The 69,390-nt window shown below is 43.4% G+C and overlaps 4 protein-coding genes, 14 non-coding genes and 1 pseudogene across 18 annotated transcripts in view; 16 read left to right on the top strand and 3 right to left on the bottom strand.

Moving 5' to 3' along the window:
- The window catches only part of LOC123452542 (probable receptor-like protein kinase At2g42960), a 10,318-nt gene extending 4,857 nt beyond the window's left edge, over nucleotides 1-5,461 (top strand). The window contains exons 5-9 of the mRNA XM_045129205.1: nucleotides 78-248; nucleotides 377-506; nucleotides 723-932; nucleotides 1,018-1,095; nucleotides 3,885-5,461. Of these exons, the coding sequence (XP_044985140.1) occupies nucleotides 78-248; nucleotides 377-506; nucleotides 723-932; nucleotides 1,018-1,095; nucleotides 3,885-5,033 (1,738 nt within the window). The 3' untranslated portion in view covers nucleotides 5,034-5,461. The remainder of the gene's footprint in view (nucleotides 1-77; nucleotides 249-376; nucleotides 507-722; nucleotides 933-1,017; nucleotides 1,096-3,884) is intronic.
- Nucleotides 5,462-6,150: 689 nt separating this feature from the next.
- On the bottom strand, nucleotides 6,151-9,815 carry LOC123452532. Its single transcript, XM_045129196.1, has 6 exons — nucleotides 9,501-9,815; nucleotides 9,330-9,400; nucleotides 8,789-8,894; nucleotides 7,220-7,352; nucleotides 6,977-7,105; nucleotides 6,151-6,602 (listed from the first exon to the last, which is right to left on the bottom strand). The coding sequence occupies exons 1-6, from the start codon at nucleotides 9,563-9,565 to the stop codon at nucleotides 6,534-6,536; spliced, it is 573 nt and encodes a 190-aa protein (XP_044985131.1). The 5' UTR covers nucleotides 9,566-9,815; the 3' UTR covers nucleotides 6,151-6,533.
- Nucleotides 9,816-19,897: 10,082 nt separating this feature from the next.
- On the bottom strand, nucleotides 19,898-21,295 carry LOC123403036 (annotated as a pseudogene).
- Nucleotides 21,296-41,150: 19,855 nt separating this feature from the next.
- LOC123452514 (inactive protein kinase SELMODRAFT_444075-like) lies at nucleotides 41,151-45,758 on the top strand. The gene is made up of 9 exons (XM_045129174.1): nucleotides 41,151-41,426; nucleotides 41,520-41,662; nucleotides 41,754-41,848; nucleotides 41,961-43,492; nucleotides 43,628-43,788; nucleotides 44,385-44,461; nucleotides 44,558-44,705; nucleotides 45,019-45,168; nucleotides 45,291-45,758. The coding sequence occupies exons 1-9, from the start codon at nucleotides 41,249-41,251 to the stop codon at nucleotides 45,576-45,578; spliced, it is 2,772 nt and encodes a 923-aa protein (XP_044985109.1). The 5' UTR covers nucleotides 41,151-41,248; the 3' UTR covers nucleotides 45,579-45,758.
- Nucleotides 45,759-45,912: 154 nt separating this feature from the next.
- LOC123452521 (RGG repeats nuclear RNA binding protein A-like) lies at nucleotides 45,913-49,174 on the bottom strand. The gene is made up of 6 exons (XM_045129185.1): nucleotides 48,804-49,174; nucleotides 48,299-48,692; nucleotides 48,041-48,188; nucleotides 46,699-46,857; nucleotides 46,563-46,619; nucleotides 45,913-46,450 (listed from the first exon to the last, which is right to left on the bottom strand). Exons 1-6 carry the CDS (start codon nucleotides 48,961-48,963, stop codon nucleotides 46,259-46,261), a joined length of 1,110 nt encoding a protein of 369 aa, XP_044985120.1. The 5' UTR covers nucleotides 48,964-49,174; the 3' UTR covers nucleotides 45,913-46,258.
- Nucleotides 49,175-54,518: 5,344 nt separating this feature from the next.
- On the top strand, nucleotides 54,519-54,612 carry LOC123423949. The gene has a single exon (XR_006621459.1). It is a non-coding gene; the product is annotated as a small nucleolar RNA Z152/R70/R12 (small nucleolar RNA).
- A 49-nt stretch (nucleotides 54,613-54,661) lies between these two features.
- Nucleotides 54,662-54,848, top strand: LOC123423946. Its single transcript, XR_006621457.1, has one exon. It is a non-coding gene; the product is annotated as a small nucleolar RNA Z112 (small nucleolar RNA).
- Nucleotides 54,849-54,998: 150 nt separating this feature from the next.
- Nucleotides 54,999-55,121, top strand: LOC123422614. Its single transcript, XR_006620598.1, has one exon. It is a non-coding gene; the product is annotated as a small nucleolar RNA SNORD14 (small nucleolar RNA).
- A 250-nt stretch (nucleotides 55,122-55,371) lies between these two features.
- LOC123423811 lies at nucleotides 55,372-55,450 on the top strand. Its single transcript, XR_006621359.1, has one exon. It is a non-coding gene; the product is annotated as a small nucleolar RNA Z155 (small nucleolar RNA).
- Nucleotides 55,451-56,973: 1,523 nt separating this feature from the next.
- On the top strand, nucleotides 56,974-57,096 carry LOC123422606. The gene has a single exon (XR_006620597.1). It is a non-coding gene; the product is annotated as a small nucleolar RNA SNORD14 (small nucleolar RNA).
- Nucleotides 57,097-57,354: 258 nt separating this feature from the next.
- On the top strand, nucleotides 57,355-57,434 carry LOC123423822. The gene has a single exon (XR_006621370.1). It is a non-coding gene; the product is annotated as a small nucleolar RNA Z155 (small nucleolar RNA).
- Nucleotides 57,435-58,256: 822 nt separating this feature from the next.
- Nucleotides 58,257-58,343, top strand: LOC123424119. The gene has a single exon (XR_006621609.1). It is a non-coding gene; the product is annotated as a small nucleolar RNA SNOR75 (small nucleolar RNA).
- A 104-nt stretch (nucleotides 58,344-58,447) lies between these two features.
- On the top strand, nucleotides 58,448-58,534 carry LOC123424111. Its single transcript, XR_006621601.1, has one exon. It is a non-coding gene; the product is annotated as a small nucleolar RNA SNOR75 (small nucleolar RNA).
- Nucleotides 58,535-58,570: 36 nt separating this feature from the next.
- Nucleotides 58,571-58,637, top strand: LOC123422997. Its single transcript, XR_006620862.1, has one exon. It is a non-coding gene; the product is annotated as a small nucleolar RNA Z105 (small nucleolar RNA).
- A 106-nt stretch (nucleotides 58,638-58,743) lies between these two features.
- On the top strand, nucleotides 58,744-58,830 carry LOC123422969. Its single transcript, XR_006620850.1, has one exon. It is a non-coding gene; the product is annotated as a small nucleolar RNA Z195/SNORD33/SNORD32 family (small nucleolar RNA).
- Nucleotides 58,831-59,019: 189 nt separating this feature from the next.
- Nucleotides 59,020-59,114, top strand: LOC123423100. The gene has a single exon (XR_006620920.1). It is a non-coding gene; the product is annotated as a small nucleolar RNA Z103 (small nucleolar RNA).
- Nucleotides 59,115-59,319: 205 nt separating this feature from the next.
- LOC123424043 lies at nucleotides 59,320-59,451 on the top strand. Its single transcript, XR_006621534.1, has one exon. It is a non-coding gene; the product is annotated as a small nucleolar RNA snoR2/U65 (small nucleolar RNA).
- Nucleotides 59,452-59,538: 87 nt separating this feature from the next.
- Nucleotides 59,539-59,659, top strand: LOC123422624. Its single transcript, XR_006620603.1, has one exon. It is a non-coding gene; the product is annotated as a small nucleolar RNA SNORD14 (small nucleolar RNA).
- A 512-nt stretch (nucleotides 59,660-60,171) lies between these two features.
- LOC123423833 lies at nucleotides 60,172-60,250 on the top strand. The gene has a single exon (XR_006621380.1). It is a non-coding gene; the product is annotated as a small nucleolar RNA Z155 (small nucleolar RNA).
- Nucleotides 60,251-69,390: the final 9,140 nt, after the last annotated feature.

The following is a 69,390-nucleotide window of genomic DNA, read 5'->3' as shown; positions in this document are numbered from 1 at the left end:
ACATTCATCTCCTTGCATGTTTTATTGTGCACAATTTTTGTTGGGTAAGACATTTTATCAAGCTGAATGATATGCAGGCTTGCTTATCTACATGAAGCCATAGAGCCGAAAGTTGTGCACCGTGATATCAAATCAAGCAATATCCTAATTGATGAGGATTTCAATGGGAAGCTTTCTGATTTTGGATTGGCCAAGATGTTGGGTGCAGGGAAGAGCCATATCACAACTCGAGTTATGGGAACTTTCGGGTATGCCACTCTTGTTTTTTAATTCACAGTACCTGACTTAAGTCGTGGAAATGTTTGATTTTGTTCTTCATGTATGAAAGCAGTTAGCTTTGTAGGAGCACTGAACTTTTATGCTGCCATCATTTCAGGTATGTGGCCCCCGAGTATGCCAACACAGGTCTGTTAAATGAGAAGAGTGACGTGTACAGTTTTGGCGTGCTGCTCCTGGAAGCAGTGACCGGGAGGGATCCTGTCGACTATGGTCGGCCAGCTAATGAGGTGAATATATATTCTACTTCTCAAAGTGCATCATGCATGCTCAGGAGTACATGCTAGTGTCCATTTTGTTTCAACAGCAAAATATCATTTAAACCTAGTAGCCCTTCTGTTACCTTTGCAATTTTAATTATCTCCTATTGTGCAGTTAGTTTGTTAGCCTGTTGGCTGCTAGAAATGCATGTTAGTTAATCAAACTATGACATGGATGCCCTGCAGGTGCATCTGGTGGAGTGGCTCAAAATGATGGTTGGCACGAAGAGAGCCGACGAGGTGGTGGACCGTGACATGGAGGTGAAGCCAACCATCCGCGCTCTCAAGCGCGCCCTCCTAGTGGCGCTGCGGTGCGTTGACCCGGACTCCGAGAAGAGACCCACGATGGGTCACGTCGTCCGGATGCTCGAGGCAGAGGATGTCCCGTCGCGGGAGGTTGTACCACTTTACCCACCGCTCCTCTTACAATGCCATTTCCAGACCGTATACCTGAATATTTTGTTCTGATCTTGTATTGAAGGACCGGAGGAGCCGGAGGGGCGGCCACGCCGGTGGCAATGCGGACGCAGAGTCCAAAGCGAGCTCGAGCGAGTTCGAGGTGAGCGGTGACTCAGGGCCCTCGGCGAGGTTCCAGCCCTAAAGATCGGCGTCGACGAACAAGGGCGTCCCCAAGAACTCGGCTCCGGCCGAGTGTAGTAGAGATAGCATGATGAGCATTTCCTGTAGGACATTGCATTGCGGTTCATTTTATATTGTAGGCGGTAGAGAAATAGTAGTGCTGATTGATCATCATCCCCTGAGACTGGGACTGAGACCTTTGCTGTAGCTTCCTTTGGGCACCCTGTACAGATTGTTTCCTCCTTTCTTTTCTGTTTTCTTTGTCTAGGATATCTCTTTGAACAATAAATAAGCGTATTAAGATTCTTTTAGGGTATTAAGATTGTATTATTAAATGTCCTTTGGTTAATTTCACTGTGCTTGATATATTCGAGAGTGGTTTTCTTGGCTCTTGGACTCCATCGAGCATGAAATTTCCAAAATTCAAAAACAACCTTTTAAGTTTAGTTTTATTTTTGAAAATAAATACCATCTCCGTTTCTAAATATAAGATGTTTTGACAGTTTAAATTGAACTGGCAAAATGTCTTATATTTAGGAACAAAGGGTACACATAAGGACTTGTAGATGTATGTAAAATTTCATCATGAAATATGTTTCGATATGCATTGTAAAAAGGATCATGTACTTATAGTGAATAATATATCTGCCAGAAATGCATGGTTTTCGTTAAGATTTTTGCATAGCTCGTATATAAATGCCATGAAACTTTGCAGGCAAGTAATATATATCCATGTGTATGTGTATTGTTTTTCAAAAATATATATTAAAACCTAAACAGTTTTTTTTTGTATTAAGGTTTCCAAATTCGTAGAAAATAACACCAACATCTACAATACAAGGTTTGTACCGTTAATTCATCATCAAATATAATTTCTCTTTTTAGTAATATTAATGACAGTATTTTTGACTTTGTTGAAGATAAAGTTTTTTTGTTGACTTCTGCATATAAAATTATACACTTTTTAAATACTATTAGTACTTAGTATGGTGTTCATGCAATTTTTAATGACCTGAAATTGAGTTATGCCAAAAAAAAGATCAGGTGGAGTTATGCACATAAAAGGAAAATGATTTTTTTAGACAAAAAAGGGAAAACAATATTTTTTTAGCAACATAAAATATATTTGGTTAGCACAATACAATCAAAGCCGCTCACATATACGAGGATTACACTCATCCCTATAAACGCACGCACGTCCTACCCATATGAGCACCTTCGAGAGACTGAACCGACATAGTATCTTGATTTTACAAAGTCAACATATACACCTCACAATTGATGGGAACGTCTTCCTCACCGAACAAACATCTGGTTTGGGGATACCGCTGTGCTGCTAGGGTGCGTTTGGTTGCAGGGATATCCTCCCAGGGACAGGGATATCCCTTCTATGCGAGGGATGCCACCTATTTGGACCCGAGGTGAAGGAGGACACGGGCAACCAGATGTCAAGAATATTCCCTCAAAACAGGGATGGGGTCAACCGCCCAAAACGGGAGGGGGGGGGGGGGGGTCGCGACATCCACCCCGCGCGCTGTGTTCGCTCGCCGACCGCCCCTCTCCTTCCTCCGCGTCGCCGACCTCTCCTCCCCGCCATGTATGTCGTCGGCCGTTCCTCTTCTTCCGTGTCGCCGGCCGCTCCTCTCCGCCCTCCGCATCGCCGGCCGCTTCTTTCCTATATCCGCGCCGTCGACCTCTCCCCTCCTTCGTCCGCGCCGTCGGCCGCTTCTCTCCTACCTCCGCGTCGCCGGCCGCTCCTCTCCTTCCTCCATGTCGCGCGTCGACCGCTCCTCTTCTACCTCCGCGTCGTCGATCTCTCCTATCTTTCCTTCATGCCGCGGCTCCTCCCCTTCCTGTGTCACCAGCCGGTCGTCTCCTTCCTTCGCGCTGCCGAGGTCGCACCCTTATCCTTCATTTATATCACTCAAACCAAACAAACACATGGGATAACACCATCCTTTCAACGAGAAAAAATGTCTATCCCTAACCAGGTGGTTGGGGATGCCCTCAACCACCCTAACATGTCCCTGCAACCAAACACACCCCTAATCATTCAGCCATAGAGTGGCCCGTAACAAAAAAAAAATGTGGGAGGGGTAAAGCTTTTCTTTGTTTTTGAGGGGTATATAGGAGGAGTAAAGCCTTGCAGCCACGGGCTGAGACGTGGGCACAGGCCCAGTGAGGCTGACGCGAACGCGCGGCCCATTCGCGAGCCCGGAAATATCTCATCCGTCCGTTTGGCATAAACCCCGCACAGTTTCTCTCCACCAGAATCCCCATTCTCCGCCTCTCGCCTCCGCCATGGCCGCCGCCGCCGCCGCCGCCATCCACCGGGCCGCCGGCCCGATGCGCTCCGTCGCGCTCGCCTCCTCCAGGTCCCGCTCCCTCCTCCACCTCCTCACCCCCGCTCGCACCATCTCCTCTTCCCACGCCTACAACCCTTCCTCCTCCTCCTCCGCCGCCGTCCCCAGCCAGGGCCACCAGCACCCGCCGGAGCAGCACTGGGGCCCGCCTCCCCCCGGCCCCCCTCCTCCCCAGTGGTCGCCGCAGGGCCCCCCTCCTCCCCAGTGGTCGCCGCAGGGCCACCCGCCTCCCCCGCCGCGGAACGATTACTACCAGCAGCCGAGGAACGACTACCCGCCGCGCCACGGCTATGGGCCGCCTCCTCCTCCCCCGCCGACGAGCGACTACCAGCAGCAGCAGCAGCGGCAGGGGCCTCCCCCGCCGCGCCACGGCTACGGGCCGCCGCCTCCCGCTCCGTCCCCGCAGCGGCAGCAGCAGGGGCCGCCGCCGCCGCCGCCCGAGCCCGCGGCGGGGCCGGAGAAGCTGATCGCGCTGTGCAGGGAGGGACGGGCCAAGGAGGCGGTGGAGCTGCTCGAGAAGGGGGCGCGCGCGGACGCGGCGTCCTTCTACGAGCTCGCCGGCGCCTGCTCCACGCCCAAGCTGCTGGAGGAGCTCCGCAAGGTGCACGACTACCTGCTCCGCTCGCCGTTCCGGGCCGACCTCCAGGTCAACAACCGGTTCCTCGAGATGTACGGCCGGTGCGGCAACATGACCCACGCACGCAGGACGTTCGACCATATGCCCGACCGGGACATGGCCTCCTGGCACCTCATGATCGAGGGCTACGCGGCCAACGGGCTCGGTGACGCAGCGCTGCAGCTCTTCGAGGAGATGAAGCGGTGCGGCATGGCGCCCACCGCGCGCACCTTCGTGCTGGTCCTCGACGCCTGCGCCAACTCGGAGGCCATCGAGGAGGCATTCCTCTACTTCGACGCCATGTCGAGGGACCATGGCATCGAGCCCGGCATGGAGCACTACGTCGGGATCATCGAGGTGCTGGGCAAGTCGGGGCACCTCGATGAGGCCGTGGAGTACGTCGAGAAGCTGCCGTTTGAGCCCAACGCCATGATCTGGGAGTCGGTCCTGAACCTTGCGCGCATGAACGGCGACATTGACCTCGAGGACCGGGTGGAGGAGCTGCTGGTCTCGCTCGACCCGTCCAAGGCCAACCCCAAGAAGCTCCCGACCCCTCCTCCGAAGCGGCGGCTCGGGATCAACATGCTCGACGGGAGGAACAAGCTGGGGGAGTACAGGCTGCCGCCAAAGATTGAGAAGAAGGTGGTGAACGAGCAGCGCTACGTCCCGGACACGAGGTACGTGCTCCACGACATCGACCAAGAGGCCAAGGAGCAGGCGCTGCTGTACCACAGCGAGCGTCTGGCCATCGCCTACGGTCTGATCAGCACCCCGGCCAGGACCCCGCTGCGCATCATCAAGAACCTCAGGATCTGCGGGGACTGCCACAACGCCATCAAGATCATGTCGAGGATCGTCGGGCGGGAGCTCATCGTGAGGGACAACAAGCGGTTCCACCATTTCAAGGAGGGCAAGTGCTCCTGCGGCGACTACTGGTGATCCAACATGGTTCCTGGATGATTTTATCTGATCGAAATGTGGCCTTGTCGTCCAAGTCGAACTCTCTTTCTCGCTGTTCTATATGAACATATATGTCTACAGTGAGACATGCTCTTAGGGCGTAAGCAGTATCAAGATATCTACTGGTACTTGCTACTGGTAGAAGTAGAGACTATCCCTTCCTTATAGCTATTTCGTCAGTATTTCTCGAATGCATGATGTCATTTTTAGCCACTACCTGTTCGTATGCACTAGAAAACCATAGCTTCTTGATGCACAGATCAATCTCTTCTTCATATGGATCGATCGTCGTGTGCTTGGTATGGGATTCATGTAGCCGATGACCGACCGCATGATTGTAAGAGGTTATTTTTATCTCTATATCCCTTTTGGATTATGATAATAAGTAAATGGAAACTAGTCTTGTATATCCGCGTTCCTTTGTAGTAGTATTTTTGAATCAGTATTTGCTATTGGACTGCCTCATTGTTGTTCTATCCTTGTGCTTTTCTGTTCCACCCTGACAAAGTGACAGGAGGAGGCAGCTGAAGAAAGAGCTACTCCTTCGGTAAACAAATATAAGAGGAGGCTCTTATATTTGTCTTATACTCCATCCGTCCCAAAATAAATGATCCAACTTTGCACTAACTTCGTGTAAAGTTGAATCATTTTTGAGTCGCTTATTTTGAGACGAAGGGAGTAGTTTGCAGCACAAACAAGTTAAAATTTTGAGACGAAGGAAGTAGTTTGCAGCGCAAACAAGTTAAAACGAGGTTATGTCATTGGTGGCCGGATTGTTTCTTCTTCATTTTACGTACATATAGTTGTAGAGCAAGTTACTGGCACAATGACAAATTGGAGCTGACAAAAGTAAAATGATCCCTCGTGTGGAGATGGAGCTATTGAGCAAGAGATGTTAAAAAAGACCTCTATCCCGTGTGAGCATTGTTGTTTCTGCTTATGGATTTTGGCAATTTTGTCTCTACATTTACTCTTTTGGTACAGCTTATATGTATCGATGCATTTTACATGCAGTCACACATGTGGCTATTGCTCTCCACAGCGTCCCTTACAGGTCGCTTCAGTTAGACATGCTTCACAAAGACACTGAGTCGAATTTTGACCTCTCCAAACTCAGTATCCTTTATTTATTTACCGTATTGTATGTATGAGAGATACCCCTCTGTCCCATCATGCAAGACATACGTTTTTTGACACTGCAATAGTGTCAAAAAACGTCTTACATTATTATGGAACAGAGGGTGTATATCTTAATAGAAGACCTGTATATATACATATTTGCCTAGAGCTCCGCGTGAGGATACACGAGCTGTCCCTAACGGGAGTACTAACAGTTACGGGTAACACAATCAGCATAATATCTACAGACAATAGACAACAGTTTACATAACATGAGCCAGCAGATGAGAACGGCCAGTGGACACACAAATGCAGATGAGAAATGTCTGATGATGATGTCCAGATGACGGCACCGTAAGATCAGTCGGCATGGACGAGCAATGGTGCAGCCCCATTTTCGGGTTCAGATTCGTTCGGGCAAAGCAAAACCTAGTAGAGATGAAAAGAAACATGTCTCAAATAGACGGTCCATAGTTTCCAAAGCAACGATGAATATCATCAGGTTTGAAACAGGTGAGTTGCACACGTGAAATGAAGAAATCGAAAAAATTGCTACTGCTTCATATATAAGAAATACAGCGCCTCAACATGTGGCTTGCTAACACATGGAGCATATGCCTCTGAATCTGATACTAACACAAGTATATGTCTCTGCAAATCTATTTATGCGCTAGCCCTTAGGAGTTACGACGTCTGAGTAAACCATTGACCAGACCATCTCAATCGGACAATATAATGAATTCGCGTACACAGCTTCAAATGTGTTATGAAAGTTGCTTTAGGGGAAAACAGCTACATTATACCGCTTTCATTGGCGTCCTGGGGCTCGAAGGAATCACGCCAAACCTGCTGACCAGGTACTTGAAACAAGGGACGGATAAGGTGTACAGCCCAGCCATCACAAACGGTGCAGCAACCATCCAGCCGAGAATCTGTATTCATTCAACAATGGCAACAGTCATGTCAGTGTTTCTGAGGAAAAATACGACACAATGCTCATTTCTTATGGATGGGATAAACTTGATGGCCAAACCAATTTTACTAACCGCGTGAAAAATGCTGAGGAGCACGCCCTTTGAGGCATGGCCAGTGAGGACCATCTTGAATGCATCAGATGTCAAGGGGAAGTGCTCACCGCCCGTGACTGCTTCTCCCAAACGCAAGAAAGGAATGATCAAGCTGAGGAAAACATAATCAGGAAACGACACTGCCAAACTCATTGAAACCAGATATAGGGAGGATCCGGTAAAAATGAAAGTTCACTGGTAGCTCTAAATCAATTAAAACATGATTGCTTATAGCTTACAATTGCTGTGCCCAGGTACAATGGCAGTGAAAATGCACTAAAGCTGCGAACCATTGGGAATAAAATTTCAAGAAATTTAAATAAATATTGACAGAGGGGGCGCAAGTTGTATGCCATGCAAAATTTCAAAGATCAAACCCTGTTAAAAAAGAAACAAGTCCCCGGAGATATAGAGCATGACCTCCCACTCTTTCCTTACAAAATAGCCCATTTTGGAATGATATTTGCCCCTAATTATATTTAATCATTTAGATTGAAACGTCTATCACAATGCAACTGTAAAGCCAAGCTAAAGAAAATACACTAGTCTACTGAAGAACTTTGTTCGGCATTAAACAAGTCATGAAAAGGAAATCCATTATTTCAAGGTCAGCGTGCCTGGAAACTAGCAGCAGCACATGGATTATCACCAGCCACTTTTTTCAAGTAGCATAATAACCAAAGCGGATTTGGGGTATCAGCACTGTAATGCATGTTATGTATAACAAAAGTACGTCCTATGAACAAGGAACTTGAGACTACCAAATTCAAAAGAAGTAATTGAGTACACAAATCTGCCCTGTTATGACTTACGAACACAGCTTGAGCTATGTGGAGTCTTGTACACCCTCACTTTTATATACAGGTAAATGAATGCCATTAAAAAAAAAGGTAAATGATAGCACAGAAAAGAGAAATCGGCCTTAAGTGGACGAAAAGGACAGAACAAAGTTTGAGTGATATTAAGTGAAACAACATAGTTTAGTGATATAGAGCTTAAGTCTGTATCTTTCAGCGCTAAAGTGAACCTACTATTCCTATACTCCCTCCGCCCGCGAATAAGTGTACTTCTAACTTTTGTCCTAAGTCGAAGTATTAAAAATTTCGCCAACTTTATAGAGAAAAGCAACAGCATTTATGGCACTAAATTAGTATCAGTAGATAGATTTTGAAATGTACTTTCATAATATACCTATTTGATGGCATATATATTACTATCCTTGTCTATAAACTTAGTCAAGACTTTAAAATTTTGACTTAGGACAAAAGGTAGAAGTACACCTATTCGTGGACGGAGGGAGTACATAAAGCTTGGCATGGAACCAATAACTGTTCATATAGTTAAAGCTTGACATAGAACCAACATCCGTCCATATAATTAAAGCTTGACATAGAACCAACAGCCGTCCATATGATTAAAAAGCTTGACATAGAACCGACAATTATTTCTAGATACAGAGCTCGACATAGAACCAGCAATTCTTCTTATATAAGGATTCAGAAAATGGAACTTGATTTACTGTACTTAATGCTGACTGCGCGTGCTTACCTTAGCTCGAGAGGAGTGGCAGCTAAATTCAGAACCATGACAGTAACGGCATTGCAGCGAGCTCCTAACATGGCCACAGCAAGTCCACCGATAATAACAGTGGTCCCTATACAATCAACGAAGGCCAAGTTCACATCAAGTTGCTTTGAGAAAAAGTATTATGAAAAAGTATTATGAAACGTGTACAATAACTGCACAGCGCTGAACCTCAACAACTTGGAAGAAGTTTTTCCTAAGCTACCACATGTAATTGACAGGTGCTTTTCTGTAAATCCTTAAGCCCAACAATGTTGATGACAAGAAAGAATGGCCAAAACTCTGAACACGCCGGGATGGAGAGCCATCAGTTGGAGACGTAAATGAAGGGCTCATAGCAAAGCCGTGTGTTTTGCAGGAACTGAGCCGTGTTGTGCTCAAACTGTGGCCGCACACGCACGCATCGGATCCGATTGTACTGTGTTGCTGCGCCGACACGGCATGCGTATGGAGAATTCGAATCTAGATAATTTGAAGCGCGGATAAATTATCGTCAGCCACGTACCGCAGATGGGGAAGATCCCGATGGTGACGCCGAGCGCGGCGGAGAAGGCGAGCTGCTTCGGCTCCGCGCCCCTGCACCGCAACACAAGGCTCGTCATCGTCAGCAGCAGCGGCAGCAATATCCATCGAACCGGGGCCGGCGAGCAGATACGAAGCGGAACCAGGGGCTCACCTCTGGATCACCTGCAGCAGGGGGTCGACGACCCTGGCGTTGAGCCACGCGAGGACCACTGCCATCTCTCCCCCTCCCCCCTCCCTCCGCGCGGATCGGGGCCCGGGTTGGTCGGTAGGCGAACCGGAAGAGCGACGCGAGGCGAGGCGGGAGGAGGAGGGCCTGAGGGCCGGGGAGGCGGCGGAGACGCGGCGGTCAGGGCGTCGGCGGCGGAGGGGAACGTCGTCGGCGCAGCGTGGCGGTGGGCGCGAGGGAGGGAGAACGCGGGGGGTAGAAATGGAATTGGAAAATGGAAATGGTCTGCGCGTGCGCCACCGGCCAGGGAAGAAAATCTCTCCTCCCTTTGATATTTTGGCACCCCCGGGGGCAGAACCGTCTTTTCCCCTGTGGGCTTTTTGGCTTGCTATAAGCAAAGATACTAAAATGTTGTTGTACTGTATATTATAGTATTCCATAACATTTGGAACGGGAGGGACACTTTATCCAAGTGGCAAGCTAAGACGTGATGTGTGATCTTTTCTTCTTCCTTTGCTTGTGGGTGTTTTAGAGGTGCATAGCTTTGACTGTCCTTTGTGACAGAGACTAGTCGATCCAATATATGTTTATTGACTGTTCTTTGGCTAGGCTACCGTGACACACAATACACGTAGCTTTTAACGTCGGTCTTTCTGATAGCATTGGAACCTTATTCGCAACTTGGTTACACGTGGTACAACCTAAGTTAGCAACACATATTTGAGTTGGAGTATGCGCATTATTTTAGGTTATTTGAGCAAATTTTCAACATGCATAATATCACATTCTTTTTGCAGGTTATCTTCAGGGCAACTGTCTGGATTCATACGTGGTCGTTACTTAGCCGTGCACAAGTCATGGAGCATGTGGCTTATGGATGCAACCGTTGGGAAACGGTAGCACAGAATACCTATAACCGGTTTGGCAATACAATAGGTGTCTAAACATCTAGTTATATGGTTAGTCGGTTGTGGCTTTTGTGATATATCCTTATCTTATTTTTCTTTGAATTAGATGATTTCGTGTATTTCTTAAAGCCATGATATCTGAAGTGTTTCGGTGTGATAAGAGAGCAGCCTTCACTTTTTGCATTTTTTCGTACATCTACGAATTTCATCCCTACACACGAAATTCCACTCTCCTCTTGTTGGTGTCAAAACCGGCAGATTTTGGATCGATGGGTTGCAGGAAGAGGGGGGAGACATTGGTTTACCCAGGTTCGGGCCCTCCTATGGACGTAATATCCTACGTCCTACTTGATTGTAATTATGAAGATGATTACACAGTTGATCTAACTTGAGATCATATATGCTAAACCCTAGATGATTTAGCCTACTCTACACAGATAGGGGACCTGGTTTATATAGACACCAGGATCCCTAGGGTTTAGAAGTTACCGACTACAATCGGGAATAGATGAGCCGACCTATTCTTTCTAAGCTTAAAGTACACGCCAATCTTCAGGATATTCCTTCCAAAGTAGAGGTCGTCATCACGCCCGGTCTTCTTCAGCGCGGCCCAATAGGCTCATCCAGTATTGACTAACCGGTCACCCGAGGACCCCAGAATCCCGGACTCCCTCAGTAGCCTCTGAACTATCCTTCAACGTCGGTGTGTTTAGTCTTCGACAACCTCTCATATCGATAGTAATCGGCTTGCAAGGTGAGTTCCACCCATGCCCGGCTGATTGTGATTTGATCGCTTCACTAACCTGCACATCTTTAAAACTGGCATCTTTTTTAACGAAGGCATTTAAACGCCCATGTGTGAATAGCCCCTCAATTGGCAGGCTTTCCCGACGAAAGGTCGCCTCAAACCGCGGCTCAGGGCCATGCTTCAAGGGACACACCCTCTCGAGGAGATCGTGCCTCCGCATTTACTGGTATACCAATAACTGCACATGCTTACCAACGAGCATAACGGCTCGATAATTTTTCAGAGGTGGGTGGTGGAACAACTGGCGCAGTAAAAGGGACCCTTGGTATTACAATCCCTTATAAAAAGGAACAAAGATCCAAAAGTTTCTACCACCTGCATCCTCGGCTTCGAGCCCACACCATGGCCGGCTCTCATGGTAAGTGGGAGGTGTCGACCATCTCCGACGCTCACATCGAGGAGCTGAAGCGCTACGGATATCTTTCCTCTGACATTGCCCACCGGGCAGCGGAGGCAGGCCAAGGGATCCCGACTCCAAGGTCGGGTGAGCGGGTAGTGTTCATTCCGCATTTCCTCTAGGGTCTAGGTTTTCCCCTTCACCCTTTCGTTAGGGGCCCTACGTTCTATTAAGTCCTGGATTCCCATGATCTTCCTCCCAACTCCATTATGCACATTACCTCCTTCATCATCGTGTGCGAAGCATTCTTGCGGGTTCACCCCATTTTGGGCTCTGGCTCAAGACGTTCAACGTCAAGCCAAAGTCGGTGAGGAGCCAGCATGCTAATTGCGGCGGGGCGGTGATAAGCAAGCTCTGCAAGGTGATATGGCTAGAGGGCACCTTGATAGATACTATCAAGCGCTGGAAGAAGGAGTGGTTTTACATCACCGAACCACAGGAGGCGAACTGGGCGCCGCCTGCCGATTTCAAGTCCGGTCCTCCAGAGATACTAACCTCCTGGGTCAAGAAAAACATGGACTGGGAGTTTGCCAGGGATGTGAAGATGATGCAAAACGCATCAAGCAGATGGTGGATGCGAACATCCAATTGACCGATGTGATCCAAGTCGCTCTGCATCGGCGCATCCTACTATGTCAGCATCAGGCGAATCCGATGTGAAGCCCGATGAACCCAAGGTCATAAATGAGTTCTTCCGTACGACCCATGAGGACAAATGACAGGCTTTATTCAAGCCCCAACAAGCGTGGCCAGCCGAGGATGAAGACGGAGGTCTTGACGACAAGACTCCTCCAGTCGAGGTATGTCCGAATACTATCCGTGTCCCAAAGTTCCGATTTCCTTTATAGAGATCTCACCTCTCCCCAAATGGTTTCGACAGGAGTGGTTGGCCATAGCCAAGAACATCAACGATCCAACTCCTTTACCTGAAGAGCCAAGGTCACACCTGCTGGCCACAATGTCGATTCCGAGGCCGTACAAGGCACCGGAGCCGAAGAAGAAGGAGACTCGCGAAGGTCTCCATTCCAGGGGTCCCCCGGACACTAAGTCCAAGGACACGTGTGTTTCCTCTACCCGCGAGGTGGAGGAGGTGGAAGAATAGGAGCATACAAACTCCTCCCAGTCCAAGATGAGAGCGCCGCAAGAGGTGGAGGAAGAAGCCCTACCTCCTAGGGCCCCGAAGAGGCCTTGTAAAGGCAAGGTCGCTTCTCTTGACACCTGTCTGTATTCCGACGACGAAATCAGGGAGTTCGAGATGGTTCCCCGCCGAGCCCCCAGGGTTAAACCCCTGGCCCGAAGGTACGAGCTCTGTTGACTTGATTGAGTGAACTTATACCGAATCCTATTTTAATTGGTTGATATATTTTTTTGCTTATCACAACCCCGTCTGAGACCAGCCAATAGATCGGGTCTCGGAGGGAAATTCACTACGAGCCGAGCTGGCGGAGGGTGGGAATGCGTCCCACACCTCCCTTCCCCAAGCCTCCAAGGAGGCCATGGAGGTGGCCTCTGATAACCCACAAGTATAGGGGATCACAACAGTTTTCGAGGATAGAGTATTCAACCCAAATTTGTTGATTCTACACAAGGCGAAGCCAAAGAATATTCTCAAGTATTAGCAGTTGAGTTGTCAATTCAACCACACCTGAAAGATTTAGTATTTGTAGCAAAGTATCAGTAGCAAGGTAGTATGATAGCAACAGTAGCAACAGTAACTAGTAGCAGCAGTGACAGCAAGTAGCGATAGAGTAACGTAGCAAGGACCAGTAGGAAAGACTCGTAGGCATTGGATCGGTGAAGGATGATTATGCCGGATGTTATTCATCATGCAACAGTTATAATACGGAGATATAAGTAACTAGCTCCAGTTCGTCAATGTAATGTAGGCATGTATTCCGTATGTAGTCATACGTGCTTAGGGAAAAGAACTTGCATGACATCTATTGTCCATCCTTCCCGTGGCAGCGGGGTCCTAATGGAAACTACGGGATATTAAGGTTCTCCTTTTAATAAAGAACCGGACCAACGCATTAACACTTGGTGAATACATGAACTCCTCATACTATGGTCATCTCCGGGAGTGGTTCCACTATTGTCACTCCGGGGTTGCCGGGTCATAACACATAGTAGGTGACTACAACTTGCAAGATAGGATCAAGAACACACATATATTGGCGACAACATAATAGGTTCACATCTGAAATCATGGCACTCGGGCCCTAGTGACAAGCATTAAGCATGGCAAAGTAGTAGCAACATCAATCTCAGAACATAGTGGATACTAGGGATCAATCCCCCGTCAAAACTAACTCAATTACATGATAGATCTCATCCAACCCATCACCGTCCAACAAGCCTACGATGAGATTACTCACGAACGGTGAACAACATCATGGAATTGGCGATGAAGGAAGGTTGGTGATGACGATGCCGACGATCTCCCCTCTCCGGAGCCCAGAACGGACTCCAGATCTGCCCTCCACATGAAGAACAGGAGGTGGCGGCGCCTCCGTATCGTAAAACGCGATGAACTCTTCTCCTTGATTTTTTTCCGGACGAAACCGACTAAATAGAGCTGGATTTGGAGGCGGTGGAGATTTGTGGGCCCCACAAGCCTGCCAGGCGCGGCCAGGGGGGGCCGCGCCTGGTGGGCTTGTGGGCTCACGACTCCACTTCCTCTGCTGATTCTTGCGCCAATATTTTTCATAAATTCCAGAAAAATTCTTCATAAATTTTCAGGTCATTCCGAGAACTTCTATTTCTGCGCAAAAACAACACCATGGCAATTCTGCTGAAAACACCATGGCCATTGCCTTAGAAAAGGAACCAAGGTTTCACAATAAGATCAAACACATCAAACGACACTTCAACCTCATCTGCGACTACGTCGAAGGAGAGGACGTGAATATTTGCAAAGTGCACACGGATCTGAATGTAGCATACCCGCTCACTAAACCTCTTCCACAGGAAAAACATGATCAACACCAGAACTGTATGGGTGTTCGATTTATTACAATGTAAATCGCATGGCGATGTGCGGACTAGATTATTGACTCTAGTGTAAGTGGGAGACTGTTGGAAATATGCCCTAGAGGCAATTATAAATAGTTATTATTATATTTCTTGTTTAAAGATAATCGTTTATTATCCATGCTATAATTGTATTGAATGAAAACATATATAGAGGTGTGTATACATAGACAAAACAATGTTCCTAGCAAGCCTCTAGTTGGCTAGCCATTTGATCAATGATAGTCAAGGTTTTCTGGCTATGTGCAAGTGTTTTCACTTGATAACTGGATCACATCATTAGGAGAATCATGTGATGAACTAGACCCAAACTATGAATGTAACATATTGATCGTGTCATTTTATTGCTATTGTTTTCTGCATGTCAAGTATTTGTTCCTATGACCATGAGATCATATAACTCACTGGCACCGGAGGAATACCTTGTGTGCATCAAACATCGCAACGTAACTGGGTGACTATAAAGGTGCTCTACAGGTATCTCCGAAGGTGTCCGTTGAGTTAGTATGGATCAAGACTGGGATTTGTCACTCCTTGTGACGGAGAGGTATCTGGGGGGCCACTCGGTATAAAACATCACACACAAGCCTTGCAAGCAATGTGACTAAGTGTAAGTCACGGGATCTTGTATTACAGAACGAGTAAAGAGACTTGCCGGTAATGAGATTGAAATAGGTATGTGGATACCGACGATCAAATCTCGGGCAAGTAACATACCGAAGGACAAAGGGAATGACATACGGGATTATATGAATCCTTGACACTGAGGTTCAACCGATAAGATCTTCGGAGAGTATGTAGGATCCAATATGGGCATCCAGGTCCCGCTATTGGATATTGACCGAGGAGTGCCTCGGGGCATGTCTACATAGTTCTCGAACCCGCAGGGTCTGCACACTTAAGGTTCGATAATGTTTTAGTATAGTTGAGTTATATGTGTGGTTACCGAATGTTGTTCGGAGTCCCAGATGAGATCACAGACGCCACGAAGGTTTCCGAAATGGTCCGGAAACGAAGATTGATATATAGGATGGTTTCATTTGGTTACCGGAAAGTTTTCGGGCATTACCAGCATTGTACCAGGAGTGACGAATGGGTTCTAGAAGTTCACCGGGAGGGGGCAACCCATCCGGAGGGAGTCCAATGGCTTTAGGATGGCGCACCAGCCCTTAGTGGGCTAGTGGGACAGCCCAAGAAGGCCTTGGCGCCAAGAGAAGAAAAACCAAAGAGAAAAAAAGGGAGGTGGGAAGGAAGAGAATGACTCCACTTTCCAATCCTAATTGGAGTAGGATTCCTCGTCTCCTCCTGGTCGGCGCACCCTTGAGGGCTTGGCCCTCAAGGCAAGCCTCCTCCCCCTCCCTCCTATATATAGTAGTGATTTAGGGCTGATTTGAAACTACTTTTGTCATGTGCAACTCAACCCTAAACCACATAGTTCCACCTCTAGATCGGATTTCTACGGAGCTCGGGCGGAGCCCTGCCGGAGTAGATCATCAGCACCACCGGAGCGCCGTCACGCTGCTAGAGAACTCATCTACTTCTCCGTCTTGCTTGCTGGATCAAGAAGGCCGAGATCATCGTCGAGTTGTACGTGTGCTGAACGCGGAGGTGCCGTCCGTTCGGCACTAGATTGGAACGGATCCTGAGACGGATCGCGGGACGGTTCGTGGGGCGGATCGAGGGACGTGAAGACGTTCCACTACATCAACCGCGTTTCTTAACGCTTCCTGCTGTGTGATCTAAAAGGGTATGTAGATCCAAATCTCCTCTCGTAGATGGACATCATCATGATAGGTCTTTGTGTGCTTAGGAATTTTTTTGTTTCCCATGCAACGTTCTCCAACACCGCTTTGGAGTTACCTGGGTCGTTGAGTTTTGTTGTTGCTGACCGTCAACCCCTTGTATCTACCTTGAGTGTGTGTGGTGTTGGATTGTATGCTTGTTGCATGTGGTTCGTTGATTTATTTATAAAGCGGGGCAAAAGCGAGAATGGCGTTTTGGCTCCCGGGAGCCATGGAGGCCTTTATTTTTGAAAAATTCAATTTCAAATTTTTATGGTTCAAAAAATTATGAAAAAAATATGCATGTATGTAAGGATGTAACCGACATGTGTGTAAAATTTCAGGTCAAAATACTTTAAAACGTGATCTGTACAAAAAAGACAAATTCATGGTCTGAAATGATGAGTAGTAACATGTGTTAAACAGCCTCAGATTTGTCTTTTTTGCACAGCCCTCATTTCAATGTATTTTGTTCTGAAAATTTACACACTTATGTATTATATCTTCATTTATCTATGTATTTTTTTTCAGAATTTTTTGAAACATTAAAATACAAATTTTCACTGAATTTAAAGTTTAAATTTAAAGACCTCAAGTGAGCTCGGGAGCCAAAAGCAATATTCGGGCAAAAGCCTTTTTCAGTAATTAAGTTGCTTGGTCAGGTCGAATCGATCTCAACGTGCATTATATATTTTTATATATGGTAAAAGTCAGAATCTTGAATGAAAATGAAAGACAGGTTTTTAACTTCTCGTTACAAGGGTTGAAACGGATAAACAACATGCTCGATGGTAGACACTGGGTAAAGATGGGCTAGAACCTAGAAACTAGTAGTAAATTTTCGTGGCTCGAGCCTGTAATAGCAGCGAGAAGAGGGGAAGATGAAATGAAAGAAGCAACCGACATAATCATTGTGACTTTCTGCCTAGTAATAGTATCCATAGAGGCCCTTATCATTTAATTTTTTCCAAAATTCCTCATGAAGTCCGATAAATTTTATTGATTAACTTGATTTGTGGCTCAGGGGATCTTAGTTGTCCAAATTAAGGCAGGTTGTTCATTTTTTTCTTTTTAACACGATACACAGGGGCGGACCCAGACAAAATTCTGAATGGGGGCACATCATTTGACTAGGGGCACATCTTCTATAAATGTGCTGACTTTGAAGTCTTTTCTTTCAAAATATGCACATATACAAAGGGAATTCAAAATTTTGAATGGGGGACTGAGCCCCCACTCGGCTGTACTTGGGTTCGTCCGTGACGATAGAAAGCAGATATTCAGACTATGCACATACGCCCATCCCTATGAACGCATGCATGCACACCCTTCTCCTAAAAACATCTTGAAAAGACTGAACCGGCGCATCACGTTGAAAGACGAAATTGCCATAGATGCCTAAGGGAATGTCTACTCCAATGATTGCACATCATCGGAAGGTCTGAAATAAATTTTTAAAAATACAAACACCAATGTTAAATCTAAACTTGGATCCTAATTAATTAATCGGTTGAGAATATCATTGTCATCCTAACCATGTAAACATATGTTGTTCGGCCGGTTGTTCAACTTCAGACATTCCATATTTTCATCATTTTGGCATGGCGGTAACAATCAATATGACTTATGTTGTATTTCTCAAATGAAACTTACTACCTGTGTAAACTAATATAAGATCATAAGGGAATAATTTGTATGGCACCTGTGGTAAGTTATCACTATTCTATAAGTAAAGGAAGCACTACAGTACTTCCTTTGTTCCTAAATGTAATTCTTTTAAAAGATTTACAGAGCAAAATGAATGAAACTATATTCTAAAGTATCTCTATATACATTCGTACGTTGTCTTTTAATAAAATATCTTAAAAAGATTATATTTAAGAACGAAGGGATTATGGTATTAGTTCACCTGCAGTCGCCAGTCGGCCTGACTTGAAGTAAGATCTGCCAGCTTTTAAGCCGTGCAGTCAAGGAGAGCCTGCTCCACATTTTTCTTCCTTTGATTGGGCCATAGAAAATTAGTGCCCTGCGAGGGGCAAAGGCCTGCTCCGATCCGCATCTTTATTTTTCCTTCGACTATGCGGTAGCAAAAAAATGCACAAAAATAATACAATATTCTCTTTGTAACCTACGCTTTGATTAGTCCGACTTGTTAAATCCTAAGGCTAGCCATAGTGGGGAGTAACATATAGTAGCATATGATACTATTGTATGATGATACCTTTATAGTGTATAGCATCATAAACTATTAGGCTGGCCATAATGGGGAGTATCATATAATAGTATCATGCATATAATATTATTGTATGATACCACCTCCATAATGCATAATATCGTAAACTAGTATCATAGATGACCTCATTTATTGACATGCATGACACATAGTAGCATAACATTTAACATGTTATGGTATCTACCTATGTTACACCAACCCTCTCTTTCTTCTTTAATTGTGTGTCACATCAGCATGTTTGCTAGTTCCAAGTACATGATACTACCTAAATTACTCCCATTATGGCCAGTCTTATCATAGATGATCTTATTTAGTAGCATTGCATTTAACATGATACGGTATCTACGTTACTTTAACCTTCTATTTCTTCTTTAATTCTCTACCACATCAGCATGTTTGCTATTCCCGAGTATATGTTACTACAGTAGCTAAGATACCACCACTATGACTAAGAGGGTGTTTGGATACTCTCTAGTCATGTGACTAGTAGTAGTCAGACTAGAAGTTTGTAGTCAGGCCCTGTTTGGAAGGTGACTATTACTAGTCAGCATTAAATGTCTCAGTATTAAATTATTCTCTCTTCCTTACATTTATCTCCCTTCCATTGGCGTGCCCGCATGGGAGGATGAGCCCGCAACAGGATGGGCCCGCCAATTAATTAGAGAAGAGACTTTAGTCAGTAAAAGTTGAGGATGGGGTGACTAGGGACTAAATTAGTTTTAGTCACCCATTAGTCAGGGGTGTTTGGAGGTTTACTGACTAAAGGTGACTACTACTAGTCTCTAGTCTCTAGTCTCTATTGATCCAAACACCCTCTAATACTTCAGTAAGTGGTGCATAATTAAATGGAAGTGAACGAGGGACTGCAATGATGAATGCGAAAAAGCTCACCCTCCAGGATAGTAGCGCAAGAAGCTCTTGGAGGGAGAGAAGAAGGACAGTAGGGCGAGACAGTTAAAAACTCGACCTAATTCGCCGGTTGATCCATTCTTCCTCATCCCATCGACGGCGGTGAGCTCCATGACTACATAGACAACCCAGGACGACGATGACATAGTTTTTGTGTTTCCATGCTTGGCAAAGTGGGGCAGTCCATCCTATCAATACTAAGGTTCCCTTCCCCGGCCAAGCGATTTGATCAGGCACAGTTCTTTCGACTAGGATCACCATCTTGGAAAATCAAATAATCACAACCATTCCCTACCCGCAACACCATTATCTCGTTAGATTCAAACATGCCATTGGTATTTTGACACATTATCTTATTCATTCATCATACGTTGTACGTCAGAATAACCTAATTTTATTCTCCGGGGCGTTGCATTTCGTTCCAGTTGCTTAGCGAGCCACAACCACAATTACAGTGGACAAATAATAATACAAGTCAAACAACAATACGATTATTTCATCTCCAGCAGTGCCTTGAAGGTCATCGGCGTGGTGTACTTCGGTGGCCCGTAATAGAAGGCGGCGGCCGTCAGCTTTGCCGCCTTGTCCGTCATGAACTCTGGGTCCCATAACCAGTACTCGTCCGGGTTGTCGCCGTCCGGGTAGCCCCACTTGTTGCACGATCCCATATTCACCATCCCTACACGCATAACAACAACACAACTATATATATATATATATATATATATATATATATATATAATCAAACAACAAGGCATAAATCTGTTGCCGGCCTCTCATGATCAAGTATGTGTCGACGGGTTACCGTAATCCGCTGGGTTGGCAAAGACGGCAACGGTGAAGTCATGGTAGTTGCCGATGGAGTAGGAGAAGTCTGGCTTCTTAGATGCGATGCCGGCCATGAGGGTCTTGAGTGCGGCGTTGAAGGCGATGGCCCGGTCGTTCAAGGTCTGATCACAACCGCCGTTGTTGGGGGGCGGTGGAATGCAGCCGATGAGACCGACGTTGATGATGGCCAGCTTCTTGGCACCCATGTCGTAGAGGGACGTGACGGCCTCCCCGTAGCTCGGTCTGCGGCGACGGGTAGACGAGGTTGTGGTTCCATGTCGGGTCGAGGTCCTGGCTGCCGATGCTGAGGAGGAAGACCGACTTGGACAGGACCTCTCGCAACTTGGCGTCGTCCGCAATCTTTGCTTCCATGCATCTGCGCCCTTGTGTCCCTCAAGTACGCGAGTTGATCCCACAACGAGATGCACCGCTCTCCGTTCTACATGCATGCATCTCACATTTCATCTCTATTTGGATTGTTGCTGATTTGATTTTGCACGAGTGCAATTTCATCGATTCATGCATTTTTTTTTTTGAGAAATGGATACAAAACACCTAGTGGATTTTCGAATCCCGGCACCTGCGGAGGCGTAGTTGGCACCCCACATGTTGACCCCACCGTGAAGCGACAAGTAAGCTGGAGGGCTCTGCTGGAATCCGATAGACGTTGCTGGACACAATGAAACCAACCAATCAAACAAACATGGTTGGCGATGAAGGGAGAAGAGAGGTATGTGTATGATGTGTTTGGCACTTGTGTAGCCCCGTTGCTGAACCTGCCGCTGCTAGATCGGGAGACTTGAGGCGGGAACCCCTCCTCCGTCTCTACGACGGGCATGTACCCATTGTTACCTACGTCCAGCGCCCCGTCGCCAAACACGAACATGCATGGCCGGCGGCGGCACCGGCTTTACCTCGTCATCTGCACCAGCAAACACACGCAAATCTCACTACGAAGCAAGATTTGATCAAAGAGAGTAGAAGCAATGACCCGGTCAAAAAAAGAATACAACTAATGCTGGATGTATACATGAGCGTGCTATATAGCTTGTGTTGTGTGTGTTTCGGCAATAAGGTTGTTGCAAACAAAAGCAAAATAAAAGTCGGCAATAAGATTCCCCGGCCAGCCGGCGCCGACCAAGTGCCGGATAAGACAAGTTGTGTCCCCAAATTGTATAGCCTAATTAAGCTGGTACCGATCAGGTCAAATCTCAATGCTCATAAGTGCATTCATCATGTAAAGTACGAGTATCTAGGTTGCGTGTTATTCGTCCGGCTGGGTTACTAATCTTCCTCGTAGTTTGGGTAAACATTGATCATAAATTCAACTAATAAAATGTACTCCCTTCATTTTTTTTTATACATGGCCGCAAACTCAGATTATAGATAACGAGATAAAATTTAGAGTGAATTCCGATTTTTACCCTGTATTTTAACTTTTTTTTAATACTAATTACCCCGTTTAGTGAGATTTCATCCATTTTGCCCGATTTAAAACTTTGCGAGCCTTTTGTCACATCGACTGTTCTTCCCTACCTATTTTTCTCTCAACTCAACTGGTAATCGCAGCTTCTATCGGTTGGTCCCAACCTGATGGAGGTCGCTCACATTGCGCCCAACGCACAAGTGCCTAGGTCGTCTGCATGCCACACTTGCCCCAAATCGTTTGCATCACAGGTCCATGTTTCCGCCCGCAAGCACCTGTCAGGCTCGCTCGAACCTAGGGTTTGGGATTGTCAGGCCATGACGACAACGGTGGCGGCGCGATTTCATACCTCTTCGAGTAGGGTTGTGTGGTCACGACATTGAGGCAAGATACGGCCCCATGAAAACTGACGGCTTCATCGAGCTCGCCGACGTCGGCATGGGCGTGTGCATGTACGTAACACCACCAGACTATGCTCAGTTGTTCTTTCTATTTTGGCGACATAGTAGGACCCCGTGAGGCTTGCTGAGTTGATGGCGGGTCTATGGCCTCCTCATTCGTATCCTATTTCATATAACTTTGACCATCACTATCATAGCAATTTATATATTTTGAAATTTTCCCGACTCATACATTGACGGATGAGGCGTTTGATTCGAACAAAATTAATATGCTTATTAGAAGATCACATGTATCCTTATTGCCTGCAGCTAGCCATTGGGCCGCCATCGTAATTGTGTCTACTACAAAGTGTGCGACCTACTAGAAATAGACAGCGATGGCTTTTATAATGGTTCGTTTTCTTTTCCTGGTTTTACAGTTTTTTTTAATTCATCTCTATTCGGTATTCTCCGGGTTTTTTCTTTTCTCCCATTTCTTTTCTTTTCTGTTTGGTTTTCTTATTTTGTTTCTTGGTTTTTTTATTAGAAGATCACGTATATCATGTACCTGGTTTCAATACATATTCATTTTCTTTTGTTTCTTTTCTTCTTTCTTCCCTGATTTTTATTTTGTTTTCCCATTTTTCTGCATTTGATTCCTTGGTTTTATTATCATTTCTTTTTCTAGTTTCTTTTTTTGGTTTTCTTTGCTTTTTTTCATTGTACATTTTTTGTATATGTGAACAACAGTTTACTGTTATATGTTTAACATTTTTTAAACGCAAATTTAACGATGTTTAATATATGGTCAATATTGATTTCTACACATTTGAACAAAATTAAATACTTGATTAACATTTCTCAAATACAAGATACATTTTTTAGTACATGCTCAAGAATTTTCCTATACACATGTTTGATTAATAGTTTTCAAATACAAAATTAACATTTTCTAATACATGATCAACATTTTTCCTATGCACATTTAACATATATTTCAAATGCTTGATTAAAATTTTCTAAATGCAATATTAACATTTTTTGAACACATGGAAAATATTTTTGCTATACACATTTAACATTTACCAGATGCTTGATTAATATTTTTTAAAACATGTTCACCATTTTTGTATACACGATAAAAATTTACCATTTTTTAATACGTGGTCAACATTTTTCCTATACACGCATAACATATGTTAAATGCCTGATTACCATTTTTCACTTACATGGTTACCATAACTATACACACATAACATTTAAATGCTTGATTAACATTTTTCAAATACTTGTAGAACATTTTTCCAAATACTTGATCAACATTTTTCCAAATACTTGATCAACATTTTTATATACATTATTGAGAAATGGCATCATTTTTTAATACATGATCTACATTTTTCTATACATATTTAAGATTCTTCAAATGCTTTGTCTAACACTTTCTAAATGCTTGTTCAACATTTTTTCAAATTCAAGCTTGTTCTACGCGGACGTGTGCGGTGCCAGCCCCAAAGATCAGCCTTGAATTAGTAGCACACATGAAAACTTTGCTGTTGCTGCATCGGCGCGCACTAGATAGCTTGCTGGACTCAAAAAAAGCCTAGCTAGCTTGCTGTTGAATCAATCGGGCACCGCGCCCATCTGCATCTGCATCTGCATCTATATGGATGGACCATTATATATGCATGCATGGTCAAGTATGTGGTACGTTTGTAGGTAGGTATGATACTGTGTTGGGACCTCCTATTGGACGCATTCAACATCCAATAGGATACATTCACACAGGCAAGCTACTGGGCCGCCGCCGCTAATAGGCGACTGGGCTAGCCAGGTAACGAGCTCGTTTTTTTTTGCTATTTATTTATTTCCTTTTTACTTTTTTTGTCTTATTCTTTATTTTCTTTTGTGTTTCTTTTTCTCTTATTCCTAAAAGGTTTTATGTTTTGAATTTTTTTGAGTTTCTGAAACTTAATCAGCTGTTGTATTTACAGATAAAAATTATAAATAGATTTTTTTTTTGAATTTCAGAAGAATTTCCAAAAACGCAACAAGTTTGAAAACAGGATCGTCTTAAAGCATAGAAGATTTTTTCAAAAAGTACTTGTTAAATGATTTGTAAACAATTTTTGAAGCGGGAACTTTTTTTCAACTTATGTATACTTTTTGAAACATGAACATTTTTGGAACTTACGTACATTCCTTGAAAAGGTAAACATAATTCTGAAAATGTAGAACATTTTATAAAATTCTTGAACATTTTAAAAATTGGTGAGCAAAGTTTGAACAGCTTTTCAATTGGTGAACGGACTTTAAAAAAGAGAAACATTTTATGTAAAACAAGAACATTTTTATAAAAGTGTGAAAATAACAACATTTTTTTTAAATTCAACCAATTAATGCAAAACATTACATTTTTTGAAATATGTAAACTATTTTTGAAGTGAAAACATTTTTTCAACTTATGTACACTTTTTGAAACACTGACATTTTCTGAACAGATGTAAACTAGTAGAAAAGGCATACATTTTTTAGAGAAAGAAGATTAATTTTAAAAAGTTCCCAAACATTATTAGAATTGTTGAAAAAAATTGTAACAAGTTCTCAATTTTTGAATAAATTTTTAAAAATAGAAAATTTTCTTATAAACAGTACAATTTTTTATAAAAATGCTAAAACAAGATTTATTTTTGAAAATTGTGACAAATATATGACAAAGGGAACATTTAAAAAAATTTGTAAATAGTTTTTGAAGCGGGAACATTTTTTAAACTTATGAACAATTTTTGAACATGAACATTCTTTGTACTTATGTCCATTTTATAAAAGTAAATATATTTTATAGAATGAAGAACATTTTTAAAATTGGAGAACAAAATTTGAACAACTTTTCAATTGGTGAACAACGTTCTAAATAAGAGAAAAAAATACGTATAACAGGAACATTTTTTATGAAAGTGTGGAAACAAGAATATTTATTAAAATATCGACCAATTTATGAAATAAAAGAACATTTTCTTTTAATTTGTAAATAATTTTTTAAGCGGGATCATTTTTGAACTTATGTACACTTTTTGAAACAGGGGCATTTTTGAACTGACGTACACTTTTTGAAAAGGCAAACAATTTTTAGGAAAAGAAGGACAATTTTTAAAATTCTCAGACATTTGCAAATCATGAATATTTTTAGAATTGGTGAACAAAATTGGAACAGGTTTCCAATTTTTGAATAAATTTTGAAAAAGAGACATTTTTCATATAACAGTAATATTATAAGAATATTTTTTAAAAATTGTGACCAATTTGTGAAAAAGAAACATTTTCTGAATTTTTTAATGAAATTTTGAAGGAGGAACAATTATTCAACTTATGTACACTTTTTGAAACACAAACAGTTTTAGAACTTACGTACATTTTTTGAAAAGGAAAACATATATAGAAAATAAAGAACATTTTTTAAATTTCATGAACATTTTTAGGATTGGTGAATAAAATTTTAAAGAAAAAATTGTGAACAAAAACTATAAAAGAGAAACTTTTTTTTTTGTGAAACAGGAACATTTTTTATAAAAAATGGAAAGCAAGAATATGTTCTGAAAACTCTGACCAATTTAGGAAAAAGAAAATTGAAAACACCTGCAATTGTTTTAATAGGATAACAATTTTTGAAAGACGAACATTTTTTTAAAAATAGACACATTTTGGAAAAAAGGAAAATTTGTTACGAACTAAAGCAATGAATAAAAGGAAAAGCAACAATAATATTTTTGAAAAAAAGGAACATTTTTCTGAAATCGCAAGTTTTTTTGAAAATGTTGAACATTGCTGTAAAATCCCAAACATTTTTTCAATTTATGAATATATTTGAAAAACGGCATTTACTTGAAATTCAGAACAATTTCATAAAAGCAACGATATCTTATGAATTTCAAAAACAATTTTCAAACATACACTTATTTAAAAAAAATCAACATCGAAGAAAAGAAAAAAATAAAACAGAAAAAGAAAAAAAAAAGGAAAAAACGAAACCGAAAAAAGGACAAAAAATGTAAATAACGAAACTACGTGCAGAGGAAAATGGGCTGGCCCATTTGATCACGCCCCTGTGCGTTTGTCCGACTATTTGATACAAGGTGCGTCAAATAGGGTTTTCCGTGCTGTATGTTAGCGATGGATGGAGCCATTGCCAGCCACCATATGTCCATGTATGTATTGGGCCATATATGCAAAGTCCGGCCGATCCACGACGTAGGTAGATACTCCTCGGCGATAAAGACGTACGATGCGAGTGCCGGGGTGGGTTCTGGGTTGCATATGTATATGTACTTCAGTCCTGGCCCTGCACACTCGCTCGCCTTCTGTTCCATGTCCGAGAGTTCACAATTCCATCCCATCATTGCATGCATCATGCATCGATCTGATCAAAGGTTCATTTGTCCATGATAATTCGCTACGAGAAGTTCCTTGAGCTCAAGGTACACTACCTGCTCAACCCCTCTGTCACCTTTACTCAATTGTTTGTTTGGATTTATTTATTTTTTGAAACGGAGACAAAATATTCGCCTCATCTCAATAATCAAGAAGAGTTTTGAATAGTGTCACTTGACGCAAACGATCTGTTTGTATGGTGTAATGTACATGTGCATGCATGCGTCTTTGTGTTGCTCTTGTCTCTTTGCTTCTTGCATTGAGCGTCGACTTTAAGTTGTGCGTACGTGTTCTTCTTCCTTTTCTTCTTGTCATAGACGGAACGTATCAAGTGTTCACTTTTGGGTAGTACCGGCCGTTATCAAGTGTTCACTTTTGCTTTGCGATCAAGAAACACCTACCGTACTAGCTTAGTTGTCTTGCATGGTCATCACGTTGTTCGACCAGACTTGTCTTCCATGCATGCATGCATGCATATGTACTACTCTTATTCCCTTCGTTTTTAAATACAAGATTTTTTAAAGATTTTACTATTAACTAGCACATACAGATGTATATAGACATATTTTAGAGTCTAGATTCATTCATTTTGTTCCGTATGTAGTTTCATAATAAAATCTCTAAAATGTCTTATATTTAAGAACGAAGGGAGTACGTACCAACGGGGTGGGCCAGTTGGCGCCGAAAACGTTTGATGCTACAGTTCATACAATTAATTAGGCCGAACTTAGCGATTCATGGATGGCTCAGCTCACCAGCATATATATATGACGGATGAGGGATTGCACATCGACCTCAAATGCATCTACGTGATACACTTAAACCCGTGCTATAATTTATTTTCCTAGTGAATGCATGTGCGTATGTATGGATGTCTGCGTGTGTTAAAAAAGAATGTTCGTTACCAAAAAAAAAATGTACACTTCACTAGCGTTTTCATTTTGGTATTCAAAAGCGTGCATTTGAGCAGGTCACGAGCTGAAACTCCATGCCAGGCGTGTCATTTCGATCGATCGGTCAACGATAGAGAGACGGATCAGCTTCTCTACCCTTTAAGGTAAACTTGGGTGTAGACAAAAGTAGCATATAGTAGTGGGCTAGTAGCTATAGGCATGCAAAAGCAAATGCATACAAAACATGTATCCATGGATCACAAAGAGAGTCACACCTGGACCTGCTGTGTCGTCTTTAATTTGAACCTAATTCAGTGCGTGCTTTGCAAGCTTGCATGGAGCGTTGCACGTCACCACATGTGTCCATGTCACGCACTACCACTACAAACTGTTGACGAGTCGCCCGTGCAGTTGGGTAGCTTGGCCGTCTCGATCGTACGTGCACACACCACACTCTGCGACTGACACAGAGCCGGTAAGTTTAATTCCATAAAGTTATAGTCCCTCCGTTTCATAATATAGTACGTCCGTGCTTTTTACGATTTAAGTTTGATTATAAATTTAACTCACGTAGGCAATTGCGACGGGAATACAAATTATACCGTTAAAAACTTCTTTCGTATAATTTTTTTCCTCCCTCCACAGTCGTCTGCGTTGGTTAAATTTATAATCATAGTTAAATCTCGAAAAACGCGGTCGCATTATATTATGCAACGAAGGAAGTATTATTTAGCGCGTCTTTGGTTCACAGAATTTAGAGCCAGACAATTCAGTTAATCGGGTACTTGGTTACCCTACGAGTAATGATTAATCGGTAAATTAACCGGTTAATCGAATGAATTCTTGAACAAAAGGATTGGAGTGCATGCCCATTTGAATCCTATAAGATTAGCAAGGAGTGTTTGATGTCACAGAAAAAGCAAATGAATTATAAAAGGCTAAAGTGAATGTTAGATTTTCTATGAGTGTAGCACAAACGAATCAACAGAAAAAAATATCCTATGTGGCTCATTCCTATGAATCAAAGAAGCCCTTTGACCATTGCGATAAGATTCCAATCCTTTAATTATTTTAGTCCTATGAATCGGAAAAAATAAATCCTATAGAACAAATGTGATTTCTTTTAAGAATTTAAATTCTTCAAAAATTCTATAGAATTGCTTTCAATCAAAGGAGCCCTTTGTCCACTGCGACAGTGAAACTCTCAAATGGTACTACTCACACACACAAAAAAACGACACATGATTTTTCTTTTCAAAAAATATACTACCTCCGTCGGAAAATACTTGTCCTATAGATGAATGTATCTAGACTTATTTTGATTATAAATACATCCATTATATCCATTTTTAGGACAAGTATTTCCGAACGGAGGGAGTAGAATATATGGGTACAACATGCTACGTGCACTAATCCTCCTCAACTTTAGTGTCTTTATTTTAATATCTCTACAAGTAGGAGTACAGTATACTATACTCCCTCCGGCCTCCGTTTCTAAATATAAGACCTTTTAAAGATTACACTATAAACTACATACAAATGTACGTAGATATATTTTAAAGCGTAGATTCACTCATTTTGCTTCGTATATAGCTAGTCTATTAATGGAATCTCTAAAATGTTTTGTATTTAGGAACGGAAGAAGTAGAAAAGAGTCTCCATGCATGTGTAAATCTTCCGGTGACGAAATGTTTCAAGCGCATGCATACGTCCTCTACGGTTAATTTTAAATTTGTTTGGCTCTCCCCAGGTTCAAATTAGATGCATGGTTCGCCAACGCGACGCAGCTTTCGAGGCGATAAAGGACCCCAAACGCATATGCCATGATCAAAAACGAAAAGAGAGCTCGCTCATCGTGGTATGCAAATTAAAGCTGCCTGCCTTAATTTCCGTGCCGGCACGCATGCATGCATGCATGAGAAACGATCAAGGGCATCGAATTCAGTCCAAACCCTTTTTCCGTTCGAACAAGAGAATATACTCCTGATTTTGGTGTCCGGTTGTTCCCTTGGGTTCGGACAGTAGCGACAATGAACTAAGCATAGTATGGTCAGATCATATACTTGTTCATCCCTTATTACGGCAGATCATAGTATGGAGGCACGCATAGTAGCTTCTTCTGTTGTTTCTTCTCTCTCAAAAAAAAGTAGCTTCTTCTGTTGTTGTTGTGTATTCTACGGGCAACCTATACCTAGCCAAGTACTAAGAGATTATGCGTTACATATTCAAAAAATTACACCATTGTATGTGCATTCAAAATTTGTTTCGAACGGTGGGTCATAGCTTTATTGATGGTTAAAGTTTGACTGAAAATACGAGGGGGTCATGTATGTATACCGCAGGAACATATCCAGTGCACTGCAGCATTTGTTGCTACCAGCACGCCGACCTTCGTCACTTCACTTTAGAGGCATAAATAAATGATGAAAAACTGGAGTATCTACTATGGTACAATTTTTTAGACCCAAATTCAAGTCTTTTTAGAGATTTATTATGAATTACATACGAAGAAAAATGAGTGAATCTACATTCTAAAGTACTCCCTTAGCCTCAAAATAAGTGATTTAACTTTGTATTAACTTTAATGCAAAGTTGGGTCATTTTTTAGTTATTTATTTGGGATGGTGGAAGTATGTCTATATACATCCACGTGTAGTTCATAGTGGAATGTCTAAAAAACTTATATTTAGGAACAAAGGGAGTACATATGAAGACCGAACGATGCCTTGAGTTCGGCCTGTTTGCTCTATCATTGATGAATCTATCATTTGCATTTCTTATACTATTTTTCTAATTTATGTCTCAGATTTTGTACTACAATGTATAGATTTTTTGGAGTTTTTTTACATTTGCAAACTGTTTTCCTTTTAATCATACGACCGTTAGCACCAAATAACCCGGTGCACTGGATACTTTGCATATTAACAAGTTCAGAGTAGTCCAAGTATATGTGGTTTCTTTTTGCGGAGAAAGAAGTCAAAAATACGCAGGTGGACATGGTTCTATGCACACTCACGTGAATTATAAATTCAAAAACTTTAAGAAATAAAATCTGAAATTTGGGCCTATCAAATTTGATCAACCATTCTACTCATGTTTGAAGTTTCGTTAAGGATTGGCACCGGAGGTATATTTTGTAGTGAAGAAAATATATAATCTGACATTATATTCCTTCAAATTGTGTTTTCAAATATAGTTTGATTTTGTCTATTTTGCCACAAATCCCATGGATGTCATTTCTTCATGAAACTTCATACACAAGCATATCAGTCGATTCATGTATGTCATAAAAAATCATTTTCAATTTTTCCTATGAATGTACTATTCATAAGGGTTCCTATGGAACCATGTTCCACAAATCCGCGTTCCATGGAACAAATTTTCCTATGGAACAATCTTAACCATGTTCCACAAATCCGCGTCCGGAAAGAAGAAGTGTCATTTTTTACAACTACTTTGAAATGTAATTATTAATAGCCATGCAAACATATAAACAAAAGGGGTTTTCTCTGAGGAAAAAGATATCATGTATGGATTAACACAACCAAAGGAGTAGCATATTGGGCAGTACTGTCAACCATATACTATTTGTGTGTTTGGTTGCTTGCATCGATTTTGGCTGCATTGCATGTACTTCTTATATGGGCCCGCTTGAGGAAAAACAACCTCTAAACTACGATCTCCACATAGTTTGGTTGCGCGCATATAGGTTAGTTGCACGAGGAAACTAATTTTGACACGTTGTTTGGTTGGCTGCATTGCATTAGGCACACATAGGACACGTTGTTTGGTTGTAACCTACATTTGATGCTCTCATCACTTTTCACTAGTGATGACCTTATCACACACAATCTTAACCGTTTCACTCCTAACTACGAAACAATTCTTAGCTACTATCAATTGGTAGTAAATATTATTAAGAGTCGTATGGCTGAATGGGAGAAGTTCATGATCGATGCTAACTAGATGGACTTCCATCCTCTTCCTCTTCTGCTACTACTGCTAGTTCTTCCTCTTCCTCTGCTTCTGTTGTTGATGCTCCTTCTGCTTCTTCCTCTTCTTCTGTTACTACTCTTGCTCTTCTTCTTCTTCTCGTCCTTGTTTGACCTATGTTATCCCACATTACATCTATCTAGTCCATGATTCTGTTCTTCCAGGCTTTGTTGGCAAATGCATCCACACCATGGCCATCGATGTCAACACCGTCATGCGTCACAACTTCCTCCTCGGTTCACCAGATCATCACAACCATGTTGCAGGATCTAGTTATGCAGAATGCAACAAGCAAGAATAAGCTTAACCTGAGTGGGGAAAGTATGGAATGACTTTCTGATTCGGGGTCTTAAACATGTTCTTTAGAGCTCCATATGACATCTCAACAATTACTCTAAGACTGGAGTGTGTGAGATTGAACGGCTCCTCTGAAGTCCTAGGATAGTTCCTACGAGAGAACTCATTCAGATGGTACCTGGTTTTCCTAAAGGGTGAAAAGATACCTGACTGACATGCATAGCTAGCATCTCCTAGGTAGAACTTGCCATCAGGGGTGTTGATATGCCATCAGGACAACTCATGTTGCCACTGAGTATGTTAGCATCATGTGCTGGCCGTTCCCAACCGACAAGCACATATGTGAACTTCAGATCGAAGTGAACAGAAGCAAGGATATTATGGCTTGTGTACTGCAGCATATTCTGACCTCGGCACTCTCGCATTGACATGAGTACCATCTATTGTCCTAATTCAATCTTGAAATGACAATACAAGATTGTGTTAGTGCTCACCTTGAACAATCCAAACATATCAAGCCATGGACTACATGTTGTTAGTGCGCATCTTGAAGTATGTATACCATCTTGGGCTAGTGCGAACCTTGGTAGGAGTCCAGTCGGTTGGTACCTTGATCACCTCTCCACTGAGCTCCCCAACAACATAGCGCACTTGCTTGAAGTAATTTAAGATGGTCTTCAATGATTTATTGAACGTGTTGTGTTGTGGATAACAGTGGTGTAGCCAGGATTTTATGTCAGGATGGTCCAATTGGCACAAAATAAAATTTACACCACAAATTTAACAAACCAACACATGCACACAGAATATATCCAAAGCACATATCAATAAGGTCTTGCAAAGCATATTAAAATTCATGTTCAAGTCTTACATTTGCATAAAATATGACACACCTTATTTGTCCTGCATCAGAACTCTCTCTTGCACTGACTCTAAGGTTTGTTGTTCCTCTGCGGGCGCTACCAGTGTCGAAGAAGGAGGTGAAAAAGGAGCAGCCACCTTCTTCTTGGATCCATATCTCAAAAAAAGTGATGCAATGTCTCCTGTCCGCTTCATTTTTGCAACAGTTCTACAAAAAAGTTAATACATTAATTCAGTTGGAACAACGCCCTAATGATTCAATCGGTTCAATTGACAAATTATCAATTGCAATTTTTTTTAAAGCTTGCACTCTCAACAAATCGTTCAAATCTTCAGACCAAAAGGAAGGCGTTCTTTGAATTAGAGAAGAACAAAAATCTTACGGGGCTATACACAGTCGGTTGTACGCAATGGTCGGCTGTACACAACCTTACGGCGAATGGTCGGCGACTCTTGGCTTTGTTGACTTCGATCGCCCCCACAAGTGATTCATCGGAAGAGATGTACACAGTTGTTCTTTGAATTAAAATCTTACAGGGTTGTACACAATTTTACGGGGCTTTACATAGTTGTTCTTTGAATTAGAGAAACACTGGTCGCCGTGGTCGGCTGCACCTATGCGTGCGCCTCGTCGGCCGCCTGGACGAGTGGACGGGCGTCCTTCGCCGGCCGCTTGGCCGTCACTGTCGGTGGGTGCCCTGTTGAAGTGTCGGCCTTGCGCAGTTGCCGCTAGGGTTTCTATCGAGTAGACGAGACGACGAGTCGATGAGGAGTCTGAAACGATCAGCGCAAGTTGAGACGGAAGAAACGAGGCAAGGCTTTGCATGTACATGGGCTGACCTGACTTGGGCCTAGATATGTTTATTTTTTCTAGAGAAGTACTAAACTAATGGGCCAAATTTTAGGGTGGTCCATGGACCACCCTGGCCACCCTACAGCTACGGCACTGGTGGATAACACTGAACCTCTGGTTATGACCAACAACATGAAGAAAGATGGCCACTTGATCTTTCACACTGGTGTGGATGCTCTCTTGTAGCAGCCGCTGCTCCTGAAGGTTTGGACAAGTCTGGCAAATGGTTATCTTTTCATTCAAAGCATTCACAGAGCCTTTGCATCATTGCAGTTGTAGATATTGTTTAGATTGACGATCCTCTCCTGCTCCGGCATAAAGATTGAAGCATAAGTGATGAGATGATAGGTCTATGTGTGCATGAACATGGGCCATGCGTGGATCACACCTATCAGTGGTGTTGCGTGAACTATCAGTCGCATTCGTACGCCCATAACATATCGGTGCCGTCGTCGTTTGCTTGTTTCCCTGGCATCGAAGTCCGCGCTTCTCAACCTATAAACAGTTCAAACACATAAGCCTCTTCTTTTAGACTATGAAACGGGAGAACCAACCCTAGAGAAGAAATACTTAGATGCTTGCTTTTCCCTTGACCCGGCACTATTCTCATTTCCACTTCCCCCCATAATGATATCAAGAACGGGCCCTTGCTCGAGAGAATTCCCTTTCCCTAGCCTCCTTTCTATCTCCCGGCAAGCAAATAGGCCTTTCCACCTCAACCTATGAACCAGTCAAGCAAACTCCAATCCTAAGAAACAAGGGAAGATATTACGAGAACCCATCCTTTCCTGATGCTTATCCCATCCTAGGCAGTACCACACCACAATTGCAAGCACAACCACAAGCACAACACAAGTGGACAATCAAAAGCAATACAAACACATGCATGCCAAGAACTATCACAAGTCTTCACACACAGGCAATGGAAATGGATCTGATCTCATGCTCATGGGGGGAGGAATCCTACTAGAATAACAAACAAGAAATAGGGATTCCAATAAGGAAGTATGACTAGTCCTATATAGATTACTAGAAAGAAGCAGGCTTTCCAATGACTATGACTATCCCTACAATCATGGATACCTCTGCTAAGCTTTACCAACACAAATCCCTACCTACTAGAATACTGTCATGACTCTACCAGCTACCTATACATTCCCTTTCACTTGCCTCAACACCTTGAGCTTGAGCTTCCTACCTTACACTTGCTACCTCTACATATACCTCCTTTGCCCGCCCTCCTTTACCATTCAGTTTCACTAGAAGCAAACCTTTCCTTGAGCTTTCGATATTTGAATTAGGGGATACATGAATTCGTAATCCTCCTTTCCCGGCTTAGGGCTATCTTTTGTAAAGGTACAGATATAGGTTCGTATCCGGTTTATGGGCTCTCCCTGAAAGAGTGAGTATAGAATGGGTGTTGGGATTTCCTTGAGTCGAAAGGTCCCTAGCAAGATAAGTCAATGTAGTAGTAGCCCCTGTAGATCACTATCTGCATATCCGGTATTGGAATCGGTAAAGCTTCCTTCGTTGAAAGACGGGGTGGGAAGGGATGTGATCTCATTTATTTGATTTTAGTTGTGGGTATATCCAAGTAAAGTGCTTTTGTTGACTACTTTCCTCAAATAACTAGTCGCTAATTCCCAATCCTGGTCGATCAATCGAGGAAAGATCGGAAAAGAATAGCAAATAATTCCTCGGTTTTGGAGATAAGAGCTGTGTAGAGCAGCAGTATTGAGCAGTCTTAAAAGAGCCAAGAAGAGCAGAGAAGTAGTTGAGAAGTAAAGGCTACAGGTGCGGGATCCTTCGAATTCGAATATGATGATGGGAAGTGAGCTGTCTTCTTCCTAAAGAACTATAACCATATCCTCGAAAACAACAACCCGCTTTCTTCTAACAAAGGGAGATTCCTTTTCTTTTGGATGAAGGATATGAATTGAAAAACTAAGCAATGAAAAGACATGAGCAGAACAGAGGAGATTCTCCGGTTGAAAGCACAGGTCTCACTCTACAAGCCAAGTTCGATGAGCTCTTAGCGGACCTGTGCCTACTATCTACTAAGTGTGTGCTAGGGAAAGAAAGCAAGCTGAGCAGTTCTCACTCTGTCCGGTGACCAAGAAAGCTTAAAGAATACCATAAAGTGATCACTGAAACCTCATACCGATTCGCCACGTGAAAGCGGGGTTAAGGTAAGGCAGGAAAGACTGGCGCCGAAAGATATATATGTTTTGAAGAGAGAGATCCGCAGGCAAAAATATTGAAGGAAGGACTGACTGAAGGAAGGAACAGACCGTAGCAAAAGCCGAAGAAGATGTGAATCAGGAAAAGGGAGACGAGTTCCAGTTGTTAGAAAGACCAGTGCCCGGAAAAGCAAGTCGGAAGGGGATCCGGATGTTCAGTGCTTAAAGAAAAAAGATAGGTGTTGCTCTGTTGTTTGCTTTGAGGTTTCCCCTAGTTGGGGAGACCGAGAAGAAAACCAGTAGGAAGGCGATCCGAAGTCTAGTGTTAAAAGAGATAGTTGCCCGCCTCTTGATGGAGAATTGAAAACATCCCAACGTATCTTTCACTAATTAAGTAGTAGTGAGGCGTCGGTACGTCAGCTGGAGAAGAATGCTTGCTTTTCGTATCACTGGTGTAGTGATTGACACGGTCTTCGCATATTAAACAACCTAAGAGTGGAAACACCTTAATCGCTTCTCCAAGCTTATCTATATATATTTATCGATGGAAGCGGAAGGAAAGGCTTAAAGAAGGTGACAAGAAGAGAAACTTATTAGTTCGTCGTAGCCAACTTATCATTCCAATGAGAGGTCGAAGTATGATAGAAGTTATTGATACCGATTTAGGCGAGCAGCATAGCCTGGCAGAGCCAGAGGAAGAAGTCCGTCTTGTTAGCGAGTTAGCGAGTAGTTTCCTTTAGACGATTTCCGCGAGCATACTAGCTTTTCACGAACGCAGAGGAGAAAGAAAACCAACAACCAATAGGGTGAGGCAACTAACTACCAATCCTTTTATTGAATAGCCGCGGCGTGGGTAAACATAAAGAAGCCAGAGAAGAAATCAAGCCAAAGGCTTCTCACTTTCTAAAGTAGTAAAAAGTGGATCCCCGCTTCGAGGCGCTTGGCGTAGATCTTTGAAAATCGTCAATCGGGTGAGCCAGCTATTATTGAGGGAGGCCAGGTCTACATACGTAATATCAAGTTGCTCTAGTTGCGTGTCTTTCGTACGGAAAGATGGGTGTTTTTATCCAAGCAAGGGAATAGAATAGGTAACAACCCCCCCTCACATCAAGCCTGTACGCTAGCTACCAACATATACTATGGAGTCCATGGCTACCTCCGCGGATGGAAGACCGTAGATTTTTCACTTTCGCTGAAGAGTTGAACTCTGACTGAAAGGACTTGACACATTGCCAAGGCGATTTTATTAGCCAACTGTGGGATAGAGATCTGCGGTAAACGAGCGATAGCCTCTAAAGAGTGCCGAAATAGGATTGGTTCCTTTTTCTAAAGATCCGAGACTGGTGAACGTATTGCATAATTTAAAGAAGCCCATTTCATTAGAGGGAGGGAGCCCTTCCTACCTTTCTTTATTTAAGTGCTAGTGTCAAATGAGACAGTTGCCCGCCTTGGAGGGGTTGTAGCGAAAGCTCCGAAGTCCACTTCTTTACCAACTTGAATTCATAAGGAGACCGAACTCTATTCATGCTCAAGTGAACCACGGGTGATGATATTCCGCTGTTCTGAAATCAAATAGGAAACGGATGGCGCTTGAGTTTTTTTATCTCGGCATGAGAAACTATTCCTCCTCTATCTTTTGCTATTGGCAGCTTTAGGTTACTGTGAGCTCTTGACTTCCTCTGGGTTACTGCGTTCTATCGAATCTTACCTTTTCTCAAGAGTTGAAAAAGATGCCAGTTTTGAAAGGAAGGGATATGATACTTCAACTCACTGGTATAGAATACATGATATGGGCCTTCCACACGTATCTTTCCCGTATGCTAACTTGTCGTCATCCGCCTTGTGTTTAAAACCTAACTGTTCTGATGATCGAGTTGGATTGCTGTCTTCCTCAATGCGCCGTTGAGGGAGTGAAAGGGAACGTAGTTCAATAAAAAGGCTAATCTGGTTGAGTTGAAAGGCTAAGATCTTAGAACTGTCGTCTCAGGTTACCGGGTCGTAGACCCAGCTATTGAGCAATGGTTGAGGTAATATGGCTTAAGACTTCTGCTTTCCCAGCAGTATTTTCTTAGAATCCAAAAATGTCATCCATGTTTTACTTCTTTCTTACCCTAATGCACATTTCTCACCTACTCTTATAGACTAGGGGTCTCTGGCCCTGCTCAGTCGTATTTTGTGAGACAGTTCAGGGGAGGATTGCTTGCTCAGCTATCTATCTGTTGCACAAAAGCATTCAGTGAAATCAAGCTACTGTTTGTTACGCCGTACGGGGTTGTTATACCACCGAGAGACAATCTGTTGCCAGAATAATGTGACCAAAAAAACCTTCATCCCGAGCAAGGGCCATTGCCCGGCGCACTGCCAAGGCTTCAGCTAGTTCTGGTGCCATGACCTCACTCAGTAAGATGCTCGCTGCACGTAGCCAAGCGGGTTCCTCTGTGGTCCCTGATCACGACACCGATTCCCATGCGTCGAGTAGAAATAAACAGCGCTGCATCAACATTGATGTAGACCGTACCTTCCGGCGGTGGAACCCAACGAGAAGCTGAGTGCAAGGATTCACACCTGTGAGAAGGATCCGGGGAAGAACGCGCAAGAACAGGAGCCCTCTTTAACAACTCCTTCAACTCTGTCGTTTACCGCTCCAAGGCCATAGCAAAAGGCTTGACCTCTAACGTTTCTTGAATCTTTGTATGCACGAGCTTTCGGTAGTGATAAAGATGCCATAGCAGAAGCTAAGTATCACCAGGCGGGCGAAGGAGCCTTGCTTTGATGGTTTACGAATCTTGAATCCAATCATCAAATACTTTATCTTCATCGGCCAGATCCCCCCCCAATCATGCAATCCGAAGTCCTGTCTCCCCAGCTTCTTTACTTGAATACTACGGAAACGACTCCGTTAACTCAGTTCGAAAGGTTGGTTCGATTCTTGCTCTTGCTCTGGATTCAGTAGTAAGCCCGAGACTTGTGAACTAGCAACATCTGATCCCACCCCGAACTACTTGACCATACGTCAAGACTAAGAATTCGGAATAATAGGTGAGTGATTCATACACAGTATCCCTTTTCTTTTATCCTAGGTCAAAGCCTGTGAGCAGTCAAGTGGGCGCCGAAAGGCAACTAACATAGCTGATTTCTTTGTTCGATACCCATGTTTTATTTCCTTTTTGCGAGATCTTAAAATGTTGAATAGATTGTTCGAGAAACTTGAATTCAAAATCGATATGCTAGAGTGGTTGACTTAAGGGATTGCCATGAAAGAATCACTGTCTCAACGACGAGCCTGCCAGCTCGTTTATGCACCACAGGGGGCGGCAATCGAGAACCTTTTGTCGACTCATTCTGTGCCTTTCTTTCGGGTACCATCTATCGCTGTCAGTATCCAATGGACCCTTTTTCGTAACGCTTGCCTGGATGGAAGTTCCTGGTATTGCATGCTTTTGGCTAATACGGGACCATCCTCTTTTCTGGTTTAGGCTTTCGGGAAGGCGCTATAGAAAACAACTCCGTTGATTGAATGTCAAAGCCTTCGGCCCTTTTTCTTTCTCAACTTGAAAGCTCTTGCTTAAACCGATTGTTTTTCCTCCATCTCTCTGAAAGTTTCAGTAATCATTTCTTTTTCATTCCAATTCATGTCCTTTTTTATTGCAAGGATCGAATGTTTTCCTTTTCAGATTGAGCAATCTCCAATCACCTTAACCAAAGTAGGATAGGCCAGTGGGCAGACCAGCTATAGAGAATTGTTTCAAAAAGAAAAGAAGATGACTTGAGCCAGGAATCGAAAGATAAATAAATCGGGAACTTCAGTACTGCAGGCTGAGGACAGTGGTTAGAGAGAGTCAGGGAGTTATTGGTAAGGGCACATACTTCTAGGGGAAGGGTTAAGCCAGAGGCAGAGGCAGCAGGTCTAATTCCTGAAAAAACTAATAATACCTTGCTCGAGAAAGGATAAGACATGGCTATCGCTTCGACAGCTTCTCCGGAGGAAAAGACGCCGCCCATAAGATGTGCCTAGAGATAACAATCATTTAAGAATCTCGTATAAGTGATCAACTACTTTTGCCTCTGAAAAGGTAGACAATCAGGAGGAAATGCACTCTTGATTTCCCTTCGGGAATAAATACTAATCTTGTTTTTCTTGTTCCTTTAATTGTCATTTAGTAGTAGATAGGTTGTTGAGGACATAATCTCCCGGCCTTATTCATGCATGATAAAGGTAGCCTTTCATAGTCCAAAGCCTTTGTGTGCTTTTGTATTGAACTCTTTTCTACAACGTTGAAGGATTGCCTTACGGGATTAGCAATGGCTTAATAAAAGGATTCAAAAAGGGCTTCTCTTAGGTCCCATACTAGATGACCACCCGGAACTGGATGTACTCGTACTAGAACATTTGGTGATTACCCACCGGGACTTCCTACTAAGTATTTGACACTTCCATCAAGAAGAAAACTATAAAGTACTCAATCAATGTGAATAGCAGGAATGGTACTTGCAAAAAAAACATATAGGACCAGAGAAATGGGAACGAGGCTGACCTATCCAGGTAGTGAAGTCTACCTATGCTAAAGAGCAAGTTCAATATTTGGTTCGAGTAGCCAGCCCATTTTCAGGAGTGGCTTATTATAGTATTCTGCAAAATCATACGAACAAAGAAAGCCTATTTTAGGAGTCCACCATATCAAGGGAAAGGGAGATCAGGCTTGGCCTTCGCTTTGCTTATTCATCTTTCTTTCTTTGCTTTTGAATGACTTGATGGGTCTGGATAATAACAAGAAGAGTCAAGGTAGCGAAAGTTGCTATACTCTAGTAGCTGGCGGGGCTAGTGCTAGTGGTGAAGGAAATCAAATGGCAGAGAAGACACGGATTCAGACTTCTTTTTTTAAATAGCCCTTGGTGTTCGTAGATCGGTTTTGCCAGTTAGGGTTTGTGTGGTGGGTTTCGATGATCTCGGGTAGCTCCTCACTTGGATGAGGAGTGGGGAAAGAAGATTGCGGGAGAGATCGGTGAAGAAGTGGAACTAAAGGATACTATAACCAAAGCTTAAAATGGGGGGGATGAGGCTGATGTTGAGCCGGATGATGAAGCAACTTCACCGCAGCAAGAAGCCTAGTGAGCGGTTGACATGGCGGAAGGTCGTTCTACCTTTCCCTGTGCCAACAAAGCAGGCATACTTGATATGTTATGTGACAACACCTAAGTCCGTCGCCGGTGGGGAGGCTAGAGACACAGATCTGACTCGTCGCGGCGGCGGGGATCAAACACGTCCTACGTTCACTTTGGATTTTGGGCATTTGGTATTTGTCCCAATCGTGGCACCAACAGCAGTACTGGCACTTGTACAGTCGTACTGAATGCGACGGTAGTACTACAGTAGTAGCTGAGTGGCGCTAGCAATTATATCTCTCACCCTTTTTTTCAAACGACATGAAAAAGACACCACAAAAAGAAGACCATCTCAAACCTCACTCTCTCCCCCACTTCCAAAATCCAAATTCCAACAGCGCGCTGCCAAAACAGAAGCTCGGACGATGGCGAGCGCCGGCGAGGCGACGCGCGCGGCGGTGGTGGTGGCGGCGCGGGCCGCGCCCAGGGAGGTGCCCCGGGCAGCGGCCGCGTGGGCGCTGGCGCACGTCGCGCGGCCCGGCGACGCCGTGCTCATCCTCGTCCTCATGCCGCCGCCGCCGACGACGACGACCGCAGCCTCCGGTAAGTACCTGCATAACCCGATCCTTCCCCCCGGATCATCGTCGTCCCCTGGTCACAGATGCTCAGGCTCTGCTCTTACCGTTTGTCCTCTAGGTAAAGGAAGGCTGTGGAGCTTTCCCTTCTTCGCGGGGGGCTGCGCCAGCGCCCACGCCGCCGCGCCGGCCCAGCGCTCCGACGTCTCCGACCTCTGCGCCCAGATGACGCTCACCCTCCGCGACCTCTACGACCCCGCCAAGGTCAGTTGCCGTTCGCCACTGTGCCCCGTCTCTCTCAAGAAATTTGTCTGAATGAGGTGCCGCCCTCCCGTTGCTGCTGAGCTTGGTGCAGGTGGACCTGAGGGTGCGGATCGTCGCCGGCGCGGGCCCCGGTTCCGTCGCCGCCGAGGCGAAGCGGGCGCGGGCTAGCTGGGTGGTGCTGGACAGGTACTGTCACGCTCTGGGGCCGCGGCCAGCAACAGCGAGCTCCATTTCTTCAGCATTGTCTGGCACTCATGTATTGACGCCAGTGGTGGTGTTGTGTCCCGTTCTACTGCAGGGATCTCAAGGTCGAGGAGACGCGCTGCATGGAGGAGCTCCGGTGCAACATCGTCGCCGTCAGGCGCTCCCGGCCCAAGGTGCTCCGGCTCAACCTCGCCTGCTCCACGGAGGAGACACGGCCGGAGCCGGCAGCTCCCCCGCCGCAGCCCCAGCCCGAGCCGAGTGCTGAAGAGACGGTCTCGGTCAGGGGACACGCCGTGACGACGCCGAGCTGCAGCCCGGACTCAGAGACGCCGTCTGGCAGCAGCACCGACGGCGCCGTAGCCTCCTCCTCCTCCGTGTCCAGCTCTGATCCCGGCGCTTCCCCGTTGTGTGCTTCACCTTCAGAAGAAGCCGGCACCTGCATCTCTCTGAAGAAGAAACAAGAAACAGAGGATGGGGGAGCGTCCTCCGTGCCAAATTCAGACCCAGGCACCTCTCCACTTTCTGCTTCAGAAGAATCAGACGTGTCTCTGATGATGAAGAAGAAAGAAGAAGAAGAATCCAAGGATTTGGAAACATCTTCTGTGCCAAACTCAACAGACCCTTCCAATTCTCCATTGTGTGCTTCAGAAACAGATACAAGCTCTCTGAAGAAAGATTCTCCATTGTGTGCTTCAGAAACAGATACAAGCTCTCTGAAGAAAGAAGACACCAGGAATGCCGATGCAGCCTCTGTGTCAAGCTTAACAGACCCTGCAACCTCTCCATTGTTCGCTTCAGAAACAGATGGCAGCTCACCGGACACCGAAACGTTCGACGATTCCACCGGAGCATCCTCCGCCGCAAGCTCACGCCTTGGCACTACCACTACAGTTTGTGCTTCAGAAACAGATAGTAGCCCTCTGAATGGAGAAGCAGCCAGTCTTAATCCCCAGCATGAAGAAACTGCCAATGTAATATCTGACCCTGACAGTGAAGCTTCAGCTCCAACTCCTCAGACAGCAGCATCGGCAGCAGCCTCGCCGTCACTCCAGCCATGGATGGCCGACATCCTGCAGAGGCCCGGTGCATCCCCCAGACCAACACCAACCCGTCGAAGAACCCCGACGGCCGACGCGCTGCTGGAGAAGATCGCCAAGCTGGACCTACTGACCGAGATCAGTGCAGTGAGGAGCAGGTCAGACCTCAACTTCAGAGGAAATGTAAGAGACGTCGTATCCCTCTCCCGGACCCCTGCGCCGGGACCGCCGCCGCTCTGCTCGGTGTGCCAACACAAGACGCCGGTGTTCGGGAAGCCGCCGCGGTGGTTCAGCTACGCCGAGCTGGAGCATGCCACCGGTGGCTTCTCCAGAGCAAATTTCTTGGCTGAAGGTGGGTTTGGGTCTGTTCATAGAGGGGTGCTGCCTGACGGCCAGGCCATTGCTGTCAAGCAGCACAGGCTTGCCAGTAGCTCGCAGGGCGACGTCGAGTTCTGCTCCGAGGTGGAGGTGCTCAGCTGCGCGCAGCACCGGAACGTCGTCATGCTCATCGGGTTCTGCGTCGAGGGCAAGAGAAGGTTGCTGGTCTACGAGTACATCTGCAACAGATCACTGGACACTCATCTGTATGGTAAGCTAATCATCTCATCATGAAAAACTCAGTGTGACAAAGTCAGTTGTTGAAACATGCACCAATATTTCCTTTTGTGAATGAATGAGTGTATGACCCTGCTAACTGAACTTATTGGTTGTTGCTCTTTGTTAGGCCGTCACAAGGAGACATTGGGGTGGGCTGCCCGGCAGAAGATCGCGGTCGGCGCCGCCAGGGGGCTGCGGTACCTCCATGAAGAATGCAGGGTTGGCTGCATTATCCACCGCGACATGAGACCGAATAACATCCTCGTCACGCATGATTTCGAGCCACTGGTACGAAATGATCGTCAACCTTTGTTAGTACTACAATGCAAACAAGGCCATTTGGCACATTTCAATGCTATGGAAAGCTTACCACATGCTCAATTTCAATGCTATGGAAAGCTTACCACATGCTCAATTTCAATGCTATGAAAGCTTACCACATACTCCTACCTGATTATGTTGGAACTTAATCATGAGCTAAGCTATGTGCTAAATAAGTATTTGGTTGTTTCTGATTTCGTTATTCATGAAACCCGGTATCTGGTTATACTGTAGAGAATTATCTTTTGCTTCGGTACACCCAAAAAAAAAAAAACGTAGAAGGGGGAACGTATACCCACCTTGTATTATACAGTACAGACAAACATACGTATACCCACCTCGTATTGCATACATACGGTGGCCTGCAGTGTACAATACGAGGTGGGTATTCGTTCTCCTTTGTACGCTTTGGAGGAGGGCGGGGGAGGGGGGGGGGGGGGGGACTGAAGCACACCTCATGTTGTTATATGTGTGACAGAATTGTCTTACAATTAGCGTCGCTAGATTCAGTATTGACTGTCATTATAGGATGAGGCTGAAGTTTCTTCATGATGGTATGATAGGTCGGCGATTTCGGCCTGGCCAGATGGCAACCTGACGGTGACATGGGTGTCGAAACAAGAGTCATCGGCACATTCGGGTAACTGACCAGCCAAACTTTTTTACCATGTTTGATTGCTTGGTCAGGTGTTACTTATGACTTTGGAGAATCTGAACCTCTTTTACCATTATGCAGTTATCTGGCGCCTGAATATGCGCAGAGCGGGCAAATTACCGAGAAGGCCGATGTCTACTCATTTGGGGTTGTTCTTGTGGAACTTGTCACTGGACGCAAGGCCGTCGACATTAACAGACCCAAGGGCCAGCAGTTCCTGACTGAATGGGTGAGTTCACTTCATAATTACATAACTACTACTATCACAAATCCCTTGGGTCAAGCAGTTCCTGACTGAATCCTGTTCACCTCACAAAATTGTCACCACTGATGGTTTTCACTAACCGAAGAATCATGTTCCAAGGAATATATATACATATACTTGAAGAAAAGAGTGCTGTTTATGCCATCAGCTAAAATGAAAATGAGGGGATATTTTCTGTACCTGTTCATTGCTCAGGCAGTGACACAATCTGAAAGCAGAGTGAATCTTGTTCTGTTCTGACTGTAGTACCAACCCTGTTCAACTTGGTTTGCCACAGGCCCGGCCATTGCTGGAGGAGCACGCGATCCACGAGCTCATCGACCCGCGCCTCGAGGACCGCTTCTGCGAGAACGAGGTCTACTGCATGCTCCATGCAGCAAACCTCTGCATAAGGCGCGACCCGCATTCGAGGCCGCGAATGTCCCATGTCAGTCGAATTCCCACACAAACATTTCACTCCCTGAGCCTGAAGCTCTCAGTATGATCAGTCATGATGCAATCTTAGGTGCTTACCCTTCTTCTTCCTGAATGTCCTGCCTGTGTTACCAGGTTCTCCGCATCCTGGAGGGCGACATGGTGGTGGAGTCCGGTGGCTGCATTTCCGCCCCGAGCAGCGATGCCGGGAGCATGAGCCGCCGCATGCTCAGCGACCGGCTGCATTACCAGGAGCAGGGCAGCCCGATCCGGCCCGATTCGCAGCAGCGTGTCGGCGGCGGGGTGAACCGCTCCCTTGAGACCACCCTGAGGAGCGCCTGGGATGCTGATGTGCAGGGCCTGTCTAACAGGTTCTGGTACCCTTCAGCAGCTGCAGACAGCAGCAGCCAACAGCCAAGATGATGAAATGTGACCCAGCTCTTTGCATCTGTGTGACTGGTACTCTGTTTATAGCACTGGAATAGATGGTATAGCATAGCAATAGGGGTTTACATTATGATGATGAGCCATTGTTTAGCTCTTGTTTGTGAGCATGAACTGATACAAGTGTGGTGACATACAAGCAGTTGTTTCACAGTTTCACTGCTTGAGAAACTGAGGCCATTTGTGTGCTGTGTTTTGCCTGTATTTTCCAGGCTTAGTTCAGCCTATGCTCAAGCACACATCAGGTGCATTTGCCAATTGCCATGGCAGAATGATTCTCCATAGATAACATGCAGAGTGAACACACAAAGCATAAGAAAGAAGATGACTCGATTCTCAGATGAGCAAAATCACTGAACCAAGCACACAGGAGACACATGACAGCAGTAAGTGCACCAGGAAAACATCTCATAGCATTGTCCTATCGAAATAAACGGAATGAACTGCGGCTAGAACACGACACGGGTGGCGACAGGTGGGTGGGTGCACCTCCGGTGTACACGGGATACACAGACGGCGCGAAGACACGGCGACAGATAAAAAGACAGACGGGCGGAACGACAACACACTACTGAGTACCAACAACTCAACAAGGACACAGTCTGGAGTGAACGGAGGAGCCGCTGCTAGTCGGATCAGGGCACGGGACACGGACCCCTTCACTTCCCACCTAGCGTCGGAAACTGGGACTGGTCTTCGATCGCCGGAGCAGCAGCTGGTCGCCTGCCACCGCCTCCGCCGTTGTACCCGCCACGGGGCTCGCCACGTCCCCTGAAGCCACGGCCGCGGCCCCGACCACCATTATACCTCTCGCCTTCAGCCGGCTTCAGGAATTCGTTGATGTTGAGGGACTTCAGAGGAAGGGACAGGAAGCATCACAGGACACATAGCATAACGGTTAGAAGCAGATACAACAGTTGCTTGGACCAAAGTAACAGGACAAGACAGAAATGCGCAGGATACCTTCTTGGCACGCTCCTCTCTTTCTGCATTGTCTTTCTTCTTCTCCTTGTCGGAGCCCTACACATCAGGAGGGTTGGTGAAAGTTAGCGTTGATATAACCACACGCAGAAGAAACACAGCCAGATGAACAACTTACCAGCTTGATAAATACTTCCTCAGCATCCTTCTTCACTGACAGTTGCTGCATGGACTGCAGCTCCTTGTCAACTTCAACTTTTCTCTCCTCAGCCTTCAGTGCGAGAATCGCTTTCCGCTTCTCCTCTAATACTTTCTCATATTCCTCCAAGGTCATCTCCTGTATGGTCAGCGTACAAGTTATTTCAATGACAGATGTAGCATGCCACAGGACAAATATCAGACATCAGAAAGATCGCAAGCATGCCACGGGCAACCTATTCAAACTTGTAATGAGATACCTGGAACATGTACATACAACAAATGCAACAGCAGGCATGTACATACAACAGTTCAGAAGCACCAGAATGTTCAAGGGAAATTGAATATGCCACAATAGGCCACCCCATGGGGTGGGTGAAGAGGTAATGCCACTGTAACTGAAAACACCTTCATCATAATACAAACAAACCCAGGATTATATAAAAAAAGTCTGCACCCCAAGCAAGGGGGAAAATAGCACTCTAGCAGCTTAATTAATTACCAGGAAGTCGAGAACTCTAGGATAAGCTATTGCCAAAATAAATTAAACAAGAGTACAATACATCAAAGAGTGGATGCTGTTATACAAACCAACTATTGGCTAGGTAAAACTGAGCACTGGCATTTGGCAGTATATTTCTGAGAATATCAGTCTCACCGGCTCATACTTAGTTACTCCCTAGGAAAAAACAGGTATCCTTCGAAGTGAATGACGATTAAAGAAATTGATATTTCAGTACATGTATATATGCATCCCGCCTACCAATTATCTACTCCCTCTGTGCCATAATATTTGTTGTTGGAGAGAACTAATCCAGTTCTCCCCAACAAGTATTTAGGAACAGAGGGAGTAGATGCCAGCAGCAAACCAAATGGCTCATTGAGGTCATTTGGCAGTTGACATGAATGTTATGCTACACTAAAATGTATGTGATAAAATGTGACAAAAAACAAAGCAATACATTCTGACAGAAGTATGGAGCATTGAGCACAAACGAGAACAGAACTGCAACAGCTGACGATCAGATTAGCTTGGAACATGAGGACAATAGCAGCTTCCAAAGATCTTAATTCAAACCATTTTTGTACGTTGACAGAAGTAGCTATTACGCAAGCAGGTGTGCAGCAAACATCTAGGCTGGTTGAGTAACGGTATTACGATTACATCACTAGAATTCGATATATGAAACATGATACCTGATATGTCCAGTCCAACAAGACAGTTACCATCATCCTTGTCATCAATACAAAATGTACACGCCATACGACTACCACAACACAATTTAAAGCAATCAGATGATTGCAAACTCTGAAAAATATACCTTATCTTCCTCAGCTTCCTTCTCTTCCTCTGCATTCTCTGCACCCTCCTTGACCTTCTCAGCCTCAGGCAGCGGCGCATCCTCGGGCGTCTTCGCATCCTCTGCCACAGCAGGGGTCTCCTCAGTGTTGACAGCCTCCACATTTTCCCTGACAATCATCAATCAATCACATAAAACGCGTCAGGCTCCACACAGCACAACAGCAAACAGAATCAGCATCATGCCATGAAACCAGATATAAATTAGATCAATCTTAACTGCGGGAACCCTTCATCGGTGGCAGTCCCCCAGTTGCCACGGCCAGCGCCGTCGCGCTTCATCCCGAAGCCGCGGCCGGTGCCGCTGCGGCGCTCGTAGGACCGGTGCGGGCGCCCGAACTCGTCAGTGTTCTGCCCATCGGAGTAGCCCCCGCGGCGGCCGCCCCCTCCGCGGTAGGGCTGGCGCGGGCCGCGGCCCCTCTCCGCCTGCTTCCCCTCGCCGTCCTCCAGCCGAGGCGCCGCATATCCGCCGCCCCCGCCACCGTAGCCGCCCTCGAAGCCGTTGGCATCGGCGTCGCCGTGGTCGCGCCTCGGGCCGGTCCGGCCGAACCCGCCCCCGCGGCTGCCCCTCCCGCGCCCGGCGCCGTCCCCACGGTTGCCCCTCGCGTCATCCGCTGCAGCCAGTCACAAATCGCATCGCACCATGAGCAGCAGAAATGGAAGCTCGCATCGAAAGACCCATCCAGCAATCGAATCGGAGAGAGGGCGAATCGAGGTGCACTCACCGGGCGGCGGGGTCTTGGCGGGCTGCTTGGAGGCTGGCTTTGCGGCGGCCGGGGCGGCGGGCTTGGGCTCGGCGGCCTTCTTGGCGGCGGCGGCGGCGAGGAGCTGCGAGGGGTCGTCGTTGTCGACGTCGCCGAGGAGATCGAACTGGTTGGACGTCATCTCCGCCGCACCACACGAAACTAGCTAAAAAAACCTCCGGCGCGATGCGAATCTAGGAGGAGGCCGCCGGCATGGACGACGGGCTGGACTGGATTGGAGGAAAGATTGGGGCTTTGGAGGTGGTAAAACCCTAGCCGCCGCCGCCAACGGAGAAGAAGCCGCTCTGTGCTGTGCTATGCTGCGGAAGCTGCTGTGCAAGTGTGATGTGGGAGCGGAGTGTGCTGGGCTCCGTTTTCAGACCGCGGGCGGGGCGGAAATGACGGAAACGGGGCTGGAGGTTCGGGATAATCACGGGTGTGCCTGTAGTGGAGGGTGTTGGAGGTGAGGGTGGTTTGGTCATTTTGGGGGCGGTTGTTGGGACGGTGGCCGTGGGCTTCGGGGATTGGGTGTCGGCCTGCCCTGGCTTGGTGTATGGGCCTAGGGGGTTAATGGGTCGCCACAAATATTTTTTTCCCATCGATATTCTACACCATAAATACTTTGATCTTGCAACAACAGATTTTCTGTTCTTGGTACAAAAAGAAACATATTTCCTGTTTTTGTTCATGGATTGAATACCTGATCCTGTTATTGTGTTGCTTCATATAGTTACCGTTTCCTCTTCCGTGGTGATACCCGATCCTTTTTACCAAGGCAAGCGATGTTTCAGCGTTGGTACCTACAAGAAGCTAGTACTAAGTTCGACACATTTATTTTGAGATGGACGGAGTAACACACAAACCATTCATCCGGCAACACACACAACATTTGTTATAGTATATTGGAATTTTAAATCGTAGTATTTCAACACTTCCATATGCTCGCTCGCGTAGTTCGTGCTTCTTGTTACAAGTCATGCAAAGCATGCCTTTTTTCTATATCTGTAGTTTGAAAGACCTGATCAGTATTTTATTTATTTATTTGTTTTAAAAAGAAAGATCATCTCTGGTCTCTGCATCATGTTGATGCATGCAATCATATTATTAAAAATCAACCAACAAGATTTCATAAAAGTTCATAATCTAAAAGAGTTCACACATTGAACCCATTAAAATAAATGCAAAATAAATGTCACATCCGGCTAGCTGAAACAAACTACGATGACTAAAAACCTAGCCTATTAATTAGCTGTCATCCAAACCGGTTAAAGATAGCTCATACTATCATCTCCCATCGGTTGCACCGAGTAGCCAAAAACTCCCCCGACTCCACAGTTGTGAGTAACGATCACGCATGGATCCATGTTGTAGCTCTGAAGATAACCTGTAAAAAGTTGGTGAAGGTTTCTCTATTAAATATCATTTGATTTATGGAGTTGCATATAGCCTAGAATAGAGCACATATCCCCATCCGAATATTACTCGCAATATTTGTTTGCACTCCATTGAACCATGACCCAAATAACGTGTCCGTACTACGTGAAGGATCAATATTAAAGGCTACATATATGGTATGCCAAAGTAGTTGTGCAACCGGGCAATAAAGAAATAGGTGTTTTATACTTTTGTTTTGATCACAAAAACAACATATGATGTTCCCTACCCATCTTTGCTTAATCAAATTGTCCTTTGTCAGAATCACTCTTTATGAACTAATCACATAAATATTTAAATTCTTAATGGGACTTAAACCTTTCAAATGTGAATGAATGTCTGTAATGGCCCAGAATCAATAAGATCCAAATACATCGATCTCACATAGAAACTACCACTTGCAGCTAGTTTCCACTGGATGGTTAGTGAGTTGAACTTCCATCAACCTACATACCAAGTGCAACCAAGAGTTCCATCGTTCCCCAACCAAAGTTCGTTTCAACTATATATTCACGGGTGTGGACTGCAATATCGTAGAAACATAATCTTCTTTACGTTGCACAATATTATATAAAGACGAATGTTTTATAGCCAAGGATGTCTCCCCTAACCAAGTATCTTCCTAAAATTTAGGATTGTTACCATTCCCGACAATAAATTTCACCCTATGAAAAAAGTATCTTTCATCTTCAACTACCCTTTTCAAAAAGGTGAATCAAATGGTCTAACTGTAACCTGCTCCAAAGTCTTAGATTGTAGATATTTTTGCGAAGAATTTGTACACACATACCATCCGTCTCAATAGACAACCTGAAGAGCCACTTGCTAAGAAGGCATCTATTTTTAATTTTCAAGTTCTCGATCCCTAACCCACCTTGGTCTTTTGGTATACAAATAATATCCCATCTGGCAAGCATGCAATTCTTGTTGTTATCATCAATTTGGCAGAAGAAACGAGAACGATAGAAATATAATCTTTTTCGTACCCCTACCTGTACTTCGGAAAAAGATAATAGAAACATTGGTAGGCTAGTTAGCATTGAGTTTAGTAACACTAAGCAATCACCATAAGACATAAAGCTTGCCCTTCGAGCAACTTAATCTCTTCTCGAACCTATCCTCAACACATTTCCACTCCTTGTTTGTCAGCTTACGATGATAAATGGGAAGTCCCAAATAACTAAATGGAAGAGATCCCATCTCACATCCGAATAATTGTCGGTATGTTTCTTGTTCTTCCTTGGCCCTCCCAATGGAGAACAATTCTCTCTTGCTAAAATTGATCTTAAGCCCCGACAATTGCTCAAATAGGCATAAAATAAGCTTCGTGTTTCTAGGTTTTCCGAGGTCATGTTCCATGAAAATAATCGTATCAGCTGCATATTGCAGAACGGACACTCCTCCATCTACGAAATGTGGAATCGAACCGCCTATTAGATCGTCCTCTTTTGCCCGGTCAATAAGAGTAGCCAACATGTCAAAAACAATGTTAAAAGTAGAGGTGAATAGATGTCGAATAGGACCTTATGTGTCTGGAAATAACGACCTACGCCATCGTTCATCTTAATTCCAACACTACCTTTCTCGATGAATGAATCTACCTGTCTCCTCCAAGTTTCATTAAATCCTTTCACCCGAAAGGCTTGGTCCTCGGACGACCGGAGGGGCGGGAAGTCCGGGGGTTTGAATCTGTTGGTTGGCTCCGGATTTTCGGACGACGTCGACCATCCAGGATCCGGACGTCCGAGAACCACCGGACGACCGAAGAGGAGCAGATCAACCAGGAAGATAGAGAGAGGAATTTTTGATAGTTTTGATCAAGTTTTTTGCGAGACCCAATGATCCCCTCTTAATAGTGCGGGGTCCCTATATTCAAGAAAAGACAAATAAAATGATGGACCACTTTGTCTTGTTTCTTCGTTCTTGAGCATCCTAGATAAATTAGTCATGATCCATACATAAACTCTCACGGGAACAAACCTGAGATACACTCGATTAAGATGATTAGTTTCGTATATGTGTGTTGTCAACAATATCAAAATATGATTAAAGGCATGATTGCACTTTCACACAACGGTGTCAACTGCACCAAACACATATATGTTAACTTCGCCTAACCCACGGGGAGAGCGAGAAATTTTGGGCAATGGGTACACTCATTGATTATTGGGAGGATTTGGTATAAACTAATTAAGATATTTTATACCACCGAAACAAATATATAACACATAAACTATCGGAAAATGCGTTTGGTGGCCGAGCTCCATGGATGCCTTTAAATTTGAAATTCAAATTTCATGAAATTCACATTTTTACATTTCAAAAAATTCTGGAAACAAATACAGGGATAAGTGAAGGCGTAACACACATGTGTATAATTTTTTAGAAAAAAATACATTAAAATGAGGGCTATGCAGAAAAGATAAATATGAGGCTTTTTTATACATGACACTATTCATCGTTTCAGGCCATGATTTTCTATTTTTTTTGCAGATCGTATTTCAAATTATTTCATCCTAAAATGTTACACATATACACATAACATCCTTCTGTACTTCCATATTTTTTTCAGATTTTTTTGAAACCGAAAAGTGGAATTTTGAACTATTCAAAATTTTCGTCCTCCATGGAGGCCGATCTCCAAACGTCTGTTCTCATAAATTCTCAAATAAGAATCCAACTAGAATTTAAAGATAACCTCGTGTAGTATTCAAAATGGCCTTATTTGGAAAAGTGATTAATAATAGAATTATTGGTATGGTCGAAACGATTGATTTTGGTATACAAATAGTCTCAATCCAAGGTCATATGCACATTTTATGACCCGCGCAAGAAGCAAGACAGAAGTTTTGACCAGATCCGGGTTGAATCCGAGTTAGACTAGAACTAAGACTCCAGGACGTGAATTGATGTAATCTTCTTGTAAGAAAAGCCTAGATGAATTATTTTCTTGTACGGAAAATCCAGTCGTCTATTATATATAGCGGCGGTGACGGCGGATTGAAAATCCAACAAATCAATCTATACTACTCCCTCCATCCATGTATATAGGGCCTAATGCATTTTCTAAAACTATGTTTGACTATTGATAAGATTAATATTATATGAGATGTATAATATAAAAAATATATCATTGAAAGCTCCTTTCACGTACGAATTTGACAGTATGCTTTGTGTAACTTGCATGCCATATATTATTTGCTCTAAGATATGGTTAAAGTTAGCCTTAAAAAACGCATTGGGCTCTGTATATATGGATAGATGGAGTATTTTTTCATCTAGATTTTATCTCTCCAACGTTTTTCTTTCTCGTTCTTTGTTGTTCCTCAAGTTTGAGAGCTCCGAATTCCAAAGCTCCAAGGGCAAGCGAATCGACCTACGGCAGCCCATAGCCGCCGCACTCCTTGACATGATCCTTTTCCGGACATGCGGGGTTTCGAGTCTACAAAAGTGTCCGTCGGCTGTCTTGCATATCGCGTTGCCGGTCGTACCTTCTTCGATGTGAGCTGTGGTGTATCATCCCTAATGTCGAGGATACACGATGACGTGTTCGTGTGTCAATAATGAGTTCACTATTTTTTTCAGGAAAGCCCGCGATCCAGTCAGATTCCGCATCTGGGCCGAACCGGGTCCGCTAACGTCCAAGCATATTGTGGCCCATATTCGGTGCCCAAGGGAAGCTGAAACCCTGACAAAGAACCCCTGCGGCGGCGGCGGCGGCGGCTGCGGTGGCTATATATTATGAGCAGACCCGCGCACAATCCCATCGTCGGCGCCGCCGCACCTCCCTCCATCTTCACCCTTCGTCGGTCTTGTTTTTCAACTGCTCTTCTCTGCGTGTTGTTCTCGATTTTAATGTTTTTCGTTCTACATTTTTTGCAAGATCAGCTTCTTGTCTGGATCTCGTTACCCACAACCCCAGCCAATCGGCAAATCGTCCTGCCATCTTGCTAGACTGAAATCCAAGCCGGCTTTCAACTCACCTGGATCTGATTCAGTCGATGATTTTTCGGGCCCTTTCCGTCGGCACAGCACGTAATCTTCTTATCTTGATTCATATGCGTGGAAGAAAAGCAAATCCACGCCGTCCCAGAGCTTGTCCTTGTAGGATTTGGTTGGCTGGTGACGATTCAGGTCCGAAAGGATCATGGCGGATTTCAGCGAGGCGGATTCTTCCGCCGTTGATCGATTCATGTTGTTATTCGCTTCTGTCGATTTCAAATCATCCTTTTTTTTTTCTATTATCCTCTTCGTTTTCGTGGTGATGCGATGATGATTCATATAGGTTTTTGGCAGTGGTGGCGTCGGTCACCGTGAGCCTTCAAACCAAAAACGACTTCTCTTTCCACTGAGCATTGCTTAATTTTGTCTTCTTCTTTTCTTTTCTTTTTTGAATGCATCATCTTGTCTCGGTGAAGAGCTCTGACCAGGAAGTGCCGTATGACACTGTAAACAACAGCTGCTTCTCTGCCGCCGCTGCAAGTGTCCATCCCTGCATCATAACCTCTGTGGTTTACTCTGGGATGGAATACCCATTTGCACCGGCGGCTTGATTCAGCTGTGTGCGTGATTTGAAACGGGTCTCTGAGGGATTTCTGTAATTCTTTCTCTTCTGTTGCAGCAATAATTTTTTCTTGTTTTCTTGGGCCCGATGCCCACGTCTCAGGTAGCCACAAGCCTTGACCGGAGATGCTACATTGTCATAAGTATTTGGTGCTGTCGATTTTAAATCGAGGAAAACAATGGCGATGATGATACGACTAAGGCTTGTTTCTCAAAACATTCGCAGATGCCGCCTAAGAGCTTTCGCCCTGCCAGGCTTTTGAGAGCTAATGCTGCTAATTCCTTCCTTGGATGTCTGAGCCATGCTGGTTTCCTCAGTCCCAGTTTAATCTTGTTTTTTTTATCTTTCTGCTCATTGTAGGACATTTCACCAATTGCTTCGGAGAAGAAAAATAAATACAATGACCCAGACAATCCTGAAATATTTCATACGTCTGAACCTTCCAAGATCAGTCAAACTGCTTCTCTGTTTCAAATTGTTTTTTTTATCAGAAATTGTTTTTGTTCTTGATTTACCTTTGTTGTTAGAAGAGTAGAAAAACAAGTTTTATCGAGTTGATGTGATGATAATCTTCCACAGAACATCATATTGAGTGTTGACCAAATTACAGACTACAATTATCTGATCAGCTTCTGAATCTTGCTCAACCGATCTGCTCTTTCGTTCCTCTGTATCTTCAACTGATGTCTTTCAGTACAGACAGAGTATCAACTTGATTTTCATTGGCTTCAGCTCTGGTTATTTTCTCTGATCCGTGCAAAACAAGCCGATGCTTTGGATGAGAAGAAAGTAAATGGGCTTTGATCTCGTGTGCCTGGAGTTGACCCACACTATTTAGTACTTACTTACCCGAAAACATCCTTCAGTTTTCAGTAATCACCTTGATTGATACTATCAGTAGTAGTAAAATTCTAAGTAGTCTGTGGGATTTAGTTAATTAGCTCTTTGAATCGTAATGTTCAACACTTTCCTAGCATAGATTAGATCAGCCATGCCCAGATAGTTTGTGCCGTGACCTGCAGTATGTGCTCGGTTGCTAATTAGCCAGTTACACACCAACCACTGCCATGGCTGCAATCTCTGTGTGAATGGTCAGTAAGACCACCTACACTGACGTCTTGTTTTGCCAATTGTAGGATGACTTTCTCGTGGTTCCTTCTTTTATACATCAACTCACACAATTGCAAAACTGAAGAATTATTTCACCTGACACCACAAATCCAATTACACCTAAAACTTTGAAGGCAATAATTTAGAGTCTCTGATGCGCTTCTTAATAGTGTAATTCAGCGCTGTACGTTGCCTAGAGGAATCTTTGGGCTAAGATTCTGGCACAAACCATTCTTCGAGATGGTTTGTGCATTCAACTTGTCCAAACATTTCTTAGCATTGCATTTTATCACTTTTGCTTCGGTACATCCCCCACAAAACGTAGAAGGAAAAACGTAATCCCACCTCGTATTGTACACTACAGGCAACCATACGTATACCCACCTCGTATTGCATACATACAACGGCTTGTAGTGTACAATACGAGGTGGGTATACATTCTTCTTTGTACGTTGGGGGGGGGGGGTGTACCGAAGCACACCTCGCATTTTATTTGGGTATGGCAGAAGGGATGGGCGGGGGTGTACCGAAGCACACCTCGCATTTTATTTGGGTATGGCAGAAGGGATGCCATAAGGTATCTGATTCTTGGTCTTGTTTAATGGCCTTGTTTCTTGTTAGATTGGCAGACAGCGAGAAGGAAATGGGTTTGTGCGACACTGACTGCTTTCATACCAGGAGCTTTCTGTTGCTAAAACCCCGTTAACAACCTTTATCAATTGTTTCGTTCTCTTTGCTTGATCAGAGGTTCTATCCATTCTATTAAACCATGGAGACAAAATGAGGCATTTGTCTGAGAGAACATCTGTTACCTACTACTTCCGCACTATCAATTATGTTTGCTTATTCTGTGAGATGAACTGAACTATGTTTGTTTGCCACTTCCTTTTTCCATTGTTCTTGGTTCTTTCTCTTCTGTTGCAGCATTTTTTATCTTGTTTTCTTGGGCCCGATGCCCACGTCTCCAGTAGCCACAAGCCTTGACCGGAGATGCTACATTGTCATAAGTATTTGGTGCTGTCGATTTTAAATCGAGGAAAACAATGGCGATGATGATACAACTAAGGCTTGTTTCTCAAAACATTCGCAGATGCCGCCTAAGAGCTTTCGCCCTGCCAGGCTTTTGAGAGCTAATGCTGCTAATTCCTTCCTTGGATGTCTGAGCCATGCTCGTTTCCTCAGTCCCAGTTTAATCTTGTTTTTTGTTTCTCTTTTATCTTTCTGCTCATTGTAGGACATTTCACCAATTGCTTCGGAGAAGAAAAATAAATACAATGACCCAGACAATCCTGAAATATTTCATACGTCTGAACCTTCCAAGATCAGTCAAACTGCTTCTCTGTTTCAAATTGTATTTTTATCAGAAATTGTTTTTGTTCTTGATTTACCTTTGTTGTTAGAAGAGTAGAAAAACAAGATTTATTGAGTTGATGTGATGATAATCTTCCACAGAACAATCATATTTAGTGTTGACCAAATTACAGACTACAATTATCTGATCAGCTCCTGAATCTTGCTCAACCGGTCTTCAACTGATGTCTTTCAGTACAGACAGAGTATCAACTTGATTTTTCATTGGCTTCAACTTCTCTGGTTATTTTGTCTTTTCTGTGCACAACAAGCTGGTGCTTTGGATGAGAAGTAGTCTGTCGGATTTAGTTAATTATCACTTTAAATCGTATTGTTCACACTTTCCTAACGTAGGTTAGATCAGCCACGGTTTAGATAGTTTGTGCAGTGACCTGCACATATGTGCTCTGTGGCTAATTACCCAGTTACACACCAGCCACTACCGTGGCTGCAATCTCTGCGTGAATGGTCTGTAAGACCACCCACACTGACTTCCTCGTGCTTCCTTTTTTGAGACATTAACTCACACAATTGCAAAACTGAAGAATTATTTCACCTGACACCACAAATTCATTTACATTTCTTCTTCTTTTTTATTTGATTCGATCTAAAACTTTGAAGGCAATAATTTAGAGTCTCTGATGTGCTTCTTAATAGTGTAATTCAGCGCTGTACGTTGCCGAGAGGAATCTTTGGGCTAAGATTCTGGCACAAACCATTCTTTGAGATGGCTTGTCCATTCAACTTGCCCATACATTTATTAGTGTTGCATTTTATTTGGGTATGGCAGAAGGGTGCCATGAGGTATCTGATTCTTGGGCTTGATTAATGGCCTTGTTTCTCGTTAGATTGGCAGACAGTGAGAAGGATATGGGTTTTTGCGACACTGACTGCTTTCATACCAGGAGCTTTCTGTTATTATAACCCCGTTTACAATTTTTATCAATTGTTTCATTCTTGCTGCCTGATCCGAGGGTTCTTGTGATGATGAACACTGATTAGATGTCTGATACAATCCATTCTATTAAACCATGGAGACAAAATGAGGCATTTGTCCGAGAGAACATCTGTTATCTACTACTTCCACACTATCAATTATCTTTGCTTATTCTGTGAGATTAACTGAACTTATGTTTGTTTGGCACTTCCTTTTTCCATTGTTCTTGGTTCTCTGTGATGCTGAAAACAGATGACGAGTCTGATGTAATCCATTCTATTAAACCATGTGGACAATCGAGGCATTTGTCTGAGAGAACGTTGGTTAGTTTGTTTAATATTTGTTCTTTTTTTGCTGGCATTATGAGGAAGACAATTAGCGTCTGATCTATTTGATTATAAATTCCTCCTACTCATTCTGAATGTCTAATCGGCATCATACATTCTTTCACGTCAATTGATATGCGAAAGAACTCTTATATGGGATGCACCATTGGTATCTTTTCTTTAAAAAAACTATGACTTGATGGGAGAAGTGATGATATCATAACCATACCACATTTCTGCATTCACTGTGATGATCAATTTACATCATGCACTACCATCTGATCTTCCAGTCCTATTTTTTCATATGATTAAACTTTTGAATTCTGATATCCAATGAGATCACAAAATTTGATATCAACTTGAGCATAACTTTGGATTTTGAAATAAATCAACATAGTTTTGATACAGCCTGAACCTTATTGCTTTATTTTTTTTTCTATTTCATCTTTTTGACTTCTATTTTTTTTCACAAGTTGAATGAATGTGAGGATCCTTCCCCCCAATGATATACTATGATTATACTATGCACAAATGTCATCGCATCGGGATTCCAAGCTAGAAATCTGATCCATCATGCTAATTTCCTCATTAGTCTCCTTTGTCGTGTTATTTCTTAGTGAATATTTTGAATGACAGTGAGGATTCCTTTCCACAAATTATCATGCTCTACTGAAGAGTTACTCCAATTGTCACCATAAATCCATTTGCAGTTTGATGATATCTTTAACTTGGCATCAAATTTCTGTTCAGTTGCAGCAATTTTTATCTTGTTTTCTTGGTTCTGATGCCATGTCTGTGGTTGCCCTTGACCGGAGATGCTACATTGTGCCGACAGAGATTTTCACATTTGATAGGAACCTGTTGCTGTGATTCAGTCAGTACACAGAGCTGTTTCCTGTGATTATACTTCTTGTTTTACATTTGTATTTTTTTTCTTCATTTTTCTTTTGCTTCACATAAGTATTAGGTGTTGTTGATTTTGAATTGAGGACAAAATGGCAATGACGATACAACTAAGGCTTGTTTCTCAAAACATTCGCAGATGCCGCCCAAGAGCTTTCGCCCTGCCAGGCTTGAGAGCTAATGCTGCTAATTCCTTCCTTGGATGTCTGAGCCATGCTCGTTTCCCCAGTTTAATCTTGTTTTTGTTTTCTTTTTTATCTTTATGCTGATTGTATTGCGTTTCACCAATTGCTTCAGAGAAGAAAATAAAATATGTCTCCTAGGCCATGTTTATCAATGAGGGGTGTGCACAATGCACTGTGAGAGTATGGTCGTAGAACCATGGTCTGCCCATCAGCCCATGTGGTAGCTGTGCATCTGTCTTTCTCGTAAACATGGCCTTTGTGATATGAACTCTAACAGTACGTAATTTTTATGAAGGGCAAAGATAACTTTTTTTCTTTTTTTGAGAGTGCACCAAAGGTGGACCATAGTTTTATAGAAGGGGGCAAAAATTTACAAGAGACCTAGCGGATGATGTAGGTATACCCACACCACTCAGGACTACAAAGACTACTCTATCACAACCCTGACATCATTCATTCTTCTAACTGCTTCTCAGTTTCAATTTTTTTTGTTCTTGGTTTACCTTTTTTTTTTAACAGAGTGGAAAAACAAGATTTACTGAGTTGATGTGATGATAATTTTCCACAGAAAATCATATTTAGTGTTGACCAAATTACAGACTATAATTAGCTGAACAGCTCCTGAATCTTACTGAACCGATCTTTTCTTTCCTTCCTCTGGATCTTCAACTGATGTCTTTACGCATTGGTGGTGGCGTGATGATGACTGATATGATATGCACCGGTAATTTGTAGGGTACCTGCGTCCGTAACGAATGTTCCTGGTGAAAAAGAAGAGTAAATTCCCTTTTGTATCCCCTATTTTCACATTTTTTGACTCTAATTACCCCATTTAGCGAGATTTCAACCGTTTTACACCATTTAGCAGAAGTGTTGCCACAATTTACTTTGTTTAATATTATTAGCATTCTGATCGAAAGGTCCAATCGTGTTGTCCCAGTTTACCCTTTTTGATATTTTTGGAGTTGATGGTATTCTCATATTATTTATAAAACAAATCATTCTCTTATTATTTGCAACAGATCATGAAAAAACAGTGCGACAAAATTTTGCTGTGACAATTATTTTGCCTATTTATTCCTTGGGTATTGATGCCAATTCATCTCCTGATTCATGGGTCATGTTGTGAAACTATCTCTCTTTTGTCAAACAGACTGTATTTGTACTTCACACTATTGTTGAAACTGATTAATATAGGCTACATATTGCTTTGGATTCACATGTTCAAAACAGGCCGAATAATGCTTCTCAATTATAGATAACACCAGGACCCTATAGTACAGCTGAATAACATCACATATGTAGCTTCACTAATTTGCAACTACACAAGCTACAAAATACACCAAACAGTAGCGGCGGTAATGACAAGCTGCACAAGATGTGCGTTGGACACAACGCGAGCACCTCCATCGGGCCCGTCCCAATCTGCAAGGGCCGGTTATTACAACAACTGGTACTCTTGTTATTCTATTTCGCGAGATTCTTGTTGTTTGATGTTGACGTCAAGGTTATTACATCAACTGGTACTCTCTTTATTTTAAAACAAGTGTATTTCTGGTTTGACCAAATTAAGAAATGTAATTTTTTTGAGACGGAGAAAGTAGCAAGGAATGAATGAAGCAACAAGGAAATCGCGGCGAGGACCATTGCAGACGACTGTTAAGGTGTTTACCATTGTATCCAAAGAAATGATAATAACGTCCTTCCTCTCTAGAATCTTCCTCTCCTGCAATGCCTTTGGATACAATGGTACAAACCTTTCAACATCAATTTATGTTATCTTTCAATAAAAATTGTCTTGTGTAGAATCATTTTTTAAAGAAGGATTATCTCTGCCTCTACATCAGCATGATGCCATTTTTAGGAGAGGCTGATAAAATGAATACACGGAGCAATCCAAAACCACCTTCTAGAAGAATAAAGTCGCTACACCTGCAAGAATATAAATGTGCTATGTTTGGCATCATATATAATCTAATCCAGTGGCCTTAAGACCCACACGGTCAGGGGTCCCATAATGTGCACCGCGTGCATATGCTCTAGGAAATGCCGCCACCGTCTTGATCCCACCATCCCCTCTTAAGGAGGAATCACTGTATAGATCTTGTGAGTCCCACATCTACCGTCAGCTTCACCATGACACCAGATAGCACCACTAGCCTATACACGTCGAACAAACAGCATCCAACTCTCTGACTCCACTGCTCAACGCCACCGAGACCCACACCGTCTTCAATGCGGTCGATGTAACACCGCTCCACTGACATTTGCCCGGTCAACCTCTCCACAACTTCTTTAGTTAGGTATTTATAGACATGCCTATTGGTAAGCTTTATTAATTTAAAGTCGGACGCATCTTGGGTCTTCGTTCTAAAAAAATAATAGACATGCCTGTGGGTGCTCTCTTGTGCTTTTTGGAAGCATGGCAACACAACTCAATTGGGTAACCTAGCTAGCTATAGTTCTGCAAATGTTTGGTAAGTGATTGGTTATTTTCTAGTTTTTTCCCACAAAAGTAAATAAAACATTGTCCTTGCATACATACAAGCCCCGGGTGCTCGATTGAGATAACTGGGTCGGAACTAATTGGTTTGGTGAGTGCGATCCTCGACATCGTAGGTCAGATCATGTTGCTGGCAGATATTACTCAGCGCAACATGGAGAAATGCAAGCTTCTCAGAGATCGCGATCATAATCCTTGTCCAAGGAACCAAAAAGTAGAAAGACGAGCCATCGAACCCCCCGCAGCCAACCTCCCCTTCCTCCAGCCCCGCCCTCTCCCTCTCCTCTCCGCCGCCGTTGCTAGCACCCGCGGCCGGCCTGGCCCCGGGTTCGCTCGTGGTGGCGGCCCCTTGCCTTCCCCTCCCCGTGGCTCTCCGATGAGGGCGAAGCTGCACGAGGGGGTGCTCCTAGGCGGTGGCGTTCCAGGTGGCGGCAGGGCTCCCTGGCGCGGCGTGGGCGGATGGCTGGGCGGCATCGTCGTCGTTGGCGGCGGGGTGATGCCACGACGCGATCTGGCGGCGGCCTCTCGGACCAGATCTGGGCCCTGCGAGGCCCATTTGGACTTGGGCGGGACAATGACTGAGCGGGCCTGGAACATCTGAGAGTTGGGGGAGCGGTGACGAGTGGTTGGGTGCTGGCGGCGTCGTTGCCAGCCCGCTGCAGCATGGCCGGTAGGGCTTAGCGGGGGTCGTTTCAGGCCCGGCTGGGCCAGGGGTGGCCTGGTATGCCCTATTGCCGTGTCCGGTCGGTTGCGCGGTGGTGCCGGAGGCGCGGGCCTCCCGCACGTCTGTGGTGGAGGTGGATCTCCTCCTGCTCAGTTTCGGTGCTGCTGCTCCATTGTTTGACGCAACTCTCCGGTCTCCTTGGCCTTGTGTTGGTGTTCACAGTGAGACTGCGAGGATGGTGGCGCAACCGTGCTGACGCATGGGGTTAGACGGTGGTTTCGCTGGTCGGCTCCGGTTGGGCGATAGGGTGTGGAGTGCGGGAGAAATTCTTTACGGTTCGTTCGGCTCCGTTGCGGGGGAAACCTTTTTAGAGGTGTCGGTTGTAGCCATCCCCTACCTCCTTCCACGTGTCGGGGAAAACCCTAGAACTCATCTGGGCAACAGCGTCGTCGACGTCGCATCCCTACTTGGAGGTGTTGCTTAGCATGCAGCGGATCGGAGCCTTGGGCTGTGGTGGTTTGTCTCCGGAAGGCGCAGCGGTGGCGGATCATCCGCTCTTTATCGACCTAACGTTGTTAGAATTTGTTTCTTCTTCATTTTTCTGATTTGATGTGCTATTCGCCCCAGCAATGATATCTGTACGGTGTTGGTTGCTTTATATACAAAGCGGGAGAAATCCTTTTTCGTTAATCCTCGTCCAAGAGTTGCAGAACCGCATGAATCCGGAGGTGTGGATGAAGAAGTTGCTGGAAAATCTAAAGGGTGCTCTGAGGGATGGAAGTTGTTGCTGGAGCATGAAAATCTAAAGGGTGCTCTCAGGGAGGTGGATGAAGAAGTTCTGGACATCGAACTTGTTGCTGGATGAAGAAGTTCCTGCCAAGCCAAGAGAAGTTGGTCACGCGTCTTCGAAACCCAGAAGAAGGCCAACAAGTTCGATGTCCTTCACCAACGGATCTCCATGATCCTGGAGCAGTTCAACCTTGCCAACAATATCCTCATTATCACCATCAACAATATGTGGGTGTATTGTATAAAGCTTATTACTAGCAGAGGTATAAATGGACACATAGATTTTATTCTTCTAGGGCCATAAATAGTGTGATTGCCTCTGTCCCTTCCAATTTAATTTTTTTTACTTATGTACGAGTTGGCAAAATATGAGAAATATTTGTCTAGCAGATTCTTATGAATGAGCAAACTAATGTCAGGAGTATGTTTCTAGCCTAGCACGCATATTTAGTTGCATTGCTTTTCCAGTGTAGGCTGTTACTTTTTTCATGACAATGGAACCTAAAGAAAAGAAATCTTGAGGACTAGTACATGGAGTACATCACAAGCTCATTGCCGTATATTTTGCACAACATATCGTGTCCATGTAAATGTGTCAATTCACCACACTTGTCGGTATATGGATCAAAATGGCTTGATTAGTCTACTTTGTGCGAATCCTGTTTATTACCATTATGGAAATCAAACAGTTTGCAGCATGTCAGCTCAAGATTTACCTGCAGTTGGAGGAGGCCCTGCTTGTAACATTTCGAACGATTTTCCTTATCAGATGAATCAGATGATTGCACATTTATACTGATGTACATGAGTATGTTGAGTTGCTTATATTATTATTTCTGCGGAGGAGGCGCAGTTCATGGGAGAAACATAATATGTATGCATTGGGGTGTTGATCCAAAAAAATAAATCTAGGAGCATCTCAAGCAGATCACTTTCCCCAAAACAAAATATGTATGTATTGGGGAGTTGATCAAAAAAATATATCTAGGAGCATCTAAAGCAGACCACTTTCCCAAAAACAAAATATGTATGTATTGGGGAGTTGATCCAAAAAAATATATCTAGGAGCATCTCAAGCAGATCACTTCCCCCCCAAAAAAATATGGATGTATTGGGGAGTTGACCCAAAAAAATAAATCTAGGAGCATCTTAAGCAGATCACTTTCCCAAAAACAAAATAGGAAAAATCTAATTGATAGCGTACGCACGGCTGCATTGCCGTGCGGCAGGAGGACAACGTGCGATTCCCTTTTGATGTTTGAAATTCAAAAAAAATTATCTACAAAACCGTTAATTCAACTGATGATCCATTTTCATCATTGGCTTTCCCGCGACGAGTTCTTCGAAACTAGATCTCATGTCAATATGCTTCGTTAATATTTTTTCCGTTCATACTTGCCACATTTTTTGACCCACTTGCCATATTATTAACCACTTATTTGCCTCAAAAAAATAACTTGATTGTCACTTTTTAATGTTGTTTCGTACAAAAGCCTTGTAACAGATTTCATTATACATGATATAAAAGCATGTCATGAGTAGAATTTAACTGAACGACACAACAAAATACTACCACAACTACGTTTCAGAACAATCAAATGTCCTTTTATTACGACACACCATACCAATTGAAGATAGAATTCAACAGATAAATACAGCAAACGCCGTGACAACTATTTTTTTTACAATGACTGACAAGTTGTATGGAACAGTATGATAGTGAGGTAGGATTCAAATGACAAGCACAAAAAATATATGTGGCAACTGTGATTTTATAAGCACATACAAGCTTTATGAGACCACATGACAACTTAGTAAAATAAAAATGACAAGCACATCAAAACATTTTGGGGACTGCATTTATAAGCATCGACAATCTTTGTACAAAACGACATAAAAATGGTAATTAAGTTATTTTTATTGGGCAAGTAAATGGTTAATAATATAGCAAGCGAGTGGAACAATGTGGCAATTACGGAAGGAAAAAAAGTTTGTCGAAACATGTCGACATGGGATCTAGTTTCGAAGATCTTGTCGCGACAAAACCAACGATGAAAACAGATCATCGATTGAATTAACGATTTTGAGGATAAAACCTTTTGAATTTCAAGCATTGAAGAACATCTTTACGTGATGCATGTGCATGCGAGCCGCCGCATGATAGCACCAGCATGCGGCTTTGCTGCGTAGTTGAATCTAACAAAATATGTATGTATTGGGGAGTTGATCCAAAAAAACATATTCCTATCATCCTTTTTTTCTTGAGAATATTCCCTATCATCTTATCGCTGATCATAGAAAAAGCATATTCCTATTCAGTGTTTATTGTGTTTGTTTCTTTGTTTTTCGTACGCACCCTCGTGGGCTATGCCCATTTATGTTTTTTTTGCATCAACACAGCTCATCAGTTGTACGCCGTAACACTAAAAATAAGAAATGCAGCGCACGCCAGGTTTTCACGAATGTGGTTTGATTTTGTTTGAAAGTTTCTAGATGCTTATTTAAAAATAAAATAAAATTATAGAATTTATGGGTATTTTCAGTCGATCATTATATAATTTATGATTTGTTAATAATTTGAGGATTAATATTTCACTAAGGGGAACATAGAGTCAGAGTAAATAAAATTCATAACTCTGATTAGAAAATAATAATAAATATCAAGTGTTATTGTATAATTTTGAATACTATAAAACACTTTTGGATATATTGATTCGCATTGAATTACAAATACATCAAGGATAGAATCAATGTAATTCAGAATTGCAATAAGCATCTGTTTTTTTTTGTTCAGCTGATTTTTCTTTTTTCTTTTTCTCTTTCTCCTTTTCCCTTTTCGCCTTCTTTTACAATAATCATAAAGATTTGGACAAATTCGTGATTTTGTTTTCTAAATTCATAAACATTTTTTAAAAATTTCTTTAACATTTCATAGAAAATCAAACTTTTTTCACATTGATGAAACTTTTTAGAAACAAATTGTTGCGAATGAAACTTTTTTAAATTCATGAATACTTTTCTAAATCCGCAAAAAAATCCAAATTAGCAAACTATTTTTAGTTTGAGAACATTTCTTGAATTCATAAACTTTTTAGGAAATGTGTGAAATTTGTTCCTTTTTCACAAAATAATTTTAAGCGGCAATGTTTTTAAATTGACAAACCTTTTAGAATTCCCGAATGTTTCTTGAATTTATGAACTTTTTTTGAAATCAAACCAACTATTTTCGAGTTCGTCAAATTTTTCTTGAAACGCACAAACATTTTTTCATTTTTTTAAATATTTCTAAAAGTCAACTATCAACTGGTCAGCCTGTTGAACCAGGCGAGCGCATGATGTATAGCTGGGCCGGCGCAGGATGCACCTACATGGGCACCAGTGGAGTTTGCGAAGCCACAAAGCGTTGTATAGGAGCACTCAATAGAAAACACCTCAGCCCACAAAGCGTTGTCATGGCTGGAAACCACGGTGTCTTTCCACCCTAGCCATTGCGGCGTCACGCCGTCACCCTCTCTTGAGCAGCACCATATAAGGCTAACAACTCCTTATTCCTATCATCCTTTTATTCCTTGTGAATATTTTCTATCATCTTATTGCTGATCATAAAAAAACATATTCATATTCAGTCTTTATGCCGCACATTTCTTGGGTATTCGTACGCACCGCAGAGCCCCCCCCCCCCCCCCCTTGCTCGTGGGCTCTACCCATTTAAAAAAAAATCACTGACACAACTCTATGCCGTAACACTAAAAAAAGAAATGTAGTATGCGCCATGTTTTCACGAGCAGGGTTTGGATATATTTTATTTTAGAAAGCTTCAAGATGCTTCCTCATCTGTTTTTTTTCCTCGGCTGGTTTTCCTTTTGTTTTTTCCTTCTTCTTCCCCTTTTTTTCTTCTTTTTCCATAATCGCAAACATTTTGGCAAATTCATGAATTTTTTTCTAAATTCATGAGCACATTTTCAATTTTTTGAAATTTTCTTATATTCACACAAACAAATCTTGAAACCTTTCCAAATTCCTGATTTTTTTAAGCAGCAAACTTTTTAAAAATTAGCGATTTTTTTTGAGTTTCTGAACATTTCTTGAATTCATGAACTTTTTCTGGAACGTATGAACTTTGTTCCATTTTCTCAAAATAATTTGAAGCCACAAACTTTATTCAAATTCGCAAAAAATAGAGTTCATGGATGTTTCTTGAATTCGTTAATTCTTTCGAAAATTGTGAACTTTTTTGAGTTTATCAAATAAAATAAAATTGGTGTGGGTTTTTTCAAATTCGTGAAGTTTCTTTGATGGTGTGAAGCTTCTCAAACTCGTGCTCATTTTTCATATTTTAAAACCTTTTTTAAAATTCAATTGTCAACTGATCAACCAGTTGAGGCGAGTGAGTGATCTAGGGTTAGCAAACGGGCGAGCCAGCGAGCGTGCGAGGTATAGTCTGGCCGACACATGATTCACGAGAGTGAGCGCCAGTTGGAGTTTGCGACGCCATAAGCGATGTATATGAGTACTCCATAAAAAACTCCTCAACCCCCCTATAGAGAGGAAGTTGCATCTCCCCAAGTCATGGTGATAAGCCACGGTGCCTTTCCGTCCATGAGCAGCACCATCTAGGGCCAACAACTCTTTATTCCTATATAATCCTTTTTTCATGTGAAAACTTCCTATCATCTTATTGCTGATGGTGAAAAAGCATATTCCTATTTGGCGTTTATGGTGTTGGTTTCTTTGTTTTTCGTACACAATGCATATCCCCCTCGCTCGTGGGCAACTTTATCCATAAGTTCTATCTAGTCTATGAAAATTAACACTATGAGGTTGAGCATCACTGTTTTCATTTTCTTAAAGTTTTTTCTCAAACACCCAAGTCTTTGTCGAGACTTTCTCGCAAGCATGGTTATTTTTTGTTTAATTCACTTCCTTTTTTAAAAACTAGTTCTACGGCAAGTCTCATTTATCTAGATTAAACTAAACAAGTGTTACTAAATCATTTTTCCTACAAGATCAAAACCTTTGTTTTAACCTTTATAGATACTACTACTATAACTATTCTAAGAAATTCAAGTGGAAAAGACGAGAGTCGTAGGACATACCTTCATGATCATGAATTTTCACACGTCTCTTCCTTAAGGACGAGTTCCCCGCTGCCCGACGTAGGTCAACTCTGTTGTGAAAATATTAACAAAATTACGAATAGAAAAGCATGTCAAAAGGAAAAGAGCAAAGCAAAATCAACCTTATTACATTTTTTAGTTTTTGAAAGCTAATTTTCAAAAGATAATGTAACCGACAAAAGGGAAAATGAAAAAAAAAACCAAACAAAAAGCAAAGTGTTGGAACAAACCCACACGAGTGTTTGAAGCTCAGCGAGCTGAAGTACGACCTCATAACAATCTTAAAAATAAATTACATCACATCTTCATGTAGACATTGAAGTGACCTCGCCAAGCTTAATCTTTTGTAAGCCCATACCGGTGAGATCATTCCGGTGGTGGGTAGATCAGAGCCCTTCCTTGGCTCTATTTGGAGAAATTGGAGAAATTGTCGGCCATGTACGCGGACGTGTCATCTTCTGGTGTATGGCACATCTTTTTTTTTTAGCAGTATGGCACATCTTCTTGGGGTGGCACATCTTCTCATCCATACCAGAAACTATTCTAAGCAATTGTCTCTCCTTACCAGAAAAACAATCATTTGTATCACTGTGCTGCGCTGCAGTTTTGTCTTGGTGTATGTTTATATATAAATATCAATATTTGTGACCATTCATCATTGAAATATTCCATATCTAGCATGCTTAT

This window comes from Hordeum vulgare, chromosome 1H (genome assembly GCF_904849725.1).
Source record: "Hordeum vulgare subsp. vulgare chromosome 1H, MorexV3_pseudomolecules_assembly, whole genome shotgun sequence".
In the NCBI taxonomy this organism is placed as follows: domain Eukaryota; kingdom Viridiplantae; phylum Streptophyta; class Magnoliopsida; order Poales; family Poaceae; genus Hordeum; species Hordeum vulgare.
The sequence above is the reverse complement of the archived record's forward strand: the minus strand, read 5'-3'. Positions and strand labels throughout refer to the sequence as shown.

What these genes read in the sequence shown, in the direction of transcription:
- LOC123452514 (XM_045129174.1), top strand. Translation starts at nt 41,249, where the DNA reads ATGGCGAGCGCCGGCGAGGCGACGCGCGCGGCGGTGGTGGTGGCGGCG. An exon ending in CGCATGATTTCGAGCCACTG is followed by an intron (nt 43,789 to 44,384) that starts GTACGAAATGAT and finishes ATGGTATGATAG; the next exon opens with GTCGGCGATTTCGGCCTGGC. An exon ending in CGAGGCCGCGAATGTCCCAT is followed by an intron (nt 45,169 to 45,290) that starts GTCAGTCGAATT and finishes CTGTGTTACCAG; the next exon opens with GTTCTCCGCATCCTGGAGGG.
- LOC123452532 (XM_045129196.1), bottom strand. Translation starts at nt 9,565, where the DNA reads ATGGCAGTGGTCCTCGCGTGGCTCAACGCCAGGGTCGTCGACCCCCTG. An exon ending in CGGGATCTTCCCCATCTGCG is followed by an intron (nt 8,895 to 9,329) that starts GTACGTGGCTGA and finishes TTGATTGTATAG; the next exon opens with GGACCACTGTTATTATCGGT. An exon ending in TCCTCAGCATTTTTCACGCG is followed by an intron (nt 7,106 to 7,219) that starts GTTAGTAAAATT and finishes GAATGAATACAG; the next exon opens with ATTCTCGGCTGGATGGTTGC.
- LOC123452521 (XM_045129185.1), bottom strand. Translation starts at nt 48,963, where the DNA reads ATGACGTCCAACCAGTTCGATCTCCTCGGCGACGTCGACAACGACGAC. An exon ending in AGGAAGCTGAGGAAGATAAG is followed by an intron (nt 46,858 to 48,040) that starts GTATATTTTTCA and finishes CTGACCATACAG; the next exon opens with GAGATGACCTTGGAGGAATA. An exon ending in GAGAGGAGCGTGCCAAGAAG is followed by an intron (nt 46,451 to 46,562) that starts GTATCCTGCGCA and finishes CTTCCTCTGAAG; the next exon opens with TCCCTCAACATCAACGAATT.